Source organism: Arachis ipaensis, chromosome B5 (assembly GCF_059453495.1).
Source record: "Arachis ipaensis isolate K30076 ecotype BB chromosome B5, ASM5945349v1, whole genome shotgun sequence".
NCBI classification, from domain to species: domain Eukaryota; kingdom Viridiplantae; phylum Streptophyta; class Magnoliopsida; order Fabales; family Fabaceae; genus Arachis; species Arachis ipaensis.
Window position 1 is genome coordinate 14741020 of NC_142440.1, and position 72089 is coordinate 14813108.

Here is a 72089-nt window from a genome sequence, read left to right on the forward strand (position 1 = left end):
GAAATATAAATTTGTTTTAGCAAATGCTAAATTGCATATGATATGATGAATTTTAATTTTTCTAGTCCAGAACCTTCTTTTCTTGAAATTTGAGTCCCAACATCTGCTTAAATGCTTTATGTCATTATTCATATTCATACAGATGAACTAGAAGATACAACATAACATTAACAAAATTGGAAAAAGAAAATGTCATCAATAGCATCCATGTGCCACTTAAGGTTTAATCATTGATTTTAGGAGAGACCACTGACTTTTTCAGCTGCTGTATGCCTGTATCAAGATCAATGTCATAGAAGCATGGTCTAGTTGGAAGCCCCGGCATGGTGCTTATTGTTCCAACCAATGGATAAATGAAACCAGCTCCAATGCTGGTTCTAACTTCTAACATCTCTTATGGGTAAGAATTTGTCAATGAAGTTGAATATGTTATTGTTCTGAAATTGAATTTAAAAAAAAAAAAAGAATTTGTGCAAATTCAAATCTCAAAAGTACAATTAGTGAAGATCTAATTACATGAAAAACTTGTAGAATTTTACAAAATAAAATCAAGAATAGAAAGCTTTGTTTAAAACGAAAAGCAATCTCAAAAAAAAATTAATTAGAACAAAATTAATAGCCTGCTCAGCGAGAACTTGAGGAAGCAGTTAGAGAGGTGGCAGAAACGTTAATGACCACCGTATCACTGGTTGTCTTCTTCATTCTCGTTGCCATCATTGAGATCGATGCCATGGTCTCTTCTCTTCAATGTTGCCATTGGTAAAGCCGGCAACCATCATCCAAGACTTTGTTTCCAAGCATGTCGTTGGAAGTCTTCCATAACATTATCGGACTGACTGTGAAGGTACGGTAGGGTTTTTCTGCCGCTTTCAATGCTTCATTTACCTCACAATTAACTTGGGGTGGTTTTGGAATATTCAAAGACTTGATATCTATTTCCCTAATTTCTGGCAAGTTATTCATGGGATGAATGTAAATTATTAGATTTTCCGCCGATTTAAATCAACGTTTCCAATATCATGGTGCATCAGAAACGCCCAAAAGCTGATTTTAGACTGACCCTATCAATTTAATTAAACAAACTAATTTTATTTTTTTTAAAGTAAAATTACTAATATTTTTACAAAAATTTTGGGGTTCCATGACCCTCCTTGCCCACACAAAACTCTGCCACTGTTCTTCTCCTTCTAATATAAGCAAACAACAATGAAATTGATTGCATGGTCTAGCACCAATTTTAATTAGTTAGGTTGCCATGTATTGGTGATAACTAGAGAGATACGCATTATCAGCTTCTAAGTTCTTAATTTTAATCAATCCCCCATGCCTCATGCCTTTTTCCTGGAGAAGATAGTTTTCAAAGAAAAAGAAATTGTGGCGGTGGGTTGGATAAGTCATAAGTGCTGCCTAACATTGTATTGTGGCTAATAGCATCAGAATATATCAGCGTATTTCCTACACACTCACACGCCACTTTCATCGAACACCTTCTAGCCCAACGTGTCTACCCACAATCTATCCACGCGCCCATGCCAAATCCAAATTAAACCTCCTCCCTCAGTCTCTCTCACACCTCTTCTTCTTCTTCTTCTTCAACTTCAACATCACTGTTTCCAGTTCCCACGATTCCGAAACACTGCGACAAAACAGTAGTATCTATGAATCGCGTTGCATTCACCAAATCGATTTATGGGCGCTTCAGAAGCATCCACCACACCGCCTTTAAACAATTCTCCGACCACCGCGAAACCCAGCAGCTATTGGATGCTGGTCCCGTGGCGTCTCTCTTGAAATCGCGGGGTGTTATCCGATTCCGAGGTCCTGACACACTCAAGTTCCTTCAGGGTTTGTTGAGCAACGATGTACGCAGCTTCGGTGAACCCCTGGGTGAGAAAACCGCGAATGTGCCAACGCCCAATGTTCCTGTGGCCACTGTCCCTCCTCTATACGCCGCACTTTTGACCCCTCAGGGAAGATTCCTTTATGACTTTTTCCTCTATAAGCCCCCCAAGCCTGATACCAAGCTTGATGATACCGGCACTGCCCCTGGCTCCGACCCTCATGATCCCTTTGATTTGTTCGCCGATGTGGATGCTTCTGCTTTGGCTGAATTGCTTCACACCTTAAAGAAGTGAGCTCATTTACCCTCTCATCCTGCTTTTCCTGCTTACTATTCTCTCTATAAGTCCGCTAAATAATTTTCTCCTATTGTCATAGTAACTGCATCCACTCAATGATGGTGGAAAAGTATTTATTAGCTGGTGATAGAAATGACAATGAATGCTCAGAATGTAATCTTGTGATTCTTACATGAGTGAGACATTATCTGTACGGTTAGTTTGTCCATTATTAGTACCTGCGTGCAAGCAACCCATGTACCAATGTAGTTGCCAGCAGTTGCTGCATATCTACTTGTCCATAATGCAAAATTAGTGCTTGTCTATGAGCTCATACTTTAGAGCTAAAGCTAAACCCCGAACAGAGAATCGAACAAAAATGAGAAAACATCATAAATAGGACAGCATGAGCATTGAGCCATCAAAATGAAGTTGAACAACAAAATTGTAACTAAACATAACAGCGTAAATAACAGAGTATTTTTGCAGTATATAATAATAGTTGAGAAAGAATAAACTATGGAAGAGGAGCTAAGGTTGCAGGTAATTTGCTTGAAATTTTCGTGGTCGGCAGCACAAGAATTAGAATTGGACATAGGCATGCTTGCTGCTCTGCTCCCCCTTTCTCATAGAATTGAAATTGAGATCGTCAATGAATGTATTGAGGAAGCAAGAAGTGCGTGAAGACGAGGAGAAGAGGAAAGGAAAAAAGGGATTTAACTTTTAAGAGACAGAAAGTGAACATTATTACTAGTATGGTTGGTTTTGATTGACGTTTTTGTTATGGTGATTAATTTTAGAATGCTTTCATTCAGGGTTGCAATTTGTTTCTATTAGTCTTTGTCAGTTGCAAAGTGATCATTGCCATAAGACTGTTAATACAAGAGTACTAAGATAGATTTCATCGACATGATGTTGCTGATATGAGAATAGTTGCATCATGAATTCAACTGAGCTTGCACAAACAAGATCATAGGGCTTGCCTAAGTTTATTGTTTTTCTGGCGTTCATAGCAAGTTTATGCTTTGGTGCTTCTTAATTGCAGTTATTATTCTTCCTATTTTGTTGGTATTATTTGGGTTCTTATGCAGAGACCCTTAACATGTTAGTGCTGCAGATACCGGTTGAGGTCAAAGGTTGAGATTGATGATGTCACAGAGCAATTCTCGTGCTGGCAGCGTTACGGTGCTGGTGTTCCTGTTAAGTCCTCCAACAAAGAAGAACCAGAAGCTGCCTCTCTTGGCTGGGGTGCTGGTGTGGACAATGCTGGAGTGTCATCTTCACGTGCAAATAATATTGGATGGCAGTGGTTTAAGGATCCTAGATTGGTCTGTCTGGGTTTCAGAGGGATCTTCCCATCGAATACAATTCGTTAGTCATCTGCTCCTTTATTGCTGATAAGATTTTTATAGCTTTTGTTGGCTACATTCTTAATATGATTGTTATTGTGACATATCCATAGCTACTTACTTTAAAATAAAATCCCCTCTCTTGTCTGCGCATTTCAGCACCTCTTGTTGAGGCTGGTAAAGAAACAGATGAACAGAATTACCTTTTGTGGAGAATAGAGCAAGGGGTAGCAGAAGGATCGAGCGAGATCCCGAAAGGTGTGTATATGGTTTTTCCTTGTATAAATAAAGAATTCTTCTGACGCATTCCGTCTCACAAAGCCTTGATTGATTGATCATGTCCAGGTGAGGCAGTACCACTAGAGTACAATCTTGCAGGCCTTAATGCTATTAGCTTTGACAAAGGTTGCTATGTCGGCCAGGAACTCATAGCTCGAACACACCACAGAGGGGTGATAAGGAAGCGTGTAGTTCCTCTAAAGTTTATCGATGATGATGGGAAAGGTATTGCTTCAAGGAGTATTTGGTGTTTTTTTTGCATATAAACAATCAAAGTATGTGGGCTGAGCCATTCCTTTTGCATGTTTTCAGAAGTAGAAAACAAGGTGATTCCTGGGTCAGAAGTGATGAACACTGCATCTGGCAAAAAGACTGGTACAGTAACTACCGCCATGGGATGTCAAGGGCTGGGGCTCTTGCGGCTAGATGATGCCTTTAAAGGGTCCAATACATTATCCATACAAGGACAAGAGGATGTGAAGGTTGTCGCTAGTAAACCCGATTGGTGGCCTTCTGAATGGCTTCAAGATCAGCAACAAACTGCTTATGCCTAAAATTCTAATCTTGTTCAAGGGGCAAGCATGTCAAATAAAAATTTTGTGGGTGAATAGAAGAGCTCATAAACAGGGAGTTAATGTAATTCTAAATAAATACTGATCCTTCCACTGGCTAGGGAGAAGAATGCAGACGACTTTTGTGAATTTTCTTGCATAATGAGTTTCGTTATGGTAATGGTAGTTTGGCATTGTCTCCTAAAGAACTTGAACGCAGAACAATTGTGTTGGGAAGGCCATCATCTTGCTTGTTTCCACTTTCAACTTTAAACCATACATATATTGTTAATAGGTCATTTGATTATAGGTGGCTTGGTTTATAATTTTTAACAAACAATGCAGCAGAAAAAACGATATAACATTTAAAGAAGTCAACAGATCGTAGAATTCATCAAAGAACAAAATATTTTTTCGAGAAAATTCAACAATAAATCACGATGTATGCTGTGCTGATATTAATTATTACCTTCGGAGCCATTCGTTTTACATTCGAAGAATATCATTCAACAATCTCAAATGGTTTGAAATAGCAGGAGACGAATCAACTCAAATTTACAGATATTTGGTCATTGTTATTTCAGTTGCTAACTAACAAAAAAATACTGCATATGTTCATGAAAATAGTAGCCATGAACGGAACCAGAAATTGTGAAACGCCTCAATTTTTCCTGATACCCTTTGGGGTAGAAATGTAGTAGATCATCATGAATTAGCAGGAAACACATTCAGCTCTTGAATCACATCCACCATGGTTGGCCTTTGGTCAGGAAGCTCATGGGTGCAGAGAGTTGCAAGCTTTGAAAGCATTGTTGCTTCATGTTTGGAGTATCTTCCCCTCAGATTTCTGTCAACAAAATCATCAAATCTTAGAGACTCAACTGCCAACCGTATCGAACCACCTACAGTTTTCTTCCCAGACAGAACTTGAAGAACAATGACACCAAATGCATAGATGTCACTCTTCTCAGTGAAGCGTCCTGTAGTAACGTATTCAGGGGCCAGGTACCCCATGGCGGCACTTACTTTCAGAGCTGAGAAAACAACGTCATCTGCAAGAAGCTTGGGGAGCCCAGCATCCATGATCAACGGATTGAACTGCTGGTCAAGGAGAACATTTTCAACTGAAATATTCTGATGTACTAGTGAAGGTTTGCTTGCTTCATCACCGTGCAAATATCCAATACCTGCTCATAAAAGCATAGCCATTGACAATCATTCCTTATTTCTTTTATTTTCTTCTTTCTTTTCTGAATCAAGTATTATAACATAATCTTGAATATTTCTTTTTCGCTTAGAGAAAAATAATGCAAGTTAGGAAGAACTAACCCTTTGCAATGCCCTTGATGATGGAGACCCTCTTGGACCATTCAAGCACATGTCCATTTCCATCTTCCATATCAAGATATTGAGACAGGTTTCCCTTGGTGGCAAAGTCATAGATCAGGAAACATTCACCTCTACTTCTTGAACAGCAGAAACCTCTGAGCCTAACAAGGTTTTCATGTCTCAGTGAGGTTACTAAGGTCAGCCCCTTCACAAACTCAGCTTCCTCAGTTTTGCAGCATGTCGAGTTAATGCTTCTAATGGCCACAAGAGAACCATCTCTGAGTACTCCCTTATAAACTGCTGAGAATTTGCTCTTACTCAATAAATTGGCTTCCGAAAAGTACAGCGTTGCCGACTCTACCTCATCCACATTAAATCTAACCTGGTTTAGATTTTGGTTAGACAATGGATCCCACCCATTGTGGTACTCAAGGTTAACAAGTGGAGATGGACTTTTCCTGATGAAGTCTTTAGGCTGGCAAGGACTAAGTTTCCCTTCAGATGAGTCTGATGTATTCCTAATCCTCTGCTTTTGCCGTCGGTATTTGACAAAAGTAAGAAATCCAACGCTGAAGAATGTGAGTGTGATTGTCACAAGACCTGCTGTGATCACAGCCTGAGGAAACCTCCTTGATTTTGAGCAATGAGTCTGGTTACAATTCAATTTCACATTTGCAGGCTCTGGAAGAGCGTTTTCAGTATCATCATTTTTGGGTAGATCTTGGTCTGAGTCATCAATATGGTTAACTTTCATGTCTTGATCTTTGTTGCAAGCTCTCAGAGTAGAAAACCCAACTCCACATAGACCTCGGTTGTTTGCACCTTGGAATCCATCCCCCAGTCTCTTCAATCCTTCATTTTCGTGTTCAAAACGCAAGTCACTTTAAATGCACTAAAAAAATGTACAAAGAGAAATATCTAGAAGGTAGAGCCATAGAGGCATACCTGAAGGAACAAACCCTGATATTGAATTGTTTTGAATGTCTAGAACCTTGAGTTGCTCAAGATGAGCTAATGTTGCAGGAATCATACCAGTGAAGTTGTTAAAGCTCAAATTCAGCCTGCTTAGCTTTTCCAAGTTTCCCAAGCTTAGTGGAATTTCGCCACTTAATTTGTTATATTGCAATGCAAGAGTACTAAGCTGCTTCAAGGAGCCAATCTGTTTAGGTATACTTCCCACTAATTGGTTGTCTCCTAACTGCACCACTGCATAGTATAATGAACAAGTATTAATTTATAGATCTTAACTCAATGTTGGATCATTGATATCCAATTATCCATAGACCAAGAAGATCAAAATATGAATGTTATAATATATATACTTACCTTGGAGACTAGCCATGTTGCCGATCTCAGTAGGTATGGTTCCGGAGAGACTATTCACGTCGAGATAGAGATCAACAAGTTCAGTAAGATTTGAAATTTGTGGGGGTATCTCACCAGAAAGGTTGTTGTAATGAAGGTATAAACCTGACAAGCATTTAAGTTCAGCCACAGAAGGAGATAACCACCCTGAAAGTCCCTTTCCCTGCAAGGAAATGTTGGCCACTTTGCGGTGCTCATTGCACGCAACACCTTGGAACAAGCCACTGCATGGATCACCATCACTGCTCCAAGAGCTAAGGATCTTTCCCTCCGGGTCTAATGAGGATTTCAAGTCCATAAGAGCTCTCAGTTCTGCATTTCCATGAACCAGCTGCACAATGGAAAATGCAACCAGAACAAGCAATGAAAGAAGGAAACCAAGGGAATTCATAGCTGATTTTTGGTGTAAAAATTTGTCAAACCTATGCTAAAAGAGAAACACCCGTATGAGGCAGTATCCTAAAGAATCTAACTTTAGTATTTGGTTCCTACTGTAACATGATTTTGAAACTTGACACCTTGCTTGATATTTCTTTATTATATATGAAGTTGCTATTATTATTACTAGTCTATGATTTTGTAATTAGTTGATAGATGCTACTATAGTGGAGAAAATGGGAAGACTAGCTATGCTAATGAGAAACATTTTCAACGAGGTTGCATAATTAATTGATATAACTTTTTTGAGTTGTTGACAGGCTAAAGTAAGTTGGTGCACATTTGCATTTCTCTAATCTCAGTCTTGACTCTAAGTTAACTTATATATATATATATATATTCTTTTTGAGGGGGAAAATAATTAAATGGATTTTATCAGTGCTGATAGTCGGCGGGGAGGGTTGCCACTTGCCAGGGAAAACAACATCTAGTGCTAAATTAAAGCCTGAATTAATATATGGGTGCCATGGACCTACCACCTTTGACTAATTCATTTTCAATCAAAATTTTCTATAAGTTTTAGTCTTTGCTATTTTTGTCCTCTTATATTTAATTCAAAAGTTTGTTAGAGAGTTCTGTAGTAAAATACCAAATACCAAGTAATTTATATCAATGAATTTAACATAATCAGAACTTTGACAGGAAGGGTAAAATAAATCAAAATGTTGGGTATTGCACATCGACCGTCCACCGTTAAAATGAATAATTTAATAATTTTACTAACAAGTATTCTAGAAATATTAGTTAATTATTTGTAAATCTTTACATTTAACATTTTAAAATATATTTTTAGGACATTTGTTAGCTGAAATAATACGCAAGGCAAAAAAAAAATGTCACCTTCTTCCGAAATTTTTATGGCTACTTTAAATTTCAATTGAATGGAAGAGGATGTCAAGGAGGGAAACCTAACCTTAAACCTAACTTTGGCAGCAATAAACTGATAACTTTACAGCTAAACATTAACGGATTACAAATAAGGAAACTATAAACTAAATTGTGTGATTATAAGTTGAGGTAGCCAATTATACTACTGATGTGGTTTTCAACTTTTAACCACGTTCCAACCTTCCTCAACTTTGACAAATTTCTGCATATTGACAAAAATGGTAACTGTTTCTTGGACTTGGATTCTCTTAAATGGGACCAATAATTTAAACGTATTAACATCACACCACTTAATTATTATCTCAAGAAGTATAAGTGAGTTTGCCAAATGTCCAATCTTTTGATTCTCGAGTGTGATACGGATACCTCAAATTTTAATATTTACATTTAACTACTCCTACGAAATCATAGCCAGACAAAATGCAAGTGGTCCTCCCTATGACCCTATCCCAACGAAAAAGGGAAAGTGGACAATAATTACTATTTATGTGAGGGCGAGACTGTTTTTGGGTGATAGAAGCACTTTGTGGACAAAATTAATGCAGAGTGGTGATGACTGCATGTTCATGAATGAATACTGAATAGGTACATTTCAGAAGATTATGATGTTGTCCAACAACATCATGACCTGCGTGAACGAAGCCCACCGAGATGCCACGGGCGAGCCTGTCATCCCGGCCCACTATACTGATCTAGTTATATTAATTAGGAACGAGCTTAAATTCTAGTAGTATTGGATTAATCACTTAATAACGGGCCCAAAGTTGAGCTCACTTCAAAAAAAAAAAAATGCCAGCAAAAGATGATGAACACTTTTGCCTCATTATTACTAACATTTTTTTTCCGGTCAAATAAAATTGACGTCGTTATAAATTTCACTACTCTTTAATAGATAGCTTATTAGTCTATTCAAATAAATATTGAAGTTTAAATTTTCTTGTAAATGTTATACTTTATTGGTTAATAACAAACTTTTAAATAAATATAACGTGAAAATAATCCTTGACTTGTAGGATTAAAAAATACTATAAAAAATAAATAAATAAAGAAGATTCAGTAGTGTACTCTTAAAATAAAATGAAATAAAAATGGGTGGTGGTCGAAATTCGAATAGTTGATAGTGTTAGAAGCTAGGGAGACGCGAGTGATAAGGGGTGCAGAATATTATTCCAATTTCCAACTCCGAATAGTCCAGAGTCCAGACATAATTGATGGTCAGCATGCACGGATGCTCCACATTTCCCAGTCTTGATGGGCTTTCCGGCCCAAAAATGAAAAGCCCTTATTCCTATTCGCTGTCACACAACGTGTCGTAGGCCCTCCACCTTCAACAATGCAAAACATGATTCCAACGACGTCGTCAAACCATGGGCTTCACGAATTTGTAAAATAAAAAAAAGGAAAACCAAAAGGAAATAGAAAAAGCAAGATGCATTATAGTCATTCAGCAAATAAAATCAAATCGCGAGTGTGAGAGAGAAAGGAGGGACGATTAGCATTTTCAATTTCACCTTTGCAGTTTGCAGCCGCGAGAGAGAGAGAGAATAGAAAGCGAAGCGTAAAAAGAAAAAACCGAAAGAAGAAGAAAGAAAAATGGGTAAGGATCTGAGCGACGAGCAGGTAGCTTCGATGAAGGAAGCTTTCACTCTCTTCGATACGAGCGGCAGCGGGCGGATCGCTCCGTCGGAGCTTGGGATCCTTATGAGGTCACTGGGCGGCAACCCCACCCAGGCACAACTCAAAGCCATCATCGCCGAAGAGAACCTCACCGCACCCTTCGATTTTCCTCGATTTCTGGATCTGATGGCCAAGCACATGAAGGCTGAGCCCTTTGATCGCCAGCTCCGCGACGCCTTCAAGGTCCTCGACAAGGACAACACCGGCTACGTCTCCGTCTCTGAGCTCCGCCACATCCTCACCAGTATCGGCGAGAAGCTCGAGCCCTCTGAGTTTGACGAGTGGATCAGGGAGGTTGATGTTGGCCCCGATGGTAAGATCCGTTACGAGGATTTCATCGCCAGAATGGTTGCTAAGTAAACTCCTCACATATCAGATCCTTGCAAATTCCATTCGCTCTGCTTCTGGATTTTCCTAAATGTGTTCTTTCTTTTTTCTCAGCTATTTCGGTATTGCTGTTTTTTCTTCTTCTTTTTATTTATTTATTTTTGGTCATGTTTGGTTTTTGTTTTGTGCCGTTTCCTTTAGTGGACGAACGGGTTAACCATGTTATGCGCATTTTGGTTTTTTGCCATATTAATGTCATCATGTAGCTAACAACGGGTGGTTTTAGGGATTCAAAAGTTGCTTGGATTGAATATATGTGTATGGTGAGATCCGAAGCGGTCTTTATCTGCTTCTGCTGTAATTGTTTATTGGCTAAATAGACTAAGGCCATGGTTGCGCAAATGTGTGTGTGTATATCAAACTTGTGTTCTAGTTTCGAGTGAAGTGGAATGAAGTATAAAGAACGGAAGAAAGGTGGTCCAATCTTACTAAGTAATAAAACCTGTATCTAAAGTCTAAATTACTAAGTTTGGTGTAGGAAGGCGCAAATCATTCTGTCCTGTGACAAGCTTTATGGAGATGGTCTATAACTATAAGTAGCTTACACAATTCTTGTGATGTAAAGTAAAAGGAAAGAGTCAAAGATCGTCTTTGGACGCTGATAGGTCTGTGAGAAATTAATGTGAAATTTTGAGCTTGTTTCATATGTCTGTGAGCCTGTGAGAGTTATTATTATTATTCCATCAAATGGTTGGGTCAGACTTAGACTGGAGTATTAAAATAGGATTTTTATGTGGAATTGTTAATGTGTAATCTCAATATTAGATTTAGATTGTCTGTTACTTTCAAGGGAATGAAATATTAGGAGCTGCTGAAGGGAGATTTCCTTTTAGCCAGGTGAATGAGGGGTAAAAACTCTGCAACTATGCTGAAATGGGAGTTACGTCTCTCACGAAATGATGTTGGGTCAGTGCTGCTTCGTCATTATTAATCAGGTTAATGATAGTCCAATTTCATGTCATGCTTTGTAAATTATGGACGTTGCAAATCTAAGTTTTGTAGTTAAAATTTCATTAAGTGCCTATGCACAGCCGAATTTTCTAGGTAGTAGTCTGTACTCTTATTACTGTCTTTGTCGTGATGAATTTCTATATCATACATTTCTCAAGCATTGGTTCGAGACTTTAGTATTCATTTACTAGAAACGAATGGACTCTGAATTATTGATGTCTTTCCTGTGCGCTATTTATTTTCCTATAAATATCTCACTGGTGTTTATCAAGTATTTTGACGTTGCATTCCTTGTGTTTCTGTGTCTTCTTGTGGGCCTTTCTCTTATTATTGCTGTAAACACTGCCCTTTTCCCATCTACCAATTTGGTTCACTCTTGTTCTACTGTAGGGCCCCTTTAGTGTTGTGTTAATCTCAAAGTTATTGGAACTTTTATATCCTGTTCTGAGATTACCTGATGGAAATTTTAAACCTTTTATATTGGTGTATATAGAGATTGTTTAACAGTAGGGATATATCAGATTTTCCTTGTCTTCTGTTTAAAATTTATGGCTGAATTCATCTCTATTCGAATTATTTTCTCTGTTTATTTAGCTTTGGACATTTAGAAGTCGTAAAATCCTGGTAAAGATGGTACTAATATGTTATACAGGAAACGGTGCCCATCTCCTAAAGATGCTAGGATGTCTGTTTCGAATTAATGGGATTCGTATTATATATGGTGTTTGATTTTAACATACTGTTTGATTTAGCTTTTGAAAGATCTCAAACCATCGCTTGCGTATTCACAAAGCTAGTTCGTTGTGTCTTTATTGAGTTGAGCAGTTTCATTATAAAAGGGCTTTAGTTTGGTTATTCTAAAAGACCCTGCCTAAATCTTTCAATCGCAATCCAAGTTTGCCTCCATTGGGTTGGGCATTAGCAATAACTATTATTCTTAATCTTCTGATATTCTGATGGGTTATCATGGAAAATTATTCAATTTATCACCAAAGGATAATAGCGACCATGCTGCTGGGCCGTATTAGAATTTGTGACTAATCCTTAATCCTTGTTAATCAAATATTATGTTAGACTGGCTAAATGGGCCGTTTGACAGCCCTACATACCCTGTCCTGGCTATGCTTAATTTTATACTTTTATTGACAAGGCCCTTGTAGATAGCGGTTGGGTGAACAGAATCTCCCTACATCTTACATAAACAATAATGGATAGTTAAAACAAAATAATAGTAGTTAGGTGTTATTCTTCATCATCTAGGGTTTGTTGCGATAACAGAAGATAGCCCCATGAGAGGTGGCTTTGTGAGAGGGGGAGCTGCTAGACCGCATGGGCCAAGGCTGAGCGCAAGGTCGGAAGGAGAGCTGCTACACAGGTCTTTGAAGAAGGTGAGAAAGATAGCAGAAGAAGAAGAATTTACTGGAAATTCTACACTAGTAGCCAGAAAAGAAGATTGGATGGAAGAAGAAAGGGGTACTGAAGGAGCAGAAGCAGATATTCATGTAATCGAAGTGATGAGAGCAAACAATGAAGAAAACAGCAAGAGATCATTTGCCCAAGCTGTCAGGGCAGGAAAAGCACAACAAGGGAAAAGTGGAAACGAAGCAGAGAAGGATTTTCAGGAGGACAAAATGGAAGAAGAAAGTGCTGAGGAGAGTGACGAAGAACAGGAAATTAGCATTGAAAAAACTGAAAATGGGGTATACAATCTGGTGATCAGCAAATCTTTGAAAAAAGAAATTTGCAAGGAATGGTGGGAATCAATCATAGTTAAACTCCTGGGAAGGAGAATTTCTCTTCTGGCGCTCAAAAGAAGACTAGAGACAATGTGGGGGAAGAACGGCAGCATTGACGTTATCGATCTCGGAAATGATTTCTTCCTTGTGAAATTCTACAATATGGAAGACTTGGATTTTGCACTCATGGAGGGGCCCTGGAAAATTCTTGACCACTACTTAACCATTAGATGGTGGAAACCAGAATTCAACCCCCTCACAGCAACAATAGATACACTGGCAACTTGGATTCGTCTCCCAGGCCTTGCGATAGAGTATTACAATAGAACAATATTGGAGAAGATTGGCAACATTGTTGGGAGGACCATGAAGATTGACATGACAACAGAAAACATCTCCAGAGGTAAATATGCTAGAATTTGCGTGGAGATAGATTTAAGCAAACCCTTGGTGTCTCAATACCAAATCAATGGTATCACTCATCTAGTGGAATACGAAGGCCTCCATATGGTGTGTTTCAACTGCGGCTGCTTTGGACATGAAAAATCCTCATGCCCAAGCTTAAGGTCACAAGAAAAACCAGAAGCCAGTAACAATAATGAAGGAATGGGATACGAAAAGGCAGGGACGGAGGAAGAAGAAGGGGGCAGAATTGGAAAAGGGGAGTTAAGTAAGGGCAAAGGCGTAATTGCAGAGGAGAATAACGGATTCGGCCCTTGGATGCTAGTCCAAAGGACAAGGGGGAAGAAATTACTGAAAAATGGAGAGGGAACCAGTAACGGCCAAAAAGGAAAAGAAAAAGTTTTGTCGTACGGGGAGTACACCTCTCGTTTTGCAGCTCTGCAGCATGAGGTAGTGGAGGGAGACAAGGAGACAAATGAGGTTGTGGTGATACCACAGAAGGATGAGAGCGATAAGACAAATCCAGCTGGAAGCAAGGCAACCACAGAAAAAGACAAAAGAAATAAAGGAGCTCTAGAGAGGAATACTCCTACAAAACTAAAAGACCAAATCCCACAAGAAAATAACCAGACCCACAAAAATAGCCCAAAACCAAGACAGACAAATAGCAAGATGCAAGAAACCCAAAACCAGACCAACCCAACTCTTGCCCCTACAACAGCCCAAACCATGAGAAAAGAAAGAACCCAAACGAAGACTAAAACCCAAACCCAAGAAGATACTAGCATGAACATTACTGACAAAGCCGTTCATTTTCAAGAAAATTGGGCAAACAACAACCAAACTCAAGACTCTCAAATCACTGAAATGGTTGAGGCCACTGGAATACAGGCTTGCGACATGGAGGAACCGCCTGACCCAGTCCCGCCAGACTTTGGAGCCAGAAATTCAGAAGATCTAGTAGAAGCCATGGAAGTTTTTGAAAGGGAACCAGCCCAAGGAGAAGCACAGGAAGAAGTACCTCCTTCATTAACGAGGGAGGATATGCATGATGATTAAGAGGCCTTGAGCCTCTTTGCTTTCCCAACCTTTTGGGTTAGGGTGCCTTTGTTTTGGCTTAGAGTTTTGGATAAGACTTTTGCGTCATATAATGAAGATCATGATGTGGAATATTAGAGGGGCAGCGAGCAAAAGTACCATTCGCACCCTCAAGGAGTTGCAAAACCAAAAGAAACCTGACCTCACTATTCTGGTAGAAACCAAATGTAGCGGAAATAAAGGAAGAGAGGTGATTAAGGCAATGGGATTCAATCATGCCATTGTCGAAGAAGCTGTCGGTTTCGTTGGAGGGATCTGGATCCTCTGGAAGAACGATGATCTCAAAATCAAAGTTATGTCAACGCACAAGCAATTTGTGCATATGAAAATTGAAAACAATCAGCGGAGGACATGGAGCCTTATGGCTGTGTATGCAAGTCCACAGGAAGCACAAAGAAAAGAAATGTGGGAGCTTTTGCACAACATCTCAAGAAACATGAACTTACCGTGGCTGATGATAGGTGATTTCAATGACATCGCAGAGCAAAGTGAGAAGAAAGGAGGAGGGGGAAATGATGCCTATGCGTGTAGACGTTTCAGAGGCTGGATTGACAAATGCAACCTCATAGACGTAGGTTATTCAGGATCAAGATTCACATGGAAGGGGGGAATAAGAGAAGGCCAAGAAAGAGTTTATAAAAGGCTGGATCGAGCTTTATGCAACTCAGAGTGGCGAACAAATTTTTCAAATGCATTTGTGGAGGTGCTGCCAAGAATACAATCAGACCATCACCCTTTGTTGCTACACACAAGACCTGAGACTAGTATCCAAGGAGAGAGACCTTTCAGGTATGAAGCCATGTGGAATACACATGAAGACCTCCCAAATGTTATTAGAAGTGCTTGGAATAATGAGTATGACTTTCCAGTAGCCTTAAACAATTTAACTGAAAGTCTGAAAAAATGGAATAATGAAACTTTTGGTAACATATTTCGAAAGAAGAGGAGGCTTTTGAATAGAATTCAAGGGATACAAAAATCCAGGCTTTATGGTAGGAATAAGTTTCTTGATGGGCTGGAAAAAGACCTTTCGGAGGAATTGGAAAAAATCCTTGATCAAGAGGAGATCTTCTGGCTACAAAAATCCAGACAAAAGTGGCTAGTAGAAGGAGATAGAAACACTAAATATTTTCACACAAAAACTCTGGTGCGCAGAAGGAAGAACAAGATAGTGAAGCTGAGGAACAATAATGGTATCTGGTGTGAAGAGGTAGAAGCTGTCAAATCGATAGTCTCAAATTTTTTCACTGACCTATACCGAGATGAAAGACCAAAGCGCCCCACTATTCGATGCAGCTGGCAATATAAAAGATTGGAAGAAGAACAGAAACAGATGTTAGAAAGAATGCCCATTCCAAGTGAGATTGAAGAAGCTATCCACAGCATAGGTTCTCTAAAGGCGCCTGGAGAAGATGGATACCCTGCGTTGTTCTTTAAAGAAAATTGGAAGGTCCTCCAATGCTCCATCTGTGCTTTCATTCAGAAACTATGGCAAGACCCCCCCTCAATACAACAGGTAAACCAAACTCTTCTAACACTTATACCCAAGATCAACCAACCTGAATTTGTCTCTCAATTTCGACCCATAGCCCTATGCAATGTGATATATAAGTGTTTGAGCAAAATTCTGGTCAAAAGGATAAAGCCCACTTTGAATGAAAGAATTGCTCCGAATCAGTCAAGTTTCATTCCAAGTCGGCTAATCCATGACAATATCATCATTGCAAAAGAAATGGTTCATACCATGGGAAAAATGAAGGGGAAAAATTCATTTATGGCTATCAAAATTGATTTTGAGAAAGCTTATGATCGTTTGAACTGGTGTTTCTTGGAAAAATGTTGCTTGGAGTATGGAATGTCGGAAAAAACTATTTCCATCATCATGCAGTGTGTATCATCAGTTTCCTTCAAGATCTTGTGGAACGGCGAGAAACTTGATATGTTCAAGCCAAGTAGAGGACTAAGGCAAGGGGATCCTCTGTCCCCTTACCTTTTTGTCATCGCCATGGACAAGCTCTCGCAACTCATAGAAGAGACCGTTACAAAAGGAAAGTGGATACCAATGAAAGCGGGACAAAGAGGACCTCAAATATCACACCTTCTCTTTGCTGATGATCTCTTGCTGTTTGCGGAAGCAACGGAAAATCAAATGAAAGTTGTGCTTGAAACTCTAGACGAATTTGGAGCTGCATCGGGGTTCAAAATCAATGCAGAAAAGACATCCATTCTATTCTCTAAAAACGTCCCCAACTGCAAAAGAGTAGGCATAAAGGAGATATGCGGCTTCCAGGAAGTGCCATGTCTAGGAAGATACTTAGGTGCTTACCTGACAAACAAACGAAAGAAGAAGGAAGACTTTAAAAGCATTATTGAAAGAACAAATAGCAAATTAAAAGGATGGAAGGCCAATTGCCTATCCTTAGCAGGGCGCATCACTCTTGCACAAACTGTAATCAGCCCAATGCTCAATTTTGATATGTTACATACAAAAATTCCCATTGGAATTTGCAATGAAGTGGAAAAATGCCAGAGAAAATTTATTTGGGGAGAAAACTCAAACACACGAAAACTGCATGCTGTGAAATGGGACACTCTCTGTAAAACAAAAATAAATGGGGGCCTAGGCATGAGAAAGCTTCATATCATGAATGATGCCTTTTTTATGAAACAAGTATGGAGGTTAATGCACGAAAGAGAGACACTGTGGGCGAAAGTCCTTTTCAATAAATATGGAAGGGGAAAAGATTCAATCCTGAACATGGAAAATAGGGCATCTGACTCAAAGTTTTGGAGAGATTTGATAAAGATCAAAGAAGACATGAAAGAGAACCTGAGGTTTTCTATTGGAAATGGTAAGTCGACTTCTCTATGGAGAGATAAGTGGTTGTATCATGAAAATGCTCTTATTGAGGATGTACAGGAAATAAACGCTTCCCTTCTCAATATGAAAGTGGCTGATGCAGTGTTAGAAAATGGAGAATGGAACTTGGAATTTCTAAGGGAGCTCATTCCTGAAGACAAAATTTTAAAGATTACTGCATGCCATCCCCCGAAAGAGAGCCTAGGTGAGGACAAGATCATGTGGAGTCCCTCCGAAGATAGAAACTTCACAGTAGCCAGTGCTTATAAAACACTCTCGCAAGCAAATGAAAATCAAGACCAAACCTGGAATCTTATATGGAAATGGAAGGGCCCCCAGCGTATAAAATGTTTTATGTGGTTAGCAACTCAAAACAAGCTGATGACCTCAGAAAGAAGACAGAAGATCTTTGGTGCAAATCCAAACTGCCACCGATGTCCCAATAATCCAGAAACACTACTCCACACATTAAGGGACTGCACAGAAGCATCAAGAATTTGGCGGCAGTTAGTGAAACCCTCTCACATAACCACTTTCTATAGAGCTCCCTTCGAGACATGGATCCGCTGGAATCTTACAGTGGAAATCGGTGCTAATGCACAGCCATGGCTGTCCCAATTTGTTGTGACTTGCTGGTGGCTATGGAAATGGAGGAATAAGGAGATCTTTGACCCCCCTTTTAGAAGACCAAACAATGCACATTTATGGATTAAAGAATATCTGCAAAGGATCAATAATGCTTTTGAAAAAGTCAATATCCTTAAAGGAGCACAGAAGAAAAAAGAAATACATATTGCATGGCAACCTCCCGAGGATGGATGGCTAAAAATCAATACTGACGGAGCAGTCTCACAGGAGCACCGTATAGCAGGGTGTGGAGGCTTGATTCGGGATAGCCGTGGAAGATGGATAGCGGGGTTCTTGGCGAATATTGGCAAAGGAACAGCATTCACGGCAGAAGCTTGGGGAATTCTCCATGGATTGAAACTAGCTTGGGATTTGGGATTCAAAAAAATCATTCTAGAAACTGATTCAAAAATTGCGTTCCAAATTCTCAGCAAAAGAGAAGAAAGGGACAATCATCCGGAAACAATTATAAGAAGCATCAGCCAGTTAATACAAAGAGACTGGAATGTAAAACTCTGTCATACATATAGGGAAGGAAACAAAAGCGCCGACTGGCTTGCGAAGGAAAGTTTACAAGCATGCCTTGGATTTCATTTCATAGACACTATGCCAACAGGGCTAAGGAACATTATAGATGATGATGCTAGAGGGGTATCATTGCCTCGTTTTATCATTGATTTTTAATTTTCTTGGGCGTTAAGCCCCGTCAAAACACCAAAAAAAAAAATCTTACATAAACAATATCCATAAATCTTAAGGAAGCGTTGGGATTTTCTTTCTTCTCCAATATCTCACCGCACCGCGAATGACATCACGTCACGAAGGGTGGTATACGAACAAATGTTCAAATTTTTCCCAAAAAAATTACTCATTCTCTAAATTAATTTTTAATTTTTTTTAATTAAATTTATCTTTTTAAAAATTTTAAATTAATCACTTTAATCTTTCTATCACTTTCATTATTAATAATATTAAAATTTATTAATATAATATATTAAATAACATCACACTAACTACAAATCCACAACATCCAGTACCAATCTTAACTAGTGATTAATATAATAAATTTATATAATTAAATCAAATCAATTTTAAATTAAAAAATTAAAATATTAAATTTTTTTAATTTAAAATTAATTTAATTTTATTTTATAAATTTATCATATTAATTATTAATTAATTATAATTATTACATATATATTATAATATTACTTAACATATAAATAAACTTTGATACTATAAATAATAAAGATAACAAAAAAATTAATGTAATTAATTTAAAATATTTAAAAAATAAATTTAATTAAAATTTTTTAAAACATCAATTTAAAAATAAAAAAATATTCAAAAATTAATAAAATTTATTATTTTTAACTAATACTTTAATCATCAATCCAATCCAATTTTTTTAATTTAATAATTCAACCTCATATCTTTAGTTCATAATTTTATAATAACTACCGTCTAGGCAAAACAATAAATTGTCATTCTTGAAAAACGCACGAATTTCATGATTTACTCGATCACGTGGCATCCTCAATCTCGACAATGTAATGCTATCCATAACATTATTAATTTGGCTGATTAGCCATCCTTCCGCTAGCAACTATCATTTTTTTCCAAATGTCTTACAAATATTATCTTTGTTGAAGATTCTTTCTCAAATATTGGTTGTTTGTTGTTCCAAAATCTAAAAAAGTACTGACTCCTAACACTGCTGTAATTTAATTACTCATTTATTATTGTAAAATATTTAAATAAATAAAAAAGAAATAACAAATATAAAATATAAAAATATAATTAGATAACTATAGTAATAATATTCACTAGAACTATTATATCAATTAATATATTTAATAATATTATAAAGTATGTAAGAAGGAGAATAATATGAAAGAGAGAGAGCGAAGAATGTTTTTAATATTCTTATTATTGTGTTACTGTGAGAGGCTTGAGTCTTTATTTATATAGGTACAGGAGGTAATTTTTTCAAACACTTATTAAAAGCATTCTTTCTTGAGAATACTGCACCGCCCCATCATAAATGGGCATCCACGTAACAAATCTTATCACAACACTCTTCCTTGGATGACCATTTAGGATTATTGCCTCGTTAAAACCTTACTAAAGAAAAACCCAGTGGGAAAAAAATCTTAGTGAAGGAAAAAGAGTACAATATCCTTTAGTGATGGGGACTGCCTCATTAAAAACCTTGTCAAGAAAAACCCAATGGGAAAAAAATCTGACCAAGGAAAAAAGAGTATAGTCTCCCCCTCTTGCCGACATCATTTAATGCCTCGAAATCGGCGCATCCCAATCTCATGTACTAATCTTTCAAAGGAGGATTTTGGGAGTGACTTTGTAAATAAATCTGCCAGATTATCACTTGAGCGGATCTGTTGGACATCAATTGTCCCTTGATTTTGAAGATCATGAGTGAAGAAGAATTTGTGAGAAATATGCTTTGTTCTATCACCTTTGATGTATCCGCCTTTAAGTTGAGTAATGCATGCTGTATTATCTTCAAACAGGACAGTTGGAGCTATCTTATGATCAATCAATCCACATGATGACAGAATATATTGAATTAAGCTCCTCAGCCAAAAAACACTCGCGATTAGCTTCATGAATCGCTAGTATTTCAGCATGATTAGAGGAGGTTGCTGCTATCGTCTGTTTCGTGGACCTCCATGATATAGCTGTACCACCATATGTGAACAGATATCCTGTTTGAGATCTCCCTTTATGTGGATCAGATAAGTATCCAGCATCTGCATAGCCAACTAGTTGTGACTTGGATTCATATGGATAAAACAATCCCATATCAACCGTTCCATGAAGATATCGAAAGATTTGTTTGATTCCACTCCAATGTCTTCTGGTTGGAGAGGAACTATATCTTGCTAGTAAATTCACAGCAAATGATATATCGGGTCGTGTATTTTTAGCAAGATACATTAGCGCTCCAATGGCACTAAGATATGGTACTTCAGGACCAAGGATATCTTCATTTTCTTCTTTAGGACGGAATTGATCATTTTCCATATCCAAAGACCTTACGATCATTGGGGTACTCAAAGGATGTGACTTATACATATAAAATCTTTTTAAGATCTTCTCGGTGTATGTTGTTTGATGAATAAAGATCCCATTTTTTATATGCTCGATCTGCAAGCCGAGACAAAATTTAGTCTTTCCAAGATCTTTCATCTCAAACTCTTCTTTTAGAGTTTTTATAATTGTTGGAATTTCTTCAGGAGTTCCAATGATATTTAAATCATCAACGTACACAGCAATTATAATGAATCCAGATGCAGTTTTCTTTATGAAACATATGAACAAATATCATCATTCTTAAATCCATTTTTGGTCAGATACTCAGTAAGACGATTATACCACATTCGTCCAGATTGCTTTAGACCGTATAAAGATCTTTGCAATTTAACTGAGTATAACCCCTGTGAATATTCATTGGAGGGTTTAGATATCTTTAGTCCTTCAGAGACTTTCATATAGATATCCCGATCTAATGAGCCGTATAAATAGGCTGTTACCACATCCATTAAATGCATATGCAGTTTATGATATGCAGATAAACTAACCAAATAACGCAATGTTATCGCATACACTATAGGGGAATACGTTTCTTCATAATCTATACCGAACCTTTGTGAAAAATCTTGTGCCACAAGTCGGGCTTTGTAGCGCACAACTTCATTTTTCTCATTTCGTTTTCTCACAAATATCCATCGGTATCCAACAGATTTTACATCTGCAGGTGTACGGACTACAGGTCCAAAGACTTCACGTTTTGTGAGTGAGTCTAATTCAGCCTTCATGGCTTCTTTCCATTTTGGCCAATCATTCCTTTGTCGACATTCTTCGACTGATCTTGGCTCAAGATCCTTACTTTCATGCATGATATTTAATGCCACATTATATGCAAATATTTCATTGACAATTGTCTTGTTTCGGTCCCATTTCTCTTCTGTAAAGACATAATTTATCGTGATCTCGTCATTTTTACAATTTTCAGGTACCTAAACGTCTTCTGGCGTTAAAACTATATCAGAATTTTGGACAACTGTAGGTATCTTTACAATGTCTTTTTCAACAGGAATAGTATTTACCTCTTTTCTCTTTCGAGGATTTTTGTCTTTGGAACCGACAGGCCTGCCACGCTTCTGGCGTGAATTTGCTTCAGTGGCTACTTGTCCTACTGGGACATCAATTCGAATTGGGGCATTTTCTGCTAGTATATAAGATTTGCTTATCCTCTTTGTATCGGAAAATGCATCAGGCAATTCATTTGCTATTCTTTGCAAATGTATAATCTTTTGAACTTCTAGTTCACATTGCCCTGATCGAGAATCTAAATGCATCAACGATGATGCATTCCAATTAAGTTCCTTTTCAGGAAGCTTATTCTCTCCCCCTAATGTTGAAAACTTTGATTCATCAAAATGACAATCCGCAAACTAGGCTTTAAATACATCTCCAGTTTGTATCTCAAGATACCTCACTATAGAGGAAGAATCATATCCAACATATATCCCCAATTTTCTTTGGGGTCCCATTTTGGTGTGATTAGGTAGTGCAATGGGAACATATATCGCACACCCAAATATTCTTAAATTTAAAACATTTGGCTGCTGGCCAAAAGCTAATTGCATGGGAGAGAACTGATGGTAACTTGTTGGCCTCAAATGAATAAGTGCTGCGGCATGTAAAATAGCATGCCCCAAACCGAGGTTAGGAGATTTGTTCTCATAAGCAAGGGTCTAGCAATTAATTGGAGGCGTTTAATAAGCGATTCTGCTAACCCATTTTGTGTGTGAACATAAGCTACTGGATGTTCAACACTTATTCCATTAGCCATACAATAAGCATCAAAAGCTTGGGAAGTAAATTCACCAGCATTATCAAGACGAATTGCTTTGATTGGATTTTCTGGAAATTGTGCTTTTAATCGAATAATTTGAGCCACTAATCTCGCAAACGCCAGGTTGCGAGAAGATAATAAGCACACATGTGACCATCTCGAAGATGCGTCTATCAGGACTATAAAATATCTAAAAGATCCACATGGTGGATGAATAGGTCCACATATATCACCTTGAATCCTTTCTAAGAATTCAGGGGACTCAAATCCAATCTTTACTGGTGATGGTCTTAAAATTAACTTTCCTTGAGAACATGCAGCACAACAAAATTCACTAGATTTAAGAATCTTCTGGTTCTTTAGTGAATGTCCATGAGAGTTTTCAATAATTCTCCTCATCATGGTTGTTTCCGGATGACCCAATCTATCATGCCAAGTTATGAATTCATTTGGGCTAGTAAACTTCTGGTTTACAATGGCATGTGATTCAATTGCACTAATCTTGGTATAATACAACCCAGATGAAAGTGAGGGTAATTTTTCTAATATAACTTTCTTATTTGAATCATGAGTTGTGATACATAAATACTCATGATTTCCCTCATTTATTGTCTCAACATGATATCCATTTCGGCGAATATCTTTGAAACTCAACAAGTTCCTCAGGGACTTGGTAGATAATAGTGCATTATTTATTATAAATTTTGTTCATCCAAGAAACAAAATTATAGCTCTTCCGGAGCCTTCTATCACATTGCCTGAGCCAATGATAGTATTAACATATTCCTCTTTTGGCACAAGATGGGTAAAATATATATTACTTTTGAGAATAGTGTGCGAACTTGCACTATCCGCAAGGCATACATCTTCATTACATATCCTTGCCATTCTCTTCAAAGACAAATAATAATAAAATGAGTAGTATGTACAGTTAAATTGAATACTTGATCGGAATTATTTTTTCTAAGAAATACTACACATAAAAATAATGTCATATACTAAAACTTTATTTTAAAATTTGACACATTTAATGATTTCAAAATTCATAAACATTAATATTTCATTATTTATATACATCACATTTGAAACTTAAATACATAGAAAATAAAATTTAACAATAAGTTCTTTACATTATTTATTTACATAGATACTTCACAATCCCACATATTAAACTATTCCATCATTTATCAAATGACCAATATTTCCTTCAGGGTCCTCAAAGAAATCAGATACATCATAATGAGTGGTGGAATTTTCAGCATCATTTGAAACAAAATTCGACTCTTTTTCCTTGTCGTCCTTTTTCAAAGATGCCTGGTAAAGATCGACTAGGTGCCTTGGGGTACGACAGGTACATGACCAATGACCCTTTCCACCACAACGGAAATACTTATCCTCTGTTGATTTATTTTGCTCGATATTTCTTTCTTTATCCCACTTCTAGTGAGATCCTCTCTTTTGAATATAATTCCTTTTCCTTCCATAATTTTTTTTGTTATTAAAACCTTGCCATTTACCTCTTTTGGGATAATTTGCCGCATTTACTTCAGGAAATGGGGCAGCGCCAGCTGGGCGCGCTTCATGATTTTTCAAGAGCAACTCATTGTTGCGTTCAGCAACAAGAAGGCAATAAATTAACTCAGAATATTTTTTAAACCCTTTTTCTCGATACTGCTGCTGCAGGAGCACATTCGAGGCATGGAAGGTTGAGAAAGTTTTCTCCAACATATCATGGTCAATTATCTTTTCCCCACATAATTTCATTCGTGAAGTGATTCGAAACATTGTAGAATTATATTCATTTATAGATTTAAAATCTTGTAAACGCAAGTGTGTCCATTCATATCGGGCTTGAGGAAGTATCACCGTTTTCTGATGATTATACCTTTCTTCAAGGTCTTTCCAAAGATCTGCAGGATCTTTTAATGTGAGATATTCATTTTTCAATTCTTCGTCAAGATGACGACGAAAAAAAATCATGGCTTTGGCTTTATCCTTTTGGGATGCATTATTTTCAGCCTTAATGGTATCTCCAAGATCCATTGAATCAAGATGGATTTCAGCATCTAGTATCCATGATAAATAATTGTTTCCAGATATATCAAGAGCATTGAATTCAAGACGAGAGAGTTTCGACATAATAAAAATTTGTTACCTGAGCCTTCCTAAAAATTTGATCAGAGTCTCGTGCTGATAACGGGTTGTAAAATAATTAAATAAATAAGGAAGAAGTAACAAATATAAAATATGAAAATATAATTAGATAACTATAGTAATAATATTCACTAGAACTACTATATCAATTAATATATTTAATAATATTATAAAGTATGTAAGAAGGAGAATAATATGAAAAGAGAGAGCAAGAAATGTTTTAATATTCTTATTATTGTGTTACTGTGAGAGGCTTGAGCCTCTATTTATATAAGTAGAGGAGGTAACTTTTTCAAACACTTATTAAAAGCATTCTTCCTTGAGAATACTGCACCGCCCATCATAAATGGACATCCACGTAACAAATCTTATCACAACATTCATCAATTAATTTGCTTTGGATAAATGGCATTAACATCGGGACCAAGTGATAAATTGTGAATGAAAAAAGTATATAAAATTAAGAAGTGATCAGCTAAAAAATAAATAATTTGATTAATTTATAATTATCTTAATTAATTTTATTCAATTATTTTATAAAATATTTGTACTTAATTGGTTTTAATGGAAAATTCAATTTTGAATGGATACGTTGAGGTATTTTCGTCGGGTATCACGGAGAAAAGCCCACCAAACCTACTTTGGAGTCTTCATTTTCTCTCTCTTTCTATGGAGTTAGGCAAACCCTTGTTTTTAATCCAAACAGGGAAGAAGTATCAACCTCCTCCATTCAAGGTATATTCACGGCGCATCTTTACCGATAAACACTCGTTTTTTAACGCCGTTAGCGGTGCTGTAATTTATCGTGGTTCTAATTCTTTCAGAAAATAGTGCAATAATTCACTATTCTTCTTATCAATTATTTTCACACTATTAATTAAATCATTCAACTTCCGTAGCTTTCTCTTTGCAACGCGCTACCATGAGTCCCGCACCATCTACGCAACGCTGTCCAAGACGTCGTTGCCGGCCACCCTGCAGTCTTCTCCTCCTCCTATTTAGTTTTGATGATTCTTTTAACTAGTTTCTTATGTTTCTTTTCCTAAATTTCGGACAATTCTTTTTATTAGTTTTGGATGATTCTTTTTCCTATATAATTTTGGATGATTCTTTTTTTTATATAATTTTGGATGATTCTTTTTCCTGTGTTTTGTATGTTTTTTTTTTAGGATTTGGATGATTTTTTTATTAATTTTGAATGATTCTTTTTCATATGTTTTATATATTTTTTTCTTAAAATTTAAGTGATTCTTTATCTTAGATTTTGGTGTATTTTTTTTTAATTTCAATTTTTTTTAAAAAAATTAGAATTTACATAATAAATAATAAAAGATGAATTATAGTAAAAAGAGATAATTAATAATCATTAATTTTATATCATTTAAAATATAAAATTTAAATAATCATTAATTAATGATTATTAATTAATATTGAGTGAAATTTAAAACTGCTTGTTGGCTTATTTTTGGCTAAACCCCTCTTGGTTCCTAACAGAATTCATTGTGAATGCCATTTAGGGTGAGTATCAAGTTACTATCACCACAAGAGAAACTAGTTCAAATGCTGAGCAAAACATGTCAAATTGGAAGCTGCCATGTTCGATTAATTAATCATTTGTGGATAAACAGATATATCAATCAATCAAGGCAAAAGTGATTCAACTTGATTTCTCAGTAGTAGTGAACCAAAAACTGTACAGTGGCAAAGACATTATAAATCCAAAAGATTATGGTAATAGTAATTATTTGCTGATACAAATGGATACATCACCACGAAGAAGCAGGGTTCTTCGTAGAGGGAGAGTAAAAATCAAGGTACCATTTCACAAAGTTGCTGAGACCTGTCTCCAAATCTGTGGTGGGCATGTAACCTAGCTCCCTATGCGCTCTGCTAATATTGGCATGCGTGAACTGAACGTCCCCATTCCTCGGCATAACCATCACCTTCTTCTTCGCCTTCACCTTCAGAAGCTTCTCCAATATCCTCACAAGCTCGCTCACCGCCACCGGCGAAGTGTTCCCCAGGTTATATATCCTGAACTGCGCAGGCCCCTTCTTCTTCCCCCCGCTGCCAGTGCTCCTCTTCGCCGTGTCCAAAGCCCCTAAGCACCCCTTCACGATGTCATCAATGTATGTAAAATCCCTCGCAACTGTTCCACCATCTGCCGCCTCAAACACAGTGATCTGCTTCCCCTTCAGAATATCCTTCGTGAAGAAGAAATACGCCATGTCAGGCCTACCCCAAGGACCATAAACAGTGAAGAAACGCAATCCAGTGATGGAAAGCCCATAGATGTGGTTATAGCTATGAGCAATGGCTTCACCTGCTTTCTTCGTAGCGGCGTAAAGACTCGCCGGTTGATCAGTTCTGTCCTTCTCCGAAAACGGTACCTTAGAATTGAGTCCGTACACGGAACTCGATGAGGCCCACACGATCGCTGGCTGCGGGTTCGCATCTTTCGAAGCTTCTAGAAGGTTCACGAACCCCGCGACGTTGCTATGGACGTAGGAATGCGGGTTCTGCATGGCGTAGCGGACGCCAGCCTGGGCGGCCAGGTGCATGACGTGGGTGAAGTGGACGACGTCGAAGAGTTTGCGAATGAGCGCAGCGTCGTTGATGTCGCCCTCCACCACGAAGACGCCGGCGCCTGAGAGCACCTTCTGGCGGGAGCGTTTCAGGTTCTGGTCGTAGTAGCGGTTGAAGTTGTCGAGGCCGACGACTCCGTCGCCGCGCCGCTTGAGGGAAAGGGACACGTGGCAGCCGACGAAGCCGGCAGCGCCGGTGACGAGGACGGTGAATCCGGAGTCGGAGTTCCTGCAGGCTGACTTGGTGACGCGCTTCTCCCAGTGGTGGCCTCCCCATGATTCACGGCGGTTGGCGGCGGGGGAAGGAGATGGAGGGGAGAGGATGAAGAAGAAGAGGATGAAGGCGAGGAAGATTGAGGACCAAAGGGTGAGTTTGATAGCCTGAGACGGTGGATCATGTAGTGGTTGTAGGGTTGGTACTTTTCTGGTTTCAACTTGCCCGGTGTTGATGGCAGCATGTTATTGTCGACGTTGTTGTGTGACACCGCCACCGTCTTCAGCAGCGACATTTTTGGGGTTTCTTGGAAGGATCAGGAGAAGATGGTTTTGATTTGATTCTCTTAGTTCTGAGAAATGGGATCGGATTCCAAAGACACAGTTTAGGTTGCAAGGGAGATGAATGAGATAGGAACTGGCATTCCCGTAATTTAATTTCAGTGTTTTGACTTTTTACTCTTCTTGACTGACTCAGTCGTTCTTCCTAACTCTTTTCACTCTTCTCTTCTTGCGCCACGCTATCTGCTACATGGACTGATTCCATTTCATATTTCATATTTGCTTCATAGAAGGACACTTCAACAAACACCGTACATTATAGCCAATAAACAATATAGGCATATATACTGAATTTAAGTATGAAAATGGAAATTTATTTTGTATTTAGGATGATGCATATCATCTTGCAAACCAATAACGTACCAAAAGGGCAACTAATCTTTTATTATTATTATCATCATTTTCATGATGGACTTTAACATAAGCAATAAGGTCAAAAAAAAAAAAAAAAAAAAAGAAAGAAAGCATTATGGTCAAGTTTGCTACCAAGACGCAAACCATCAACGTCATAACACAGATTTCATGAATTTAATCCATTTAGTTATAAGGAATATAAATAAAAGGGAGATATCTAAAAAGATAGTCAGAGTCAGAGTACTCAAAGATTCACTGCTTTACTTTTATTATCATCTGATATTTTGTTTAACTGTATCCAGAACCACAAGATTACCAAAGGGCTTTTGGCATTAACATATAGTGCATAAATTATCACAATGTCCAAAGGAAGTTTGAAAGTTATAAGATTTTGAGTATCATTAATCAAGTTGATAATAACTTTACCTATGCAATTTTGAATTAATTTTATGTACTATCTAAATGTTACATGATGCTAAGGACTTTCTGCATTCATATGGCAAATCGTCCAACCAAGAATCATCCAAAATAGAAGCTGAAGATTCTATTTCACTAGGCCATTCACAACTGACATCTATTTCATGATATACAATAGGTCTAGATTTTGTTTCCCAACATTGGAAACTCGCTGTTGACCAAAGATTACAATGCACAATCAGCTGAATTTTTTCACCTCCATTCTATTGCTTTTCTTGTTATGGATAATAAGTGCTCCAGTTACATGTCTACTAAAGGGAACTACAAGGTTGGCTAAGTATCCTTGCCGCAGCTCCACCTCCACTCTGCAGAGTGGGGATTTCATAGCCATAACTTGCCCACCAATCACCTACAGAACCAAAAGAATTAAATATGCAATAATTTAAAGGTAATAATCTACCACACACATTTGTTTTGTTGCATGCTTATAATATCCTTGATAATTAAAATTTAACAGTGTAAGGGCTGCAATCATGCTTTTAACATGTTAATAAAATCATAAATGTAATGGAACCCTTGAGTGAATGCAATAGTTAATGGCAACTTTGGTCCTCTATTCCATGAGATATATAACCTATAGCAGGCATGTCCCCATCAACCATGCTCACAGCTTCATGTGCATATTTCCAAAATCTATCTGAATGAGCCAACATGTGCTTCAAATTATCCTCTTGTATCACTAAGGACCTCAAGAAAAGGAAATTACTGACAAATCTAGTAATTTTTGGTCTGATTAATTCTTTTCCACCAGTGAATTTTCTTATTATATTAAGAATCCATGCATGTCTATAAATATACTTTGTGATGGTCTTTGCCTCTTCCAGGACTATATTTACCCAATTTTATCTACCAATATCCTCTAACATCTTACCAATACAATATGCAGCACAAGAAGACTAAAACAAAGAACCATACCTCCACATGAGAAGCCTTCCAGCATAAACATAACTAGCACGGGTATCTGTTATGACCTGGACAACATTTTCTACACCAATCTCCAGCACAACTGACTCAAGAAGTTCAAACAAGTAAGTACCATAATCATCATGACCTGAAACATCCACTATCTTAACAAAGACAGAGAAGCACTACTATTCTGCCTACTAGATCCATGTTATTATGGAAGCCACCACTAGCAGAAGAGCTACCCTGTTGACCATTTGCTAGAACAGCAGCTTGATCTGTCTTGTTTTTCTTTGGTGTTTTTGATTTCTTTGGAGTACTTAGTATACTTTGAATATGGTCCCTTACATCCATTGGAACTTGAGTACAGGGTATAACATCTTTGTTTTCAATTTGGGTAAAGGGAATTTCATCCTATAAACACTTCCACTGATTCCTGTCGACAATAATTACATGTGACTTTCTGCCTGGTTGCATCAATAGGACACAATGCTCCCAACAGGCGTCTCTTCCCCTGACCATTATCTTAAACAAGGTACACTGAAAACATTCTATTAGATTAGGCCACATTCTATTATTCTTAAAAACAACAAACTTCGTTTGCTCCAATTATATCATTTTGACAACAAAACATGGTTAAATACATAATAATAAAATAATATAATCAACTTGAGTTAATTAGTTCGTTAGTCCACTTAACCAAAATGTCAGGCATTCCACTATTGTCATGTGTATGCAGCAATCTATTGGATAGTAGTAAACTCTTAAATGAAACTCCGTTTAGCAATGGATTAATCTTTGACCTATCAAACTAAAAAATACTAATAATAATTAGCTGATTTTGACATATAAATAATATTTTTAAATATTTTAATACTTTTATCCAATTACTTGGTCACATCTACAAAGCTTTTAAGATTACCAGTGGTTTTCTTTTTGAAAAAATTTAGGGCAGTAATTTTATTAAATTTTGGACAGCATCTAACCAGTAAAAGAAAAGTGAATAATTTTACACCATTAAATGAAATTTCATACAATTAAAAACATTATTAATGACTACTTAATGACTACAAATCACAAAAATTATTAGTTTCTAGCACTCTGCTTTTTTTTTTGTGACTAAGATTGCTAGTGGTTTAGTCTTATTAAGTGTATCCTAGATATTATCCTTATTCAAATTATTTTGAAATTTTCTATAAATACATGAAAATATACCAACAACAATAATAATAATTCTTTTTCATTGTTGTCCCTTGAAAATACCCTTGCAAATTATTTATAACATACACTTCTCTCATTTTAAAATAATTATTATTTAAATAAAGTATTATATTAAAAATAATATAAATGATTGAGTTTAATAACGTTATACCATGAAGTGAAATTTGTGCATGTCTTATTTCTGTCTTACCGAGGAGTGAGGAGGCCAAGAGAGAATATAGATTAAACAACCATACCTGATACGTATATACTGAAATTAATTAGTAGTATAAAATATATATCTAAATATAAATATATATTAAAAATAAATTAAATTATATATATTTATATACAAATATATTAGTGACTGATTTTAGTAGTTAATTTTGATGTATAAATAATATTTTTTATGATTAAATTCTTAAATTTGGAGAGCCGTTACATCATCCATAGGCCGTGGCTGAGATGAGTGTTAATTGTTATGTGCACGCTAAGCACTTTTCATGTGGCACCGAATTCATGAATTCCAGTGCAAGTCAAAGGAAGAGGCAAGACATTCCCCCATATATCCGCTAAAGCCACACAATCAGAATCAAAATCAGAATCATATGATCCACATCTAACATTCCACTCCCCAATCAATTCAAATCAGGATATATGGACCAACACATGTATCGTAGGGTGCTTACACCATTTCTATTTCATGTTTGGAATGTCACTCTATATAGCTTGCTCATATGATTTATCATTAGTCTATCTCCTCTTCGCTAGCCATGTGAACATGCATTATTTTATAAAATTATCATTTAACTCAGAGTTATATATAATGCTTCTTTTAAGTTTTTGGTAGTGCGAATCCATTTAAACAGAGATAAAAATAATCCTTCAATTGCTTTTATCATAATAAATATATCTAATTAGTATATACTGTACAATGCGGTCACCACTTTCTTTTCAATTTCATTTATATATGAAAAAGCAGCTACATGCACCCGCCAATCATAGCATTCTTGCCGCGTACAATTGTAACTTGTAAGTTTCTAACACAAGAAGCAACGAGAATATTCAATATTCACGATCCCGCCACTACTTGCTGAGTCAAATAAGTTATCTATCGCTAAATACGACGAAATGTCCTATACTCCTATGCTTTTTCATTTGTCTAGCATGCAATAATTCGGTTCCTTGATCATTATTGTATATATTTTCATCCTTCTTAGTCTTTTCTACATGGTAAAATAAAGGAAACTAAAGTGATAAATGATAATGGAGTATAACTAGCAAAATGCTGAGGCGTTGGTGGGAAACGGAGAGAAAGTTTGTATGCTCATAAAATTAAAGTGAAGCAGTATTGCCGATACAGTGATACATGACGTTATGTTAGGTGAATACAGTATTCACTCAAATTCCATCTACGGCTGAATAATTTTAAGTCCAATTAGAAAAAATCACTCAAGTAAAGTGCTTATATTATCTTTTACTAAAGATATTTTTGTGTTGCATTTTAATTAGTTTTTTTTATAATTTATTCAATGTTTTTTATCATATATTATTAAATCTTTTAAATTTTTTTTTCAAAAATAATAAAAAACATTTGGATAGACTAAAACAAAAAAATTAAATTAACTATTAGATAATTGTTTATATAAAAAAATATGTCACGGTTATATATATATATATATAGGGACGGATCTATAAATAGTATCATGGGGGGCCAATAATATATATAATATTAAAAAATTATGCAAAAAATTATATAATGTAAAATGCATTACAAAAATATACTGATAGAGAATATATTTTAAAGTACAAAAAATATATATGTACTTTTTATTAACGAAGTGGTCGATTTTTCGTTTCATAAAATTCATCGATAATAGAATTTGTGTCAAATTTTTCTGCAATTTTTTTTTCAATGTAATTAAAAGACAATTAGTAAGAAATTTATCTTTCATTTTATTTTTGAATTATTCTTCACAATATTCATAGCTGAAAAAGAACTCTAAGTTATAGTAGTTAAAACAGAGAAAATTAATACCAAATGAATCAAGAAGAACGCTCACAAAAAGAAAAAAATATACTTTATGGAAATTGAAAAATTTTATTTAATTAAAAAATATTAGTAATAATATATTTTCATATTTTTTTAATATTGTTACTTTCTTTTTAGATATTAGAAATCATTAATATTTAGGTTAGACTGGATTTTTATTTATATTAGACTAAATACTAAATAAATTTTTAAAAAAATTAAATCGTACTTAATAACTTATTACTATTAATCTTTTTTTAAAAAAGTTGGGGGTCGAGGCCTCCACTCGCCCCCTAAGTCCGTCCCTATATATATATATATAAAATTTTTTAAAGTGAAATTTATCATAGGAGTTACTTCATAACAAGATTCAAGTCTCATAAAATTTTTACAAATAAAAAATAATTAATTTATATTATGCAATATATAAAACAATTACTATATTATTATTACATTATAGATTAAAATTTACTAATTTAAATTTGTTTTTATTTTTAATATAAATATTAAAAATAAATCAAAATTTTATAACTAGATGTAGTGTAACAAAATATATATAATATTAATTAGTTTTTAAAAAATTCTAAAAAAATAGTTTCTTTTATTTTAGTCAAATAACTATTTATTAAAGTGGACAAACTAATTAATTTCTTTTCATATACAGTTTTTTTTAAGACATAAAAGTAATTGATTGGGATATTGGTTAATATAATTAAAGTTACTATTTCGTTAAAATTGTAATTTAGAGGAAAATCTCAGTTAATTTTAGTATATAAATCTTAAATTTGAAAACATATTTTGATTTATTTTATTTTCATTTAAAATAATCACTACATAAGTTAAAATTTTATTTTAAAGTTATATTCAAACTTCAATTTTGTTGAGTTAAGAAATTAACTAACATAATTGATGATGACAAACATTAGATTATTGGGTTAATTATCAAATTAGTTTTGATTATTTTGGTTTAGTGATGCAGGACAAAATTAATATATAAAGGCAGCCCAAAGAAAACAAAGCAAGGAACCAACGGGCTGAACTTGAATCAAACCGGATCCAAGCCCGATTACTTCTCTCATTCAAACCCTTCCCATGTGCTTTCACTAAAAGCAACGTACACTTTTTTCTCTTGCTCAGAAAGTAGAGAAGTAAGAGAAAGTTTAGTCCCTAAGTTGTTCACCAAAGAAGCAAGAAAGAGAAGGTTAAGCAAAAGGTTAAAGTCTAATCACCCACATCAAACTGTATCAAGAAGTCAGAAGCCAAAATGTGATTTTATTTCCTTATACATGCATCATATCTTCTTCTCTTCATCTTTAACGTTCTGCCTATCCATTCTGGGTTACATGAGAAAGATGATCTCTGCTCTTCACTGATGTGCATCTACGGTCATATGTGAGTCTTGGAGACCAAGTTATTTTTCAATGGCCAAGATCTGGGTTTACTATTGAAAATATTTATTTCTGTTGTCCTGTGGCTTTCGGTCAACAAGAGAAGTTAGAACCAAAATTCCTATTTTGAGGATTAATGGAAAAAAGTGAGATGGTGGGTTGGTGAAGCACACAGCTCGAGAGTTGACCTAGGGAGTGTAACTCAGTAACATGCAAGGTGTAACACCCTACCACACTAAGCTTTACGCTTAAGCCGTAAAATAGAGGTGGTGTGGTATTACGACCTCTAAAATAAAATGAGTACATGTAATAGCAGAAGAATTATAATATGCTAGGAGCCTTGAAGAAAAGAGGAAACAAAAATTGCAAAATAAAAGCGCAACGCTCTAGGAACGGGTTAACCTGCGTGCTAAGGAAACCATAACTATTATACATATGATAACAGAAGTAGGAATAGAGTGCCAAAGATACAAAATAACAAGCTCCTAACTCAGCCTGCGAAGTCAAGACTGGCCAGAGAATATTTACATATATATACATACATATCCAAGACCCAAAAGTACATATACACAATCCTGCCTCTCCATAAACCTCTAGGAGGATCAAAAGAACAAGTTATGCGGAGAGAAAACTAAGTACATATATACACATCATAGCATAACAAAATAACTCTGTAACCACTCCGCTTCAAGGGTCCAGACGCCTAACGAGATGTCTCTCGGCCTGCATCTGAAAAACAACAACATAGTATGGAATGAGAACCGGAGGTTCTCAGTATGGTAAATGTGCCACACACATAATATATAAGGTCCTGGGAATGCCAGAGGCAATCCTAGAACGCCGACACTCAGATTATAGAGCTTAAAGTATTAAACAGGAGCCATAAAAGGTGATTTTCTAAAAATATTTAAACCCAACTTAACTTAACCTTAAATCTAAGTCCCATACTGCCATTCCTCCATACCTCCAACTTCATCATGTATTTTCACAGACAAATAGACAGATAAAGGCAAGCACAAGAAGGTTACAAATACTGCAGGTAACAAATACACATTTAAAATGGCAAGTACATATAGGCACACCCAATTAAAGCACAAGCAAGTAATTCAAGTAATATGCAGATGATGCATGCCTGTCCTATGGCTGATGAGGCTCATCTGTCGGTTATCCAGCCAACCCGACAAGTCTGAATTGTCCTTAGACTGTCCCCCGACGTGCATCCCCAAGAGTCTATGCATAGATTTTTCTCAAATAATCAATATTGCTCAATGGGGGTAACATTCCCGGGAATTTATATAGTGCCCGGTCACACTTACGTCGTAGGGTCAACAGAGTATCGAGTTTTCAACCTGGTACACGTGGTGGCAAGCCACGGCACTTAATCCAGGGAACCTCGTATCTCAGATCATTAAATTATTCATGCCATATAAATAATTCAATTATAATTCATCAACATCCACATCATTCTCAATCGCATCTCATTCATGATCATAAATCAATCATATTCAATCCCTATCTTTCATTATCACACCACCCATTCTGTCCATCAATAGTTTCGATTCAAAACATAATTCATTCTTTTCTAAATGAATCAAACTTAAAACATGCTCATTTTCTTAATAACTCAAAATCAAACCATATAACATTTGAATCTAAATCTTTTTAAATAATTATCTAAATAAAATCTCTAATTTTTTATAAAATTTCGGCAGCATCTCCTCTAAAACTCGGACTTTGCCACCCTTTTCGGGTCCAAACCTGCATTCTTTTCAATTCAACATACCCTTCCTCATCATCATGACAATCACCACAATAAATCTACCTCAAATCAACAATTAAACTCATGCAATATTCAAGTCCAACAACCAAAATCCAACTAAGAATCATAGTTCACAAATCCTAGGCTTTTAACACAAAATACCTCATTATCACAGCAACCTCCACAATAATTAAACCTCAAATCAATAATTCACCAAATCATTAGTTAATCAACAAGCACCAAACTAACCATGTTCATCAACAATAACATTCAACCATAATTCTCTCCAAATTAACATAACAACATTCACCATCCAAAATTAAAAACTAATTATCGAATAAACTTCAACCAAATATATTCATCGACAAATTACTAAACATTAAACATACACCTGCATTCCAACTTATCCAATGGTCATCTAGCCTAAGTTTTCACAGAACATTATATATTAAATGCAAGAAACCTAAACCATACCTTGGCCGATTTCCACGTAATGACCAAAGCTATTTATTCAAAACCAAGGCAGCCCCTCAAAACTCAACTAATCCGCTTCCTCCAAGTTCCAGTATTCACAATTCCAAGCTCCAATTATTTATTCACAACCTAATACACATTCATAACACATATATATCCAATTTAATACTCAAAGCTCAAATTCAATGAAAATAAAATAGAATTATCATATCCTCACCTTACCCAAACTTCACATAAGCAAGAGTGAACGTTTCTCTCAAGCTAATTGGATCCTAAAACATCAAAAATCAAAGAAATTCAACATTCCCACTTAAAATTCGAAAATTGGGGGAAAAGAAGGCTGAGTGCAAAATAGTGAGTTACCCATGAAATTGTTTCGGTAAAAACGTAGAGCTCGACGTGGTGAACGCGTGGCCGCAAACGGTGCGGCGATCGGAGCTCGGACGGAGAAGTTACGAGGATCGGAAATTAACGTAAGGTTTCGGGAGCTTTTTCTCATTTCTCCTCTCCCTGGAAGCTGCAAGCTTCGTTTACGCTGAATGAAAGAAAAGAGAAGGCTTCGGTCTTCTTAAGTGATGGGCTGGTTGGGCCCACGGGCCCGGTTTGGGCCCGGTTCGGCCCGTTCGGTCCAATCTTGGACCGATTTTTTCGAAATTAGTGTCAAAATTCTCGTTTCGATGAGCTCTATCCTAATTTAATATAATATTCACATTTCTAATCCTCCTTATTAAAAACTAATTTATTGACTAATTATCTACTAATTTAATCGGGGTTTACACAAGGAGATACAAAAGAAGTTTTTCTCACCATTCAGAGATCAAGGAGAGATAACCAGTATTCTTGAGGTGTATGTTCTGAGAAGAGCTCTCTGAAGAAGTTCATCGACTTGGACAGTACTTCCTAGTCAAGGAGCATTTCGCCAGAATGAAGAACTGAATCAGAGGCTAGCAAATCTGGTTTATCACATAGCAAAGAGGCTGTTGAAGAGTCAATCTCCTTCATGTTTTGTAAATTGTAATTTACTTTTCAATGTTTATCTTTCTGTAATCTCTTGAGGTAAAAGGCAGAATGAGAGAGCTCAAGTAAAAGCCTAAGAGTGGAAAGAGGCAGAGTGATACACTTGAGTGAAAATCCTAGAGTGATTTCAGATTTCTTTAGGTTGATTCTGTGTCTTGTATCTTGTACCTGTGAGGTACCCCTTTCTTAGTTGGGTTAGCACTAAGAGTGAAGAGTTAGGTATTAGTATAACCAAGTCAAGTTAGGTTAGAACTTGAGAGTGAAAGGATTGTGTCAATCCTATAGAATTGGTGTATGTAATACTTTAACTATAGTGGAAATTCCACCTCTGTTGTGGTGGAGACTGGAAGTAGGTTGCATTACACAAGGCAACTGAACCAAGATACATTATGGTGTCAGCTTCTCTCTTCCCTGCTCTATTCTGCTTTCTGATATTCATGAGGCAAAAATAAATTGTCTCATAAATTTTCTGCTACTGAGTTCAAATAGAATCAGAATTGAAAGTTTGTATTAAAGGGTTATTTCAGTAACATAAAAGAAAGTCATAGATTCAACCTCCCATTCTCTAAGCCTTCTACAACCTTCAATTAGTATCAGGAGCTAAGGTCTTAAGAATCAAGCTTCACCGCTTGGAGCAAAGGTCCAATGGCGAACAACTTAGGCACAACCACAGTTGCCTATACTCTAACTGAAGGCTAGTCAAACAACAGGCCACCCTTCTTCAATGGGAAGAACTATGCCTACTGAAAAGAGAAGATGAGAATCTTCATTCAATCCATTGACTACAACAAATGGAAGATTGTTGTGAGTGGTCCCAAGATTCCAGCAAAAACAAAAACAAGTGCTGATGGAGTGGTGACTCCTAAAGAAGAAGCTGAATGGAATAAAGACGATAAGAAGAAGATGGAGCTGAATGCTAAATCCATCAACCTTTTTCACTGTGCTATCAGCTTTGAAGAGTACCGAAAGGTGTCTAGATGCAAGACAGCCAAAGAAATCTAGGAAAAACTCCAAGTTACACACGAAAGCACTAAACAAGTCAAAGAAACGATGATTGATATGCTGCGAAAAGAGTACAAGATGTTTAATATGAAGGATGGAGAAAGAATTGATGAAGTGTTTGAGAGATTCTCAATCATAATCAACAACCTCGATGCTATGGGTACAAACTATTTAGAACAAACCCTAGTGAGAAAACTCCTTAGAAGCTTCACAAAAAAATGGGAAACCACTGCCACTGTCCTAGTCGAGAGCAATAACCTAAGCCCTATAAATTATGATGAGCTGAGAGGAAAACTCCTTGCCTATGAAATCACACACACAAAACCGGACTCAAAGAAGAAGGGAACAACCCTCAAGTCAAAAATAGAATCAAAAGAGAGTGAGTCTAGTGATGGTATTTCAGATGATGAGCTTATGTTTTTTGTTAGGAGATTTAGAAGGATGATGAAGAACAAGGGCAAGTACAAGGGTTCAACCTCAAAGAAACACAAGATGGACTTGAGTAAGGTGACTTGTCATCATTGCAAGGAGGTTGGACATTTCAAGCTAAACTGTCCGAAGCTCAAGAAGGAGGACAAAGGGAAGAAAGAAAAGAAGAGAGTGCTCATGGCAGCTTGGGAGGATCTTGAGAATGACTCCAATGAGGAAGAAGATTCTGAAGGTGAAGATAAAATCTACTTCATGGCTGGTAATAATCATCTTGATGAGGTAAATTACTATGACTTATCTATAGATGATTTACATGCTATAATTGACGATCTTACACTAAACACCTTAAAACTGCTGGATAAATACACTAAGTGTAAATCTGAAAAAGATATATTGAAAGCAGAAAATGATTTTTTGAGAGAAAAGCTAAAGGAAACTGAATGTGCTTTGGAAATTATTGAAGAAAATAGATTTCTAAAATCTGAACTTGAAAAACTAAAAGGAAAGCACATTGTGAATCCTTCTCATGAACTTATTGCTGAAAATGAAAGACTAAACAAAATGGTTAAGAGGCTGAATGACAACTTAGCAAAATTTGCTCAAAGTTCCAGTAACTTGGACAAATTACTTGCAAGCCAAAGACCATTGTTCAAAAAATTCAGTTTAGGTTATATAACCAAGGAAAGTACAGTTTTTAATGAATCCTCTATAAAATTTGTGGCATCTTCATCAAAAACTAAATCCACTTCCAACAGATCTGATCTTGGAAATGCTTCCACACATGAGGAGGAATCTGATGAATTTTGTACTAGTGAAATTGAGCCTTTTTAAAAAACCGAAACAACATAAGATAGGCCAGGTTTGGGATACATTTCGAATAAGGAGGTTGCTTTCAAAAATCCACCATTTTACAACAAAACCTCGTATTCAAAAAGTACAAATGTTTCAAAAAATTCTGGTTGGAACACTTTTGCAAAGAGGAACAATCTCAATAAAAATCAGTTTGTCAAAAAGAAGAGCACCTCTTCTAAAAACCAGAAAATTCCAGTCCTTTAATCATTTCCAGCAAAATAAATCATCTCAGTTTCAGAAATATGCATCAGAAAATCGTTATTTAAATTGTAAGAAATTTGGTCACTCACATTCCCAATGCTTCATTGAAAAAAGAATGGTGGGAAACCAAGTTTACAATGTTGTGTGTGATTTCAATGCACTTGGGCAACCAAGATGGATTAACTTCAAAGGATCCAAATTAATTTGGATACCTAAGGTTACTTGAAGTTTTTCATGCAGATTTGTCTAGCATCCAAGAACAAAAGGGATATGTGGTACTTAGATAGTAGATGCTCAAGGCACATGACTGGAAGGTCAACTTACTTCATCAAACTAAACAAGTATGATGAAGGTTTTGTGACCTTTGGAGATGATGAAAAAGGTAAAATAGTTGCTGTTGGAAAAGTAGGTAATAAGCACTCTACTTTCATTGATGATGTCTTTTTGGTAAATGGCTTGAGGCACAATCTTTTAAGTATAAGTCAGCTGTGTGACTTAGAATATTTGGTCACTTTCAAAAGACTTGAATGCTGTGTGGTAAATGAAAAGACCAATGAAATGCTTTTCATTGCTAAGCATTATAATAATGTGTATGGACTCACCCTTGATGAACTAAAGGATCAAAATGTAGCGTGTTTTCATTCTAAAGAATCTAAAAAGTGGCTATGGCACAAGAGATTGGGCCATGCAAGTATGTTTCAAATAAACAAACTTGTAAAGAAAGGGTTAGTAAGAGGTCTTCCTTTGATAAGGTTTGACAAAGACATCACTTGTGATGCTTGTCAAATGGGAAAACAAACAAAAAGTTCATTTAAATCAAAGGAAGACATCTCTACTAACAGGCCACTTGAATTGCTACATATTGATTTGTTTGGTCCAACAAGAACTCAAAACCTAGGTGGTAAACATTATAGTTTAGTGATTGTGGATGACTATTCTAGGTTTGGTTGGGTTTTATTTCTTGCACACAAAAATGAAGCCTTTTCGGCCTTTGAAATCTTTTGCAAGAAAATTCAAAATGAAAAGGATTTAAAGATCTCTTCTATAAGAAGTGATCATGGAACCGAATTTGAAAATCATTTATTTGAATTCTTTTGTGAGGAATTTGGAATATCTCACAACTTCTCTTGTCCAATGACACCACAACAAAATGGTGTTGTGGAAAGAAGAAATAGAAGCATTCAAGAAATGACAAGAGCTATGCTTTGTGAGAGCAATGTTCCAAAATTTCTTTGAGTTGAAGCGGTTAACACAGCTTGCCAAATTTTGAATAGAACTATCAGAAGGAAATTTTTGAAGAAAATCCCTTATGAACTTTGGAAAGGTTCCCCACCAAACTTGGACTACTTGCATATCTTTGGATGTAAATATTTTGTTCTAAATAACAAAAAAAATTTGGGAAAATTTGATCCAAAGGCATATGAGTGTTTATTTGTAGGATATTCCACAACTAGTAAAGCATATAGAGTTTATCATCAAGATGCTAGAATAATTGAAGAGTCCATACGTGTTACATTTTGTGATACTAACTTGGTGCAAAGTGTTTTGGAAGATTGGGATGCAGGGAATCAAGCTCAAAAGGATGATGAGACTGCACAAAATCATGAAAATAAAATTCTGGACAAGCTGAACCAGAAACTGCAGTGGCTGAAAATTTAAGAGACAATTCCATTTTGTCTCATGAATTTGAAGGACATCCTGAAACCAGCAGTACCCAGAATCTTTTGGTAACTGAATCTGCCTCCAAGTCCACCAGACCTTGTAAATGGAGATTCTTGAAGAATTATCCTGAGGAATTTGTCATTGGGGACGTCTCTCATGGGGTTAAAACTCGGTCTTCAACTAGAAAGGCAAATGAAGAAACAAACATTGCCCTTCTCTCTCAAATGGAGCCTCAGAATGTCAAAGAAGCTCTTAATGACCCTTCTTGGGTAAAGGCAATGGAAGATGAGCTTCTTGAATTTAAGAAGAACCAAGTTTGGACATTGGTTCCAAGGCCGAATGGAAAGAAAATGACCGGCACCAAGTGGATTTTTCGAAACAAGCTAAGAAAGGATGGTAGCATTACTAGAAACAAAGCAAGACTAGTGGCACAAGGATATGACCAAGAAGAAGGAATAGACTTTGATGAATCTTTTGCCCCTGTTGCCCGAATGGAAGCCATAAGACTTCTCTTAACTTATGCTGCATTTTGTAATTTTAAATTATATCAAATGGATGTGAAATGTGCATTCTTAAATGGTGTGATAGATAGGGAAGTGTATGTGGAGCAGCCACCTGGTTTTGAAAATAAAGAATTTTCCAACCATATTTTTAAATTATCAAAAGCTCTCTATGGTTTGAAACAAGCTCCTAGAGCTTGGTATGAGAGACTTAGCACTTTTCTTTTGAAAAATAGTTTTCAAAGAGGCACCACAGACACTACTTTTTTTATAAAAAATTCTAATGATTCTTTCATTCTAGTCCAAATATATGTTGATGACATTATTTTTGGATCAGCCAATGAATCCTTTTGTGCTGAATTTGAAAAATTCATGACAAGTGAATTTGACATGAGCATGATGGGTGAACTTAATTTTTTCCTTGGGCTACAAATTAAACAAACTGAAAATGGTATTTTCATTCATCAAGAGAAGTATGCCAAGGAACTAGTTAAGAAATTTGGTATGGAAAATGCCAAACCCATGGGAACTCCCATGCACCCTAATTCTAAATTAGACAAGGGAGAAACTGAGAAAGATGTAGATGAGACTAGGTATAGAGGAATGATTGGTTCTCTTATGTACTTAACTTCCTCTAGATCCGATATTGTGCAAAGCGTTGGAATGTGTTCAAGGTTCCAATCTAAACCTAAAGAGTCTCATCTTTCTGTAGTTAAGAGGATCATTAGATATGTTCATGGCATATCCAATTTTGGTCGTTGGTATCTTAAGATTGATGATTTTTCTGCAGTTGGTTATTGTGATGCAGATTTTGCCGGTGATAGAGTTGATAGAAGGAGCACATCAGGCTTATGTTGCTTCCTTGGAAAGTCCTTGAATGTTTGGTCAAGTAAGAAGCAGCCAGCAGCGGCTTTATCCACTGTAGAGGCTGAGTCTATAGCTGCTTCTTCTTGTTGTTCTCAGCTCATGTGGTTAAAAACACAACTTGCTGATTACAAGTTAAATGCTAAAAATATTCCCTTGTTGTGTGACAATATGAGTGCCATTAATATTTCTAAAAATCCAGTTTTGCACTCTAAGACTAAACATATTGAAGTGAAATTTTGCTCAATAAAAGAACATGTTCAAAAGGGGGATATTAGCATTTAATTTATTAAATCAGAGGAGCAATTAGCTGATATTTTTACTAAACCACTAACTGAGGACAGATTTTGCATGCTTAGGACTAGTCTAGGGATTTTAAGCCATGATTCATTGATTGCTGATGTGTTTGTTGAAGTTTTTGTCTCATAAATAGGTATAAGACAATTCTAGGCAAGTGAAGAACCTTCTTTTAAATCAGCATTCTCAGGCCTTTTTACAAGTACAGAGTCACCTGGGCCAACCTCAAAAATCAGATCTGGAGTAGTCCAATATGTTTCCTTAAACCAAACCACCTCTGGGCCCAATATGAGTGTTACATTTATTTACTTTTTCTGAGTTTGTTTTGTGTATTTTATTTTATTCCTTGTTTTTGTTTTCTTTTGGTCAAAAGATTTCAAATTTGAAATTACTTTCTATTTTACTTTTAATAAAATCAAATCTTTCTTTTTATTATGTCAAGTCTTTTCATAGTCATATCAGAGGTGATGCAGTTGCATATTTTGAGAAAACTCTTGGGTACGGTTACCAACGCTTCTCCTTCTCCCCTCATAACTCCTCTGCAAACTCTTCGATTTCTACCACTACCTTTACTGCTTCTCTTTCTTCAAAACCTGAAACCACCCAAACGAGGAAGAAAACCATTTCACGAAAACCTCCTCGTGAAAAGATTCTTAAACTTCCATCAAAACCGAAGCCCTCTACTCGTTTAAGAGATCAGACCTTCACTCCCTCACCTTCTCCTCCTACCTCTCCTCCTCGCACTGATCCCATGGCTCGTACTAAGAACCCTTCAAGGCTCCTTCCTTCTTCCAAGCCGATGCCACCTCTGAAGAAACCTCCATCCAAACCTAGTTCATCGAAGCCGAGTTCATCGAAAGGGAAATGACCAACAGCGACTGAACCTACCTCTGAGCCCACTCAACCTAAGACAAGTTCTGTTTCCTTGCGTTCTCAAAAAGGTAAACCTCGACTCCCTTTCAAATCTGTTAGAGAACCAGACATTGATCCTTTTGCTCATAAATCCCACTTCATGACATCTCACTCCAACTATAATCCTTATAGATTTAGGCCTGCCGTGAACAATGACTTTTATGAAGGAGTTATTAAGTACTGTACCCTGTGTCACTCTTTTCTTGCTGATTTGCCAAACCTGAAAAAGAAAGGTTTTCAATATGTTGAAAATTTAGAATTTTTAGACTGGAATCACCTTTTTAACATCAAAAAGCCTGTTTACCCTCTTTTGGTCAAAGAGCTTTATGCTAACATGACATATCACGAGGGAAGTGTGCATTCTTATGTTAAGGGCCGAGGCATTGTTTTAAATGATGAAACAATCAGTGATTCATTGAAGTATACTGATGTTGGGCCTTGTGCTTATACTTCGGTTAAGTGGGATGAAGGAGTAGGTATATTTTTCAATGATGTTTTGGCTCATATTTGTGAACATGTTTCTCTGATTGATGGCATCACCCCTACTCATAAAGTCCTGAGTTATGAACGTGCTCAGTTGCATCGTATTGTAAATCACATCATACTTCCTCAAAGTGGTTCATATCAAAGGGTTTCATACACTGACACTCTTATTTTGTATGCCCTTCTCACTAAAACAGAAATCTCTTTTGCTTATTTGATAGTAAGATACATGTTTGATTCTGTTAGAAGTGAGGAAGATAAAGCTCTCCCTTATGGCATGTTCTTAACTTGTATTTTTGAACATTTTGGTGTTGATTTGTCTAATGAGTCGTATGAGAATAGACACTCTTACCTAAAGAGAGGTGGTTCAGTGAAACAACATAAGGGACCTACTCGCACTGAAAAGGTTGTACTAGATGATGAAGATGATGAGTTCATTCCTGAGGAATCTTCTCCTCCTTCCATCGAGGGCACTTCTATCTCTACTGGATAAAAATCTGCTCTGTTTAATGTTGTCAAGGATGTAGTCCAGAAGTTTGTCTCCCAATCCAATCACATGATTGCCATGAGTAAGGAACAAAGGAAGCTAGCAAGCAAGCATGAGAACTTCCTCCGAAAATCAAGGGATAGGGTGGTTGTATGTATGAAGTTCATTGAAGATGAAGATCATGCCACTGATGTTGAAGAAGAAGCTGAATCAGAGGGAACTGGTTCGGATGCCTAGATTTGTCTCATGAAGCTGCTGCTGTCTGCTCTCTTTTGTCTCATGAAAACTGTTTCTTTTGTTACTTTTGGACTACTTTTGTTATTTCGGATGACTGTAATACCTTAACAACTGCTGCATTTACTTTAAATTAATTTAGTATTTTTTAGACTGTGCATTAACACTTTCCTGCAGGTTTAAGGTGCGGATTTTGCTTGATGTTGTCTATGCTCCACCCTTGATGACAAAAGGGAGAGTAATAGCATGAGCAGTAAATTTTTTGGTGAATTTAACTGCTGCTACTAAATTTTTTTATGATTTTGATTGCTGGTGGCACAATGGTTTTGGCATGAAAATTTGATTTGTAATTTTTGCTACTGTTGTGATTTTTTTTTGCCATGAAATTGGAACTTGTTGTATATGAGATGTTGCTGGTTTGCCCTTGATTAACCTTGATGCTTTGTTTTTGTTGCTGACATGATATGCTCAGTATTGGACTGGATTTGTGGTGCTAATTGTTTAAACTCCCTTTGTCAAGATAAATTTGTATAGTTCTTTACTGTTCTCTCTATAAGTATAATGTAAATAGGAACAAAAAGAAGAGCATAAATCTAGGGGGAGCTACTCTTGAAAAAGAAAGAGGGAGTAACACATAAGTAAGAAACATTATTCAAAGGGAAGTTTTTCAACTTTACTAAAATTCAATTCCTTTTGGTTAATGCTTAAATATGTTTGTCATCAAGGGGGAGATTGTTGAGTTAAGAAATTAACTAACATAATTGATGATGACAAACATTAGATTATTGGGTTAATTACCCAATTAGTTTTGATTATTTTGGTTTAGTGATGCAGGCCAAAATTAATATACAAAGGCAGCCCAAAGAAAACAAAGCAAGCAACCAATGGGCTGAACTTGAATCAAACGCGATCCAAGCCCGATTGCTTCTCTCATTCAAACCCTTCCCATGTGATTTCACCAAAAGCAACGTACACTTTTTTCTCTTGGTCAGAAAGCAGAGAAGTAAGAGAAAGCTTAGTCCCTAAGTTGTTCACCAAAGAAGCAAGAAAGAGAAGGTTAAGCAAAAGGTTGAAGTCTAATCACCCACATCAAACTGTATCAAGAAGTCAGAAGCCAAAAGGTGATTTCATTTCCTTATACATGCATCATATCTTCTTTTCTTCATCTTCAACATTCTGCCTATCCATTATGGGTTACATGGGAAAGATGATCTCTGCTCTTCACTACTGTGTATCTACGGTCATATGTGTGTCTTGGGGACCAAGTTATTTTTCAATGGCCAAGATCTGGGTTTACCATTGAAAATATTTGTTTCTGCTGTCCTGTGGCTTTCGGTCAACAAGAGAAGGTCAAAACCAAAATTCCTATTTTGAGGATTAATGGGAAAAAGTGAGATGGTGGGTTGGTGAAGCACACAGCTCGAGAGTTGACCTAGGGAGTGTAACTCAGCAACATGCAAGGAGATACAAAAGAAGTTTTTCTCACCATTCAGAGACCAAGGAGAGATAACCAGTGTTCTTGAGGTGTATGTTCTGAGAAGAGCTCTCTAAAGAAGTTCATCCACTTGGACAGTGCTTCCTAGTCAAAGGAGCATTCCGCCAGAATGAAGAACTGAATCAGAGGCTAGCAAATCTGGTTTATCACATAGCAAAGAGGCTGTTGAAGAGTCAATCTCCTTCAAGTTTTGCAAATTGTAATTTACTTTTCAATGTTTATCTTTCTGTAATCTCTTGAGGTAAAAGGCAGAATGAGAGAGCTCAAGTAAAAGCCTAAGAGTGGAAAGAGGCAGAGTAACACACTTGATTGAAAAGTCTAGAGTGATTTCAAATTTTTTTAGGTTGATTCTGTGTCTTGTATCTTGTACCTGTGAGGTACCCCTTTCTTAGTTGGGTTAGCACTAAGAGTAAAGAGTTAGGTATTAGCATAACCAAGTCAAGTTAGGTTAGAACTTGAGAGTCAAAGGATTGTGTCAATCCTGTGGAATTGGTGTATGTAATACTTTAACAATAGTGGAAATTCCACCTCTGTTGTGGTGGAGACTGGATGTAGGTTACATTGCACAAGGCAACTGAACCAGGATACATGATGGTGTCAGCTTCTCTCTTCCCTGCTCTGTTCTATATTATGATATTCATGAGATAAAAATAAATTGTCTCATAAATTTTTCACTGCTGAGTTCAAACAGAATTAGAATTAAAAGGGTTATTTCAGTAACATAAAAGAAGATCATAGATTCAACTCCATTCTCTAAGCCTTCTACAACCTTCAAATTTGATTTTTAAAGTTTCAATTTACTTATTTTGATCTTTTAATTTGGTATCTGTGACTCACATTAGGGTTTTAAGTATTTTGCTAGAAAAAAAATAAGATAAAAAAAGTTTCAATTGTCACATCAAATAGTTGCTAGAAAGTACAGCGTAGCAGTTTTCTGTCCATCTCAGTATGTCGTTACCGATTTTATGAGACTGTGACAAAAATAAGACTAAGAACCAATGTGAGTTGTAACTACTAAATTTTGGGAGACTAAATTGAGTAAATCGAAATTTTTGAAATTAGATTGAAACACGAATATAATTTTAGAGGTCAATATAAGTATTATCTCTTTGTTGACAATTAAGTTGTTTTAATGGTTATTAAAATCTAATAATGGTTTATAATAAAAAAGAAGCATACTTTTGCAACAACGAACTTATAGCAGTAGTTAGGGGTGTTCATAGATCGAATCATATTCACAAATCTATGGTATTTATCCGTATCTAATCCATAATTTATGGATATGATTCGATCTATAAGATGATTAGATTGGATCAGATCTGATCCACACTCTAATCAGATAGAAGTAAATATGTTTAAAAGAGTAAAAAAAAAGTTTCAATCCTGCTAGGTAATCAAGAGGGATCCTGCCAACTTCTATTGGGTTGAACCCCAAAGCCCATTTCAAAAAAAAAAAAAAACTTATGTCCAATCATCCATGGTAAACCTAATTCAACCCCAACACTAGTAAACATAATTAACCATATCTTTCACCGTTCAAGTCCAGCCTCATCCCTCAACCCCCGACAGTCCCCTTCCCGACCTCCCTCCTCCATCCTTGGACGCGTTTAATTTCCATTGCCGGTGTCAACGATGGTCAGTGCCGCTCGTGCTTTCGTCGGCGAGCAACCACTGGTCTTCGGAAGTCTATCTGAGTTCCGCCATTACTGTATAAGATACAATCACAAAAAGGCACCTCCTGTAGAAGACACATTCATAAAAGACACCTCCATTTAAAAGACACATCCACAAACGACATTTGCATTAAAAGATACATACATAACAAGATATATACTTCTTGAAGACACATGCATAAAAAGATACCTCTATTAGAAGACACATTCATAAAAGACAAAAGACTCTTCGTAAATGGATGATGCATTCATTCCTTCTTCTCCAAATGTACATTCCATCGACGAAGCGGTCGAAAATGCGGGATTTTTGTTCGCGACTTCGGACGACGTCACTAGTGTTACTAAGGGCGTCGAGTGCTTCTTCCGGATGCATTATGACCGGCGTTGGAGATAGCTTTCGGTAATATATACGGTCGGTGATGCGATGGGATGGATGATAGCATTCGGCATGAGGATCTGGAAGGCTGAGTTTTGAGGAGACGAGGGTTCACGTTCAAGGTGGGGGCTTTTCGAGGTTTCATCAAAGGAAAAGTAACTTAACAGTGAAATGGAGGCGTAATGGAATCCTCGTTTTTCAAAATTTGCTTAAAAACCTATTAATCAATTCTTTATTTTTTTAAAAATATAAAATTAATATATATTAATTAGAGCTGTTTAAAAAAGTGACAAATTTATGTTGTCTACCTATATTTTTTCAAAAAGTTTTATTGACTTTTTTTTATAAAAATATATTTTTAATATTTTTTATTTTACGAATATATTTGATATCCAATCCGAACATAAAAAGTGCGAATATCGAATCCGATCTAATGAGTTTAGTGCGAATCGAATTGAAATTTTGGTCATATATGATCTGCAAACATTATTAGCAATAGTAATTAAAAAAATTTATAATAATTATACTTTTAATTAGGAGGAAGTCCAAAAAAAAAATACTAAATACAATATAAGAAAATTGTACTTTAAGTCAGTTGGACTTTTTTTGCTCCTATAATAATAATATGGTAATTGTTTTATATGTCACACAAATATAAACGTTTTTTATTATTTTTTTATTTTTTGTGAACTTAAGAAACGTGATGTGAATCTCTCTAGTGCTATTATCAATTTTTTTGGGGTGAATTATATGGTAAAGATATAAGTTTACAGATGTTTTCTTTAATAGAATGAAATAGAGATTAATAAAGGTAGGACCCACATTTTGAATAACAATAAAATAATACAAAATAACTATAAAAAAATTTATATTCTCTCTCTGTACCACTTCAATCTATATAGTAGGGTGTTTTGTTTTTTGGTATTAGTCCTATCATCGATTTGATTCATATATAATTCAGATGATAAATTATTTGGTGATGTGCTTCCGTTTTAGTTTTTACTGTGATATACTTCTTTTGTATAAACAATATTTAAAAAAAAAAACTAATAATTAAGCTATTTCACTTTTTGTTTTAGCCCAATTCAATTTTTTTGGAAAAAAAAATCTTTTAAAAAGTTTAATAATATGTGAAAAGGAATACAGAATAAGTTACATAGGAACAAATTAAAATACAATACAAAACTATTATTAGCAAAAGATGAAATAAGAATTTTTTACCTGGGATTTGGCTCTTCTAAAATTATATTGTCACTTTAAAAAAAATACACCATTAATCAGTCTTAGACTAAGACAGTGAGGCTCACAAATAATAAATGTTACAAATTTAAAGGTGATTAAAGCATCATTTACTACTTTATTAACATTGTCACTTTAGAGAATTTTTTTTTTACCTAAGTGGTCTTCTTAAAAAAAATTAATTAATATGTGTCCTAAAGACATATGATAAGTTTATCACTAATAAAAAAATTTAAATATTTTTATTAATAAATACAAAATAAATACATTAAAAATTTAAATTTTGTATATTTTCAACAATTTTTTTTTTAATTTGTAATCTTAGCAGGTACTCTTAAATCTTAATAGATAAATTCTTAAAAAAAATTCACGTTTCAACAATTAACACAATTAAAATGAAAGTATGACATTAACCACTACTTTATTTAGGTTTAAATGCCGATGGTAACTGCTTAATCATGCATGTTCATCTCAGAGTTCTCCCTGTCTAGCCATGAGGATGTGAAATAAACAAAGAAATGGAAAGAAAAAACAGCAAAATTTATAACCGCAATAAAAACAAGATTTACCATTATATCTGCTTCAAGGTCAACATCCATGTACAATAGGTTTTATAACCGCAAAAAGCAACACACAGTTTGCAGTTCACAGTTCCCAGATTTTGTCCCTAAACCTAACAGAGACACAAATGATTACAGCATTTTTAAAATTACAAGCAATGCGGCATTGGGGGGATTTGGTTTGCTATCACTTTTGCATTTTGGTTGGCGAGGAACCTCATTAAGAGTAAAGGTTCACGTCCACCTTCCTAGAATATTCCGGAACATACAATAGTAAATTTCAACTTCACTTTAGTTTAAAACCATGGTATATATTTACGTATTTATGTACGTATATATAGATTGTATTTTAATTAAAAGGTTATATCTGTTATATATATATGTTCACCTTCTTAAACATACACAGGTCACTCATCACCGTACTCCATGTATATCCTAAAATGCTAATGCCATTTTGTTTCCTCTGTTTCCAGAGTTTGGAGAGCATTTGACTCAGTCTCATTGAAACAGTTAAAACCAAAGTCATGAATGCCAAAGTCTTGACAGTCCAATAACCAAGATGTAGGAGTAGTATCCCATAATGCATCAATGAGTGGAGTATCATCAAGCCACAAGCTGTTCAATATTAGAGATTCATCCCCATCCCCCGATGCAGAACAAGAGTTTTCAGTTGGTGGTGACGAACTCGACGAGTTCTCCTGCTGTGAATTGATGGGAACCGGTACCCCATTATTATCGTTGTTGTTATCAACAGTTTCCCTGAGCTGTTGTTGAGGTTGTGGCAATTGCTCTGCTGATTCGGATGAAGATGATGATGATGAAACTAGTTGTTGCTTATCAAGAGGTTCATGAGTAACAGGGTCAATACCCATCTTAAGGAGCTTTTTCTTGATGTGTGTGTTCCAATGATTCTTAATCTCATTATCTGTCCTTCCTGGTAACCTTGAAGCTATCTTAGACCACCTGAGACAAAGAAACTTTACCATAAGTAGTTAAGTAAGCTTTAGGGTGCGTTTGGAATGGAGATTAGGAAACAGAGACTTAGAATCTGAGATTAAATTAAGTTTTTATATTATGTTTTTGTGTAAAATATATTGAATTATATCTAAATATTATGTTTAGTTTAAGATAAATATAAAAATTAAAGAATAAATTTAAAATTTAAAAAATTAAATAAGAATATTATTAAAATTTCAATTTTCAATCTTAAAAATTTCAGTGTTTTCTATATTGAAAGGACTAAATTTTGTGTCCCAATACCAAAATTTTAATTTTAGTAAACAAACACTACCTATGTGTTTTGGGCCTTCCTTATTTCTTGCTTTGCATCCAAAGATAAGTATTCATATATATAAAGTTAATCTTGTGTATAGCAAAAACAAGGGAAAAAGTGTTGGAATAAGATTGTATGTACCTGTTGCCAAGACGGGCATGGAGATCGATGACAAGTTGCTCCTCAGAATGAGTGAGGAGGCCTCTCTTCAAGTCAGGGCGAAGATAATTGGTCCAACGAAGACGACAGCTCTTTCCACAACGCTTAAGGCCTGCAAGCTTAGGCACAGTTCTCCAACAGCACTGTCCATTGCTCATGATGAAGTTCATAAGCTTCTTATCTTCTTCACTTGTCCATGGACCTTTCTTCACCCCAACTTTGTCACAGCATGGTTGTCTCCCCATACTGCTATACCAACACACTACTTTCTTAACTTTGATTGCTCCAATAACCCAATTGCCCCACACCCACCTATATATATAACAAAAATTAAAAGGAGGCAGAGACCAATTGGGGGCCACCAATAGGTTCTGAAAGCCACCTTGGAACTAATATATATATTTAAGGGGTGTTCTCGTGTTTATTATATATATATATGACGCTGACCCAAAGACACACCTACATGTGTTATATCATCCCAAACAACTCTTAGAGACGAAAATGATTTATCTTTTTCCCATCTCCCTTTACTGATCCACTCCCCTGATTCAAATCTTACTCAACCATTTCGTCATCACCACGTATATGTGTCGCTAATTTATTGATGGAGTAGGGTAAGAGATGATGAAAAATAATACTTGTGTAACTCTTTTTCTCTTTTTGTTTAAATATAAAGTATATGTAAATTAAGGTTTGCTTTCAAAGTGAGTGGGAGTCATCATACATTGTTTGATTAGGATTACAAAGTAGAGATGGCCATCGTATCATTAGTTCATTACTACTAACACAAGTCTTTGATGTAATGGATATGTAAAGATGTCTATGGCTTAAAATTTGATGTGCTTGAAGAAGGTTGATCAAGATCATTGTCGTGTGTAGTATACGGTGTGTGTGGGACAAGTAGCTGCGCCAGGTGTGAAAATGTTAAAGCATTTGAAGATCTTTATCTATTTGACATTATTGGTGTTATTTTGAATGGACAATAATGATCTATTGAGTTTCGGTGGCCACAATTTTGATTTGATTTTCCTCTCACAAATAACCATTCCTAGCCCGCTCGCTGACTTTTGTTTTTCCTATGCCCCTGTTTATAATGAATCATAATCTCATTAATGCATTTGGTAGAAAGAAAGATATAATACAGAGGGGACATGCATGCCTAATAATATGACTCAATTCAAGGGTTAAGAAAATATTCGTCAAGGCTTAATTAGGACTACAGGGAATATGATGTTCCAGGGATAAAACAGTACAATGACAGCACCGCTCATTAATTGAAGCAAAATATAAGTAGTTATTAATTATTACAGATGGATATTTATCTAACTAATAGAAAAAGATTAAACAATTTCTTTCACAAATCTTCTGTTACACTGCTATATTTTATATATGATGCTCTATGGCTCACTCCACTGCTGGACAAGTATAATAAGGATGCGTGCATGAGTTGGTAAATTAAATCACAATTTTGGTTTAGTATCTTTGGCAAGTACCAAACATGCATGAACCGTAAAGCAGGCTGTGTATTATAAGCTAAGATTATTCCATGCATTGATCAACTATGAGGTTTATATTCAGGGCGTTTTCAAACATTTTTGCCTACCGTAACAAATGAAACAAATTAAATTTTAAAAAAGAAATGGGGGTTGGCAAGGTTATCAACAAGGCCAAGAGCCATTATAATATGGCAGATTGGCAGTAGTATCTTAATTCCGTGCGAAGAATAGATCATATCAAAGTCAAATCTCTTTTATCAAACAACATTGAGGTAGTGATGCATACATACATGTCCTTGTTGTGCATCTGCCATGCGGCTATTTAATTTAACATGTTAATATTTTATTACATGCAGAAGATTAGAATAGGGTAGGTGACAACCCCAATTTTTGGTCTTTGACTTTATAGTCTTCCCCTGCGTCTAAGCTTCAAATATCAAATTATTATATTAAAAAAATGATAAAACTTCTTTGTGGTAATTGGTAGAGGACTCATCGTATATAGCTGATGCAGGGGAGATGTGGTTTTATTTGATTTTGTTATTTTCTCTTATTTTCGTGTGGAAAGCTCTGAAAAGGAGAGGTTATATATACACTCAAACATTTTTTGTAGGTTATTATCACATTTTGAGGTTAAGGCAACTCAAATAGACAAATGCCACATAAATGTATGTTAGCTTTCAAGGCACTGTATTAAGATAGTATATTCTAGCATCATTTTGTTTTAATTTGTGAATTTTTAGAGACCATAATATACATATACTATTAGTATATTAGCTAAAGAGAAAGTGAATATTCAACATAAAAGGATTGGCCTCAGAGAGTACTCAATATGGAAGTTAGGTACAAAGACCAAGGGTGATATATATATATATGTATATGCAGCAATAATATATAATGGTCATATCAATGTATAAGCTAATTATGATTAACACGTTGCTTGCAAGTTGGAGCTGTCTGGAACCATATTACTGTAGCAGTTGTGAGTTCATTATCACACGACCCTTCGCCAAACATCTTCACAATTCTACTCAATTCCTTCCCTTTTAAAATCTCTTTGGCGCACTCATTCTCTTCCCCTTACACCATACAGAATTTAATATTTATGACCAATGTACATGGTAAACAATAATAAGCAAATATTGAGTAATGCCGTCAGTTCTTCTTATTTTATGTATATATAAAAAGAAAGGAAATTATAAAATTCTAACTATATTTTGGGGTAAACGGTATAAAGTCTTATCTCTTCTGTTGTACTGTTGTAAGTTAATCAAATCTTAATTGATTAGACATGTAAGTAATAAGCTTTATAAAAGTTTCGATAATCTTTTTTCTTGATGTGTTGAATCACTCACAGACCATAAATATAAAATATATATAAGTATATAACTTATAAGCCATCACAACAGTGGAATAGCAGGTGGACTGGTTGAAACTAGGACCAAGATACACAACGAATGCAAGAAAGTATAAGATAAATTACTTTAATCCATTTACTTTCACTTTAATGTTTATTAAGAGTATATTCATCCAAGTCAACGAATTATAGTTTAAATGTCTTTATACTCATCTAAGAGGTCGCGAATTCAAGTATTTCTATTTATATTCCAACATGTATTTTATACTAGTGGCTGACTTTGATGGCATGGACGGATCCAGAAATAGTATCTTGAGGGGCCAATAATATATATAAGAGGAATGCTAGGGGACCAGCAACTTTTGTGATTTGTAGCCATCAAATAGCCATCAATGATGGTTTTAATGGTGTGAGATTTTATCCAATGGCTCACATTTCTTTGCTGGTTACATGCTGGCCAGAATTTAATAAAGTTGCTGGCCCCCTAGACTTTTCCTATATATAATATTAAAAAATTATGCAAAAAATTATATAATGTAAAATGCATTACAAAAATATAGTGATAGAGAATATATTTTAAAGTACAAAAAATATATATGTACTTTTTATTAATGAAGTGGTCGATTCCTCGTTTCATAAAATTCATCGATAATAGAATTTGTGTCAAATTTTTCTGCAATTTTCTTTTCAATATAATTAAAAGACAATTAGCAAGAAATTTATCTTTCATTTTGTTTCTGAATTATTCTTCACAATATTCATAGCTGAAAAAGAACTCTCAGTTGTAGTAGTTGAAACAGAAAAAATTAATACCAAATGAATCAAGAAAGACGCTCACAAGAAGAAAAAAATCTACTTTATGAAAATTGAAAAATTTTATTTAATTAAAAAATATTAGTAATAATATCTTTTCATATTTTCTTAATATTGTTACTTACTTTTTAGATATTAGAAATCATTAATATTTAGGTTAGACTGAATTTTTATTTATATTAGACTAAACACTAAATAAATTTAAAAAAAATAAATCATACTTAATAACTTATTACTATTAATCTTTTTTTAAAAAAGATGGGGCCGAAGCCTCCATTCGCCCCCGGTAAGTCGTCCCTGTAAAATTGATGGCTGATTTTAATGTATACGTAGCATAACCCTTTTAATAAAAGTGTTTAAAACTTTTAAAAGGGAAGCATGCAATAAAAAAGATATAACCAAGCATTTCATGGATTCCTTACCAGATCAACCATATCATTGTACGACCACCATTGTCTACTGGCACCAAACAGCAAGTTAGTAAGTTTTAATTTTATTGATGTGTTCAAAGTTCAAACTCTACACTCTACATTATCCACACTATATATATATATATATAGTACTTCAAACTCTACACAGCAATTAAAATCTTCATCAAGCATACACTACACTGCATACAATACCAATTTTGCTACTTAGTATTTTAATAAAGAAAAAATAATAATTATTATATACTGTTAGATCATGTAATTTTGTGTGTATAATGTGGTTAAAAGGATAAAGATTACTCCATGTTATGCGGTTAAACTGAGATTAATGTGGGATTGGAACCCATCCCCATTGGAGTGATATCCATGACAGCTTTAGCTAGCAAACAAAGGCGCCCCTTATATTCTGCTGCCAATACCACAAGACACTGATCTTACCACCAAGGAATCATCATCCTGACTGAACTTCAAAACAAGTGTCCATTTGAAAAGTCACAACTATAACTATGAGTATTTGGTTTAATATTTTATTCAACAAATATATGTTTTATTTTCTTTAATGGCATTTCTTTTTATTTGGCTTGGCTTTTTTTTTTCATCAACTTTTAGTATTTTTTGTATGTACGTTTTTTAAAAGTAATATTAGACTTACTTCAACATTCAATGAAGAATGCTGTTGAAAATTTATAACATACTAATTTATTGTTTACTAATCATATCCTTTTCTTCTTTTATCAAATTTATATTTTAAAAAAAATAAATAAGTTTTATCTTAATTTCATTCATATATTTATATTTACACATCATTCTATATACATGTTTAAACTACTACAATACACCAAAAAAAACTAATTTGTTAATCATTTTATCATACATGTCAATTTACACAACACATAATGTCATATTTATTTTATACTTTCTCATAGATATATATATTTAATTTTTTTTTTTAAATTATATAATAATATTCATTATTTAAATACATTTTAATTAACATATTATATTTATATAATAATATTTACATGTAATAATATTTAACTTTTGTATAAATAATATAAAAAATGATATAAATTATGTCTTTTTTAATAATTTTATATTCTAATGTGATTTTGGTCAATATAATTTAAATATGATTTATTTTCTCGAAAACACATTTTACAAAAAATATTTAAATATAAATTACATTGACACCAATCTAATTTTGATTAAATTTAATTTTATAAAAGTACATTTATATCAACGTTCCTTTGGAAACTTAATCCAAACACACACTAAATCTATGTGTTATGTATAGCAATACATCCTCCCAAAAGATATATTAAAGGTGCATGTGCTTGTTCAAATTGAATTCAATTATACACGAAGTAGTTCAAATTCTTCATTAATAAAATAACTTAGTAACTTCCCAATATAAAATAATTGTTAAAATGCATTGTCACCGAAGAATCCCTATGACCTAATACTAACTATTTAAAGAACATAGCTAAAAGTAATTAAGTTATAATGTAAGAAAGTAATTTGCGTAATAAGAGAGTAATGCAGTCGTCATTAAGACAAACATGACTCGAATTAAAAATCTTATATACCACTACTATTTGACGAATTTCAAGGCTAGTTAATTAAACAAACAGATTATTAACTTTGGGATAATGTTCAATTCATTCTCGAAAAATTATTTATTCTTCAAATTATTTTTCTAAAAATTAAATTAGTTAATTGATCTTTAAAAATTATTATCACAAGTCAAATTAATTTTTCTATAAATTAAAAAATAACATATTACATTAAGTGATACGTGATATGATAACAAATTAATGTTATATATTATAAAATAATTGATTGATGTGTCATTATAGAGTTAAATTAATCCCTTAAAATATACAAGACTAATTTAATCTTTAAAAAATTAATTTAAAAAATGAGTGACGAATTTGATTATTATATGATCCTTTTTCTTTTAAATTTTGTTCAATGTGTTAGTGCATCCTCGTGTATTCCTGTGTACATTTGTGAGGTGTTTTCATTTCTTTTCAACACATTGAAGGAGTTGGATTAGAATTTGGACCCATTGGTCCAAAATTTCAACAGCGTAATCTTTGGTGTGACAAGAGCAATTCCCAGAGTGCATTCATGACACAAGGACTTTTGAAACACAAGTGTGTCTATATATACATATTAGAAATTTGGATGATGGTGGGTTGATATGAAAATTTGAAGCACAAGCAAAAAGAACGGGACAAGTGTATTCTAATTGACCAATAAGTATGTCCCACATTAAATAACGTCATTAGGATGGATCAATTTTAGTTCTATTTATATTATATAAAGAAAAAGTTTAGAGATCAACAACTTTATTAAATTTTGATTAGTATGTAATCAGCAAAACAAAAATGAATAATCCTATATTATTAGATGAAATTTCACACTATTAAAAATATTATTAATGACTATTTAATAACTATAAATCACAAAAATTATTGATCACCTAACACTCCTCTTAAAAGTTAACACTAATATTCCTACATAATGAAAAGTTGACAACTTAACATTTTATAATTTTATAGTTTTGTCATATAAATATTATTGTATAAGTATCTATTTTTTCTTTGCATTACCATCCAAATTTAATTATTTTCTATCTATAATGATTCTAATTAAAAATAGTTATAATTACATTTATTTTCTCGTTAATTGTAATTATTAACTCTTAATTAATTACCATCATTAACTACGGATACATATATATTTTCTCTCATTTATTTTAAATCATGATCATCAAATTCATTTTTTTTATCTTTATATTTACTTCTACAGTTTTACTCATTTTTATTATATAAATCAAAATTCACTTCATATATTTTTTTATCTTCTTCTATGTAATTCTATATCTCTTACTCTTTCTCCCTTCCATTATATTCTTGCTAATTTGCACAATTATTTTTATAATCAAATTTTTTTCTTACTTTGGATTTTCTAGAACAATAAAATGTATGTTTTTACAACTTTTTTTTTTTACTTTTGTCTGTCTAATTGTATTTTTTCATTGATTATATATAATTTTTGTAATATATATATCATTTTTTATCATTTCATCAACAACAACAACAATAATAATATTAAAAATACATAATATCATCATTTATGAAAAATAAAATTAAAAAATTAAATATTATTTTTAATTATAAAAATATTATATACACGTTTATATTACATCTAATAGTGTTATTCTTATTTTAGAGTATTTAAATATAACCTAAAAAGACAAAAAAAAATAAAGTGAGTAATTAAAAAGAATGAAAATAAAATTGATTATATAAAATTATAACTATAGTAGGTGTACACTACTAAAACTAGCACCAAATTAGTCATCATATAAAATATATAGTGAAACATAAAATTGTTTTGTCGATTTTTAACAAATTGAAAGTGGTTCGATAACTAGTGGTCTGGGAGCAAAATCTATTCCGCTTTTTGAGTACTAATTTTATTAAAGTACATCAAAGAACCTATTCGATGAAACAAAATAAAAGGAATCTGAAAGATAAACAAAATAAACTTTGAAAATAAATTGACTGAAATCGAAAGAAATTGCATTGAATTTAAATAAAGCAGTAAATTGCTTTCGACAAGATCAGAGGACTTTGAAATTGAAAACAAAGTACTAAAACTTAAAAGAAAACAGAAAGAATAAATTTGCTTGAAAGATAAATTTGGATAAATTTTCAGAGAAAATAAAGGTTACAGAAAATGTAAATGTAATTTAAAAATAATGAAAGGAACCCTACAAAAAAATGACTCAAATGCAGACTCAGAAAGTCCCTAGGATGTGAGTGTTTTTTCTGAAGCAAAGTTTCAACCCTTTCTTCATTGGTCTTTCATCTATTTATAAGAATCTTCGACCAATCAGATTTAAGAGTAACTCCCTCGCATGCTACTCTTCGAGTAATTGTTCCCGCTCCTTTTGCCTAACATGAGTAACCACTAAAATAACCTTCAAAATCTTTAATTCTTCAAATGAACACACCAACCAGCTCCTCAACTGAATACGTCAATTAGCTCCTGCTTCACATTCCTTGACAAAACTCTTCTCGATACAAACTTTATTATTTGAAATACAAAATCATTAGATCTTGAATATAGTATTTCTCGAAATTTAATATTTTCGATCAACAAATTGTCCCATTTGGATTAATGTGTTCTTCGATAACATTTTAAAATAAAACACTTAATCCTATCTGCTCTAACTTCACCACAATAATAAATAGATTTGTTTTAAATGAAATTTATTAATTTTCATTTATTTGTGCCCACTCCGACACGTTCCCCACTACTAACAGTTTCTCTTCCTTCCACTTTCCCTTTTCAAAGAAGTTTCTTTATTTCAAAATTTAAAAAATGCAAAATATGAAATGGCAGGGTGCCTCCTTCATTTTTACGCGCCTCCTTCATTTTTACTTAACAAAATTTCCACTATTACTCAACATTAATTTTTCGTCTCTCAACTTTCACCTCTCTTTTTAAAATTTTTTTACTATTTCTGAATCTTCCTACGCAAATTTTTTTCTTCATAGACAAATCAATCATCAGAACTCCCTTCATATATTTATTAATGGTTTCTTCTTCTGCTCCAAAAACCTTATCTGCTCAAGAAAAAAGCAAAGGCCTCATAACCGAAACCTTTGAACAACCTGATTTGCAGGTTTTGAATCGATTCAATGACATTATTATTGAAGATCCCAAGAATCTGCCCAAGAACAAAAGAATTCTTATCCCTTTTTCACTGCCGATGAAAAAACTTGTTGTTTCGTCGGTCCTTTACAAATCTTGCAGCATACCAAAAAGAATGCCCAAGTTTTTTCCAGTGCCAAAGGAGAGGATTTGCTCATCAAGCAGGACCTTTTCATTGCCCCCTTTACTGATCACAAAAAATCCTTCAGAAATAACCCAAAAATCACCCCCGAGGAGATGACTTCCTTGCCTGGTATCAACACCTCAAACCATCAATAGGTTCTGCTTGGAGGGCACAAGGTATCTACAACCTTCTTCGTCTCTCCCATTTCACACCTACCACATATCATTGGATGATTGGGGATGTACTGAGTTTCTGGAATGAAACCACCAATAATTTTTATCTTCCTTGTGGAATGGTGGGACCCACATTATTTGATATTGTCGCAATTACTAGACTTCCAATAAACTGTCCTGAGACTACATTCGGTATAAAACCAACTCGATCATATCAGATAGTTTAAAAGAACTCTTATAGTGATTTCATCAATTACCACATGGGTCACGAAAACGATCCTGTGACTGATAAAGAAAGTGTTGCTTTCTTATACTACTGGCTGAATGCAATTATCTTTTACTCGATGAGTATTCATATGCAGAAATTGTTCCTCCCACTGGCTACCTTACTTCATGAAGGTCACAAATTTAACTTGGCCAAATTGATTTTGAGAAATTTATATGACAAATTAGGGCACTTAGTTGACTGCCTTCGAAACAAATCCTCAATCAATGTGGGTGGTCCTCTTTGGCTTCTACAAATCTGGTTAAATGCTGTTTTTAAAAAATTCATGAAGCAAGATGGGGGCAACGTTTTAGAGAAACAGCATATAAAAGATTTTCGATTAGCTCCTTTTCAACCGAACTTCAAAAACACCACTTCGACTGAAGATCTCTTCTGGGCTATATTTTCATTATTCCACTCTTGCAAAAGCTTCCAGAATGATCGAAGATTTGACGTTCACCCCCTTTTTTACGTCGAAGCTGTAGACCACCTTAGTTCGAATGTCTCATTTTTTTCGACGACGATGATGAAAACGACGTGGCAAGTGCAACTTGGGAAAATTTTCTTGCTGTTCAGGTATTTTCGATAGAAATACCTCAATACAAGAAAGAGCAATTCAAGGTGACTCTCCATTCTCCCCATTATGTTGCAAGACAAATGGGATTTTCTCAAGCTATTCCATCACCTGTCCCTCGAAAACACAATGCTCTTTGTCATTTCAAATTCAAGTTGAAAAAATACATCCAAAGGTATCTCGACATGAACCAGACATATAAAAACAACTATTCCCACTTGTCTTATGTTTGTAGTGCCTTCATCCCTAAGTCTTTCATCGAGGGGTGTAACAATTACTACTCTTAATACAATCTTACCTTGGATAAGATCAAAGAATCTTCAATAAAAACTCTCCAAGTAACTGAGACCTCACCCAAAAAAGCTCCAAAAATAAAAATTGAAGCTTCTATACAACTCAGACAACCAAAACAAAAAGTCCAGAAAATTTCAACCAAAACTTCAAAATCTGTAGAGGTAAACATTCAATCAACTCTTCCTATTTGAACTTCGATAGTCATATATATTTTAATACACCTTATATCTACTGTGCAACTTCTGATTCAGAAGCGATCATCAAGTTAAAGCACTTCTGATGAAAGTCAACAATCATCTCGTTCTAATATTTTTTCTTCATCTTCCAATGGTTCAGACTCAGATGATTCATCAGAGGCCTCTTCATTCCCACATCTTCAACAAAGAAAATCTGTCCAAGTATAATTATTTTCTAATTTAAACATTTCTTTTCAATTTTGAATTGGTTTTACTTACAAACATTTCTATCATGACAAAGGTTGGAAGGGCTACTCAATCTATTCCTTCCTCACCGATTACACAAATCAGCCTAGAACGACAAGGAGAACAACATGAACTAGAACTTCAAGAGTCTCATTCCTCTGCTCAAACAGTCATTTCGGCCAATCCTATCCAGATTATTCTTCATTCCATCAAACATCGAAAAACAAAACCTGGTGGATCTAATTCCTCAATTTTTAAATATTTCTAATCCTTCTTCTCCTATAATTAACACCAATTCAATTATCAACTCTCTAATTCCACAAACTCTCGATTCACCTTTTTGAGAGATCAGAGAGACCATACCTTCTCCAAAAAAAACACCAAGTCCAATAAAACTAACTTAACCATCTTCTTCATAAGGTCCCGAACTTTCGAAAGAGGCTCTCGACATTGTCCCCGAAGTTCAAGATGTAAACTTGGCTAATCTAGTAGCTGTCTTGACCAAAATCACTCAAGAAGAAGAAATTTCTGCCTCGAGTCCAATTACTGAAGATTTACCAACATCAAATCTTCCTAAAAATCTTAAATCCAACACACTCGAGCAATTAACTTCTCTTCTTAGGCTGTTAACCCACACTGCTGATGAATGGGTAGCATAACATAATTTGAACAGCCTTTTATCTAACATCTTGAGTTTTTCTCTTGAATTCCAGATTCCACCTGAACTTTCCTCCATAGTGAGAAGATTTACCAAGGTTTCGAATAATTTTGTTATCACTCAGGATAGAATAAAGGAAGCCAAAGAAATAACAGCAAAGATCGAAATGGAATCAAAAGAAATGGGTGTTGTCTACCAATCGATTCAAAAGTCATACAAAGAGTTTGACTTAAGAATTGCCTAAGATGCTAGTACCCAAGCCTATTTTGACAAGCGAAAAGAAGAACTCAAAAGAGAACTTGCTAGAATTCAAGAGAAGGAAGCTAAATTGGCAGGGCATTATGCTGCAGCACAACAAAAGAAACAAGATCTCTTCAAAAAATTTTGCAAAGTAGAAACTAAACAAGAAGAGATCGGGAGAAGATATGACAGGGCACAAAACGAAGAGCATGATAAAGTCGAAGCTTATTCTACCTTCAATAGTGAAAGAGCTCAACTTCGAATGGAACTCGAGGAGCTATTAGCTCCTCACTTGCCCAAAATTTGGTATATTGTTCGAATTGAATATTTACTTCATCTGTACTTTCTCTAAACACTACTTTCTATACATCGATATTGTTTCAAGTATTTTCCATTTATCGATTTCACTATATTGCTAGAACCAATATCTTTAATACAATATGCATTCCTGAAATACAAATCAATTACCTAAAAAGGTCCTTCCCAATTATGGGACCATTTACCAAAAAATTTCGATTTCTTTTTCATTGGTAAAATAACTTTTAAAACCAACTCTCCCATACTAAAGCACTTCTCTTTTGCTCGACGATTATAACTTTGAGCAATGTTATTCTTCTGATAAATCATATTCTCAAGTGCCAAAATACTTTCTTGATTTAAATCATTCAACTCATCATACATTGCATTCCAATAATCTTCAACCGGTTAATCATCTTGCCTCATTACTCTTAAAGTATTAAGATTAATCTCTAATGACAACACTGCATCATGGCCATATACCAATTTATAAGGAGACGTATTCGTCGACCCTCTAGGTGAATTTCGATAAGCCCACAATACTTGACTCAAAGTCTCATGCCAAGTTCGAGGTTTTTGACCGATTTGCTTCTTAATCAAATTGATCAATATTTTATTCGTTGCCTCAACCTAACCATTTGCTTGTGCATAATATGGAGTTGAAGTTATCATAGTAATATTTTCCGTGGCAGCAAAATTTTTAATACGTTGACCAGTAAACATACTCCCCTGATCAGTACTCAAAGTTTGAGAAATTCCAAATCGATGAATTATGTATTCCTTTATGAAATCAATAATTTCATTTTGCCCTGTCTCTATTAGAGGAATAGCTTCAACCCACCTTGTAAAATAATCAATTGCCACTAGAATAAATTTATGATTTTTCGAAGAAGGTGGGTGTATTATTCTGATCAGGTCCAAAGCTCAACCTCGAAAAGGCCATTGCTTAATAATTGAGTGTAATTCAGAGGCTGAAATCTGTTGTATTACTCCATGTCGCTGGCACTCCTAACATGCTTTCGCATAATCAATACAGTCTTTGATCATAGAAGGCCAATACACTCGATCTCGTCGAAGTACCCATTTCATTTTCATTCCAGCGCGCGTGATGGGCACCACATATTCCTCTATGAACTTCTCTAAGAGCAATATCTTTTTCCAATTGACTTAAACTCCTAGAAAGGCTACCATCGATTCCCTTCTTGTACAATTCATCAACCATCAACAAAAATTCATTGCTTTTAATTTAGTTTTTCGATCCACCCAAATATTGAAAATTTTCAAATATTCAGCAATTAGTTTTCTCCAATCATCATCATCCCATTCGTCCAAAATCAAAGCCTCTTTTTCTTCAATGGGTACCAGAATTTGACAAACTTTTGCCAATTTTTCCAACATCTCAGGGAGTATTTTATATCTCGATGTGATTTAGGCCAACTCATTAGCAATCTCATTTTGAACCATTGGAATGCGAACCAGAGACACTTTTCGAAAAGACACTAACAACTTCCATGCTATCCATAAATACTTTTGTAACTTCTCGTTATTGCACTTAAACTCTTTAGATAGCTGCTTCAAAACCAATTGGGAATCCCCAAAGATTTGAACATCCAATGCTCCTTTACCAACCAAAATTTCTAAACCCAATATCAAGGCCTCATATTCAGTGACATTATTCTAACAAAGATATTTTAATTCAAAAAAAAATTCTGATGGGGAACCTTCCGAAGAAATGATCAAAATTTCAACTCCGGCACCATCTTTGTGTTTTAAACCGTTAAAACATAGTTTCCAACAATCGGAAACTACATCAACTATATCTTTTTCCTGGTCATTGAGATTGTTCGGTCAATTAACTAGAAAATCTACAATGACCTAACCTTTCACAGTCTTGGCTGGCATATATTGCAAATCGAACTCTGTTAAAGCAAGCACCCACTTTTCTAACCGACCTTTTAATATAGGATAAGATAACATATACTTTATCAAATCTGTCTGTGCAATTACTTTCACAATTTTAGCTACCATATAGCATTTCAACTTTGTACAAGTATAGTACAAAGACAAACACAACTTTTCAATAGGAGAATATCTTGTCTCAATATCGGTTAGTACTCTACTTAGATAATAAATAGCTCTTTCACATCCCTCCTCATCATCCTGAGCTAGCATGCATCCAATAGTACTGGTAGAAGCTGCAATATACAACTTTAAAGGCTTATGAGAATGGACCGTTGCCAATACTGGTGCTTTGGACAAGTAAGCTTTGACTAATTCAAATGCTTTTTGGTGACCTTTTGTCCATTCAAATTGAGACTCATCTTTGAGCTTAACCAAAGATGCAAAGATTCAAGTTCGACCAGAAAGATTTGATATAAATTGTCGAAGGTAATTAACCCTCCCAAGAAAAGATTGTACTTCTTTTTTTTACTTAAGAGGAGGCAAATCTAGAATTGCTTTAGCTTTATTTTGATCAATAGCAATTTTCTTTTTTATGAACAATAAACCCAATTTCCTGCAGATATACCGAATGCACACTTCAAAGGATTCATTTTCAACCCTTTTTTTACGCATTGTAATAAATGCATGCCTTGAATCATCGAGGTGTTGATTTATCGAATTTGATTTAACCATAACATCATCAATATAAACTTCCATGAATTTCCCAATAAATTCATCAAAAATGGTATTCATGGCATGTTGGTATGTTGCACCAATATTTTTTAAAACAAAAGGCATTACTACCCATTCATATGTCCCTAATGCCTCAGGACATCGAAAGACAGTTTTCGATACATCATCCTCAGCAATGAAGATTTTGTTATATCCCGAATAACCGTCCATATATAAAACTTAAGATTTCATTGCCTGCTGCAGAATCGATCAACATATCCGCTATGCGCATAAAATATTCATCTTTTGGAGTTGCATTATTTAAATCTCGAAAATCAATACATACTTGCAGCTTTCCATTATTTTTCATTACTGGAACAATATTCGAAACCATTCAACATAACAAGTGGTTCGAATAAATTTTGCTTTAATCAATTGCTCAATTTCCTCTTTAATTTTCTGATTGATTTCAGGAGCAAAACGTCGAGGAGTTTGCTTCACAGGTCGAGCAAATAGTTTCAATGCCAATTGATGTTCTACAAGAGAACGATCGAGACCAGGCATCTCATGATAATCCCAAACAAAACAATCTTTATATTCAAGTAAAAGAATTAACAACTATGCTCGAAGTGGTTCATCAAGATTCTTAAAAACATAAGTAAGTCGAACATCATCATCAGATCCTATATTAATTTCTTTAAGAGGATATTGTGATTCGAAACCTTTTATAACGTCATCATCTTTTACTGAATATTTCTCAAAACCCAAAGGCTCCAAATTATAAATACAATCAAAGGATAAATCAATAGGCTCATTTGAAATAAAACAAACTTTATTATCAACCAGATCAACAATTGAATCATTTTCAGTACAATGGGCTTTGGCTATATCAATAGTAGCCTGATTGATAATACTATCATGAATAGAAACACAATATGAACTTAAACCGTGACTAAATTCGATTGAAGGAATCGAATCTGTCCTACTAACTGAAAAAATTGAATTGAAATTCCTACATGATTCAAATTCATCAGAAGAATCATCTTTATTTTCAACGGAATGAAAATTACTTATATATTTATTTAAAGTTACCAGGTAATTCAAGGCATTTTGTTCATCTGCCATGGAGAGATGTCTTTGAATCACCTCCTACGCATATTAACAATCCCAACCAGTCGGAGAAAAATCAAGTTGTGGATGATGGAGCCTCACATTCAGACCCTCTGAAGTCAAGAAGCAACCTTCACAATTGTATGAATTGAGTACCCTGTCGACATTTAAAGGCTTTAATTTATCATTATACACCTTAAAATCGACATGTAGCTGTTCAACATACAAAGTGAAATCAGCCTTGATCACTTCAGGTTTCCCTTCACCCGTCCACAAAAGGACACTTTGATGCATGGTTGATGATACAGCTCCAACACCATGGATCCAATTGCGTCCCAATAACGCATTATGATGAGTTTGGAAAACTCTAATTTAATTTGATGATGAACAAACATTATTAAAAATAATTAATTACAAAATTATTAATTTGATCTTAATTCATACTTGCTTAATTAATAATTTTGTTGTGAAGATTTTGTGTCGGGCCGAAAAAAATAGCAAGCCCAATGGAGAAATAAAATTCAGCCTTGTGCAAAAATATATCTAAGAATATGTGGCAAAATTTTTATTGTGATAGTTGGGTCAGATTTAATGGTGTAAGCTTAAATCAATTGTTGGTGCAAGACCAAATAGGTTGGTCCAAAATTAAAAAGGAAATGGGGCCCAACGGTTAAGCTATTCTTTTATCATCATGGTGAAATCCAATTTTTGTTATATAGCTGCATGTTTCCACGGACACCAATCTCCCACTAAGGAATGGATTTCAAATTTATTCAATTGTGTTTAATGTCTTGGAAACATGAAAGAGAAAAAGCAAAGTGATTTGATGGCATTGATGGAAGTCTACACGTTGCCATACAAAGCATGAAAAGTTGCACCTAATTTAATTTATCTTGATATCACTCATAGCTTTGCTTTTCTTTTCTCTTTCTCTACTCTTTCTTCTTTCTCTCTCTCGGTCATTTCCATCAGGAAACATGGAAGCATTAGCAAGCTACCAACAACAAGAAGAAGGAGCTAGTATCAAGACCATCATGATGATGGCAAGAAAAAGAAGAAAAGTATGCTGTGGCTGAGATTTTCACCAAAAATGGTAAGATTTGGTGAGGTAATCTCGAGCTCTTCATACCCAAAAAGAAAGAAGAAGATCTCGGCCAGCAAGGAGAAAATCTTGGAGGCATGGCTTGTCTCTGATTCTACTCAACCACCACAGGAAGTAGCTAGAGTGGCGAAGTGATGGAAGAGGCAGAGATTGGAGCAGATGAAGCCATCATCATCATGAAGCATCAAGGGCCAGAAATCCATCTTAGAGAGCAAGCCAAGGATGAAGCGCTCGGATTGATGAAGAGTGATGACCAAGGAAGAACTAGAGGTATTTGCATGTTGGGTTTTGCATGAGTTATCTCTTCTCTCTCTGTGGCCGAACCGGTTATGTGTGAAGGAAAAGAAGTTAAGCTTGGGTTTTGGTTTAAACTGTAGAGGCTCCCCTCTTCTATAAAAAGGGAGAACAGCCACGATTTGATTTAAGGAGTTAGAAGTAAGCAGTGAGAGTGCAAGGCACAGGATTCTCAGAGCTACCTAAGCTTACAGATTTTCTTCTCCTTCAATGTATTATGTTTAGTATTTTTCTGTTTAATTTTGTCATGTCTTTAGTCTCATGGAAAAAGGCAAATAGTGAGGTTTGTATGAAAAAGCCATAGAGCGGAAAAAGGCAGAGAGTGCAAAATTAAAAGAAAAAGCCATAAATGTCTTAGAGTTCTTTTGTTAATCTATGTTGTGTTTCATGATTCTGTGGAAATCCCCTTGTAAGTTGGGTTAGCACTTTACAGTCTGTAATCAAGAAGATTATAGTGAAATTCCATCATGGTTGTGATGGAGACTGGATGTAGGCTGCACTGCACTTAGCAGCTGAACCAGGATATATCTGGGTGTAATTTTCTCTCTTCTCTACTCCAATTCTGTTTCTATTGCACAGGAGCTCAAACTGAAAAAATATCTCGTGCCAAGTGACGAGACAAAAAGAAAAGTCTCGTACCAAGTGACGAGATAAAAATAAAAGTCTCGTGGCTAGGGATGAGACAAAAATAAAAAAGTCTCCTGAAGTTATCTCAAAGGCCAGCAAGTGTTACTAAGCAAAAATGGGGCTAAGATTCAACCCCCCTTCTCTTAGCTACTGAAACCATCAATTGGTATCAGAGCTTGGTCTCAAAGAGATCAAGCTTTGCAGCTTGGAAAAAAGATCCAAATGGCAGAAAGCAGTGGCTCTAATCTGGTGTCCTACAATCTTACAGAAGGGTAGTCAAGCAACAGACCGCCTCTTTTCAATGGGAAAAACTATACCTATTGGAAAGAGAGAATGAAGATATTTGTGCAGGCAGTAGACTACAGACTCTGGAAGATCATCTTGGAAGGCCCTCAATTTCCAACTAACACAAGTGCTGAAGGAGTAGTCACTCTCAAACCAGAAGCAAGCTGGACCAAGGAAGATAGGAAGAAGGTGGAGTTAAATGCCAAGGCAGTAAACCTGCTCAACTGTGCTATCAGCTTCGAGGAGTACCGACGGGTATCACGATGCACAACGACAAAGGAAATCTGGGACAAATTGCAAATCACTCATGAAGGAACCACCATTGTAAAGAAGACTCGAACAGATATGTTGAACAGAGAGTATGAAATATTTGCAATGAAGGAAGGAGAGTCTATTAATGAGCTATTTGAACGATTCAATATCATCATTGTTGGCTTAGATGCTCTGGAAATTACATATCCTGATTTTGTGCTTGTGAAGAGAGTGCTGAGATGTCTCACAAAAGAGTGGGAAACAAAAGCTTTAATTATTTCTGAGAGCAGTAGCTTAGACTCCATGACATGTGATGATTTGAGAGGAAATCTTCTTGCTTTTGAAAACACCTATTTGAAAAAAGATTCAAAAAAGAAAGGAATTGCTTTTTCTTCTATGACTAACCCTCTGGATGAAGAATCCAGTGATAACTCCTCTGAACATGAATTTGTGTTATTTGCCAAAAAATTCAGGAAAATGATGAAGCTCAAAGGCAAAGACAGCAGCTCAAAGAGAATGAAGAAAGACCTTAGCAAAGTAACTTGTTACAACTGCAAGGAAATGGGAAATTTCAAATCTGACTGTCCCAAGTTAAAGAAGGAGGAGAAGCCAAAAAGAGGAAAGAAGAAGGGACTGATGGCTTCATGGGAAGATTTGGAAAATGACTCGGATGATGATGATGAGGAATCCGAGACCAAGTCACAACCTTGTCTCATGGCAGATCACATAGATCAGGTAGTCTTTCATAACCTTAACACTGAAGATCTTCATCTTATGATAGACCACCTTTCTGAAAAAATAAGATGCTTTCTGCTGGAAAATCAAGAACTTGAACAACAAATCACCATTCTTAAAGCTGAAAACAATTTTCTTAAAGAAAAAGTAAGGGAGGCCGAAACCGCTTGTGATCTTGTTGAAGAAATAAGCAGTTAAAAGCCCAAATTAAGAGCTGTGAAAATGATCATTCCGTTCTTGCATATGTAGATTGTTTTAAAAGAAATGAAGAGTTGCTTAAAGAGGTTAAAAGGCTTAATGAAGACTTAGCCAAGTTCACCCAAAGTTCTAAAAATCTTAATCAAATCTTGGCTAGTCAAAAACCTCTTTATGATAAGGCTGGGTTGGGGTTTTATAAATCTGAAGAAAAATCTCATTTTGAAAACATTGCTTCATCTTCAAATGATATAAGGTATCAAGACCCCACCTACTTTAACAAAACAGCAACTCCAAGATTTTGTAGATTATGCAATCGAAATGGACACTTTCCTATTCAATGTTTCTTTGGTGAAAGAATGATTGGTGATAAAGTTTGTAAAGTTATTTTTGATTATAATGGCTTAGGACATAAGAGATGGTTTAACGTGAAAAGATCCAATAAAATTTGGATACCTAAGGTTACTTAAGCTTG

The 72089-nt window shown here is 35.0% G+C and overlaps 6 protein-coding genes and 1 pseudogene across 6 annotated transcripts; 3 read left to right on the plus strand and 4 right to left on the minus strand.

Annotated features, from left to right (window-relative positions):
- Positions 1–1133: 1133 nt before the first annotated feature.
- On the plus strand, positions 1134–4603 carry LOC107643017 (Glycine cleavage T-protein family). The gene is made up of 5 exons (XM_016346554.3): positions 1134–2131; positions 3235–3488; positions 3626–3724; positions 3812–3970; positions 4058–4603. Exons 1-5 carry the CDS (start codon positions 1659–1661, stop codon positions 4297–4299), a joined length of 1227 nt encoding a protein of 408 aa, XP_016202040.1. The 5' UTR covers positions 1134–1658; the 3' UTR covers positions 4300–4603.
- Positions 4604–4799: 196 nt separating this feature from the next.
- On the minus strand, positions 4800–7750 carry LOC107643018 (Leucine-rich repeat protein kinase family protein). Its single transcript, XM_016346555.3, has 4 exons — positions 6952–7750; positions 6571–6831; positions 5626–6477; positions 4800–5483 (listed from the first exon to the last, which is right to left on the minus strand). The coding sequence occupies exons 1-4, from the start codon at positions 7379–7381 to the stop codon at positions 5002–5004; spliced, it is 2025 nt and encodes a 674-aa protein (XP_016202041.2). The 5' UTR covers positions 7382–7750; the 3' UTR covers positions 4800–5001.
- Positions 7751–9675: 1925 nt separating this feature from the next.
- LOC107643019 (putative calcium-binding protein CML13) lies at positions 9676–10722 on the plus strand. Its single transcript, XM_016346556.3, has one exon. It carries the CDS (start codon positions 9910–9912, stop codon positions 10351–10353), a length of 444 nt encoding a protein of 147 aa, XP_016202042.1. The 5' UTR covers positions 9676–9909; the 3' UTR covers positions 10354–10722.
- A 1770-nt stretch (positions 10723–12492) lies between these two features.
- On the plus strand, positions 12493–14528 carry LOC148563434 (uncharacterized). Its single transcript, XM_088488942.1, has one exon. It carries the CDS (start codon positions 12621–12623, stop codon positions 14526–14528), a length of 1908 nt encoding a protein of 635 aa, XP_088345068.1. The 5' UTR covers positions 12493–12620.
- Positions 14529–26743: 12215 nt separating this feature from the next.
- Positions 26744–28311, minus strand: LOC107643020 (UDP-glucuronate 4-epimerase 5-like). Its single transcript, XM_021123105.2, has one exon. It carries the CDS (start codon positions 27649–27651, stop codon positions 26857–26859), a length of 795 nt encoding a protein of 264 aa, XP_020978764.2. The 5' UTR covers positions 27652–28311; the 3' UTR covers positions 26744–26856.
- A 64-nt stretch (positions 28312–28375) lies between these two features.
- LOC148563435 (uncharacterized) lies at positions 28376–30486 on the minus strand (annotated as a pseudogene).
- A 20594-nt stretch (positions 30487–51080) lies between these two features.
- Positions 51081–52823, minus strand: LOC107643021 (MYB-like transcription factor ODO1). Its single transcript, XM_016346557.3, has 2 exons — positions 52515–52823; positions 51081–52063 (listed from the first exon to the last, which is right to left on the minus strand). Exons 1-2 carry the CDS (start codon positions 52775–52777, stop codon positions 51544–51546), a joined length of 783 nt encoding a protein of 260 aa, XP_016202043.1. The 5' UTR covers positions 52778–52823; the 3' UTR covers positions 51081–51543.
- Between the last annotated feature and the right edge of the window lie 19266 nt (positions 52824–72089).

Excerpts from the sequence above, each read along its gene's own strand:
- LOC107643017 (XM_016346554.3), top strand. The coding sequence starts at position 1,659 with ATGAATCGCGTTGCATTCACCAAATCGATTTATGGGCGCTTCAGAAGC. Across the intron at positions 2,132-3,234 it reads TTGCTTCACACCTTAAAGAA|ATACCGGTTGAGGTCAAAGG; the intron begins GTGAGCTCATTT and ends TTAGTGCTGCAG. Across the intron at positions 3,725-3,811 it reads ATCGAGCGAGATCCCGAAAG|GTGAGGCAGTACCACTAGAG; the intron begins GTGTGTATATGG and ends GATCATGTCCAG.
- LOC107643018 (XM_016346555.3), bottom strand. The coding sequence starts at position 7,381 with ATGAATTCCCTTGGTTTCCTTCTTTCATTGCTTGTTCTGGTTGCATTT. Across the intron at positions 6,832-6,951 it reads CAACATGGCTAGTCTCCAAG|TGGTGCAGTTAGGAGACAAC; the intron begins GTAAGTATATAT and ends TATACTATGCAG. Across the intron at positions 5,484-5,625 it reads CATCAAGGGCATTGCAAAGG|GTATTGGATATTTGCACGGT; the intron begins GTTAGTTCTTCC and ends TTTTATGAGCAG.
- LOC107643019 (XM_016346556.3), top strand. The coding sequence starts at position 9,910 with ATGGGTAAGGATCTGAGCGACGAGCAGGTAGCTTCGATGAAGGAAGCT.
- LOC148563434 (XM_088488942.1), top strand. The coding sequence starts at position 12,621 with ATGAGAGGTGGCTTTGTGAGAGGGGGAGCTGCTAGACCGCATGGGCCA.
- LOC107643020 (XM_021123105.2), bottom strand. The coding sequence starts at position 27,651 with ATGCACCTGGCCGCCCAGGCTGGCGTCCGCTACGCCATGCAGAACCCG.
- LOC107643021 (XM_016346557.3), bottom strand. The coding sequence starts at position 52,777 with ATGGGGAGACAACCATGCTGTGACAAAGTTGGGGTGAAGAAAGGTCCA. Across the intron at positions 52,064-52,514 it reads CATGCCCGTCTTGGCAACAG|GTGGTCTAAGATAGCTTCAA; the intron begins GTACATACAATC and ends TCTTTGTCTCAG.